This window comes from Octopus sinensis, linkage group LG2 (genome assembly GCF_006345805.1).
Source record: "Octopus sinensis linkage group LG2, ASM634580v1, whole genome shotgun sequence".
In the NCBI taxonomy this organism is placed as follows: Eukaryota; Metazoa; Mollusca; class Cephalopoda; order Octopoda; family Octopodidae; genus Octopus; species Octopus sinensis.
Window position 1 is genome coordinate 191,592,282 of NC_042998.1, and position 72,089 is coordinate 191,664,370.

Sequence of the window (72,089 nt, forward strand, 5' to 3'; positions counted from 1 at the left end):
TTTTAGCAAAGTATCATATTTATTAATTTTAAAAAAATAGTTGACAATAACTTTGAAGTTGTAGTTTAAAGGATGTCATTAGATTTGTATGGTGACTATTAGTATACCAAAACTTTGAAGTCACTGTCAGCTTTTCCGTGTAGAGTTTCATATCTATACAAAGAGGAAGGGGGAATAGACAGATAGAGGGAGAGATAGATACTGACATTTGCATAGACTTATTGATATGACATATAACAGAAGACTGTATCCTAGTTGAATACATTAGCAAGTAAAATCATTCATTTCTATACATTGTCGTAGGAAGATAGCAACACGTTTGATTTCAGAATTTCTAATTTTTCTCTTTTGTCATGTCAAAATACACATAATCGCGCCTACGCAAGCACGAGTATAGCCCCAAACCAATATTTCTTTATAGTCTGTTCATTACATATAGATTGTGAAGTACATATTCACTCTTTTCACTTTCTCTCTTTTTCTGTTTTAATATTATCCATGATCATGACCACGCGTTTACAAATTTAAACAAAATTAAAATGGTCGAGTTTACCAGATCACGTGCATATGCAGCGTGACAAATTTTCCACAGTTTTCTTTCGTCAGTCTACTCCATCTATTAAAACATCTATTTTTACTTATGAGTTGACTCTGAATAGAGGTCTAATTTTCAAATTAACAACTTTAGTCATACTCAATTGATTATCTGCCGCTTACCTAAATGGTGTCGCCTGAACTTTGTCTGATATTAAACATAGATCTTACAAGCCTGATACAAAAAATATGAAACAAAAACCAACGGTGCTCGCCGACATATTAGCAGGAATTCTAGCTACTCATCTACAATCAAAGCATCCAATCTTTGGGAAGAAAATAACTGAAGTCTATTGCAACAAAAATATTTTTCATCCTATGTAACAGTAATTATTCAAAAATATTTTGGCTTCTAATAAAACGTGTAATCTTTATGTATTGTATAGTTCATTTGTTTGTAAATACCATTTCATTCATTCATACACATGCACGCATGCACACACATACATACACACATACACACACACACACACACAAATGGATAGTTGTTTAGGTGTATGGATGGACTCCCATGGTTTCAACGACGAGTATGCAGTTGTTCGATTAATTGAATCACCTGCCCATTGAACATGCATGAAATTGGCTGAACATTCCACAGACACGTGTACCCTCAAAATAACGTTCAGGCAGGATAAGCGTTAAGACTGTTTTATAATGCTGTCCATTTGAATAATAGGTGAAACAGTTGGGCTTCTGTTTAGTTTCATTTACACGGTATGGATCACAAGGTATGCAACTACTATCCTTAAAACGTGTAGCAAGTCAACAGTAAATACCAAACAAAAAAGTAATTATGTAATTATGCAAGCAGTTCCAGATTTAAATTGAACCAAATAGCTTTGATTATATAAAAAAACAATCACTAACGAATTTAACATCAGACTCTAGCAACATAATTGCATATTTAGAAAATTGCATTTAAAATTGGAAACACTACTAGCAATACATATCAAGATTTTGTCAAATAACAATATACACATGCTCAACTTCTTTGTGTAGTCTTTGTTCCCTAGACAGGCTAGCAAATCTGGAAAGTAAAGTCTCACCTAATTAATATCGGGCGAAATGCTTAGGTGAAATGCCGGGCGAAATGCTTAGCGGTATTTCGTCTGTTGTTACGCTCTGATTTCAAATTCCGCCGAGGTCGACTTTGCCTTTCATCCTTTCGGGGTCGATAGATTAAGTACCAGTTACGCACTGGCGTCGATGTAATCGACTTAATCCGTTTGTCTGTTCTTGTTTGTCCCCTCTGTGTTTAGCCCCTTGTGAGCAATAAATAAATAATAATTAATATATTCATGCTCGCACAAGCGCACTTACACCTATATTTATCATAATTGCGTTCAAATAGCAATGACATGAGATCCACTTAGAACAAAATATTTTCTTTTCCATCCTTTCCTTTCCATTACAAATAATATTTCACAACCAAACTAGTAATAACGCCAGTTTGACCCACATGAATGATGATATAATCATTCATTAAATAGATTATTTTTTTCACCTACAATAGTTAATTCCCAAGAACGTATGATTTGTAAGAATATATAGTCGTAGGTTTGAATTACTGTTTATATAAGAGCATCGTGTGATTTGATATATAGCTGGAATTCTTTGTTAGTAATGTCAAGCTTAGTCTTCAGTCAACAATTTTCAGATTTCTTTCTATTGAAATTGTAAGGTTCAGTCATTGAACACAGTAGCCAGGCTGTATCAGAAATTCTCGAATACTGTGCCTGGAATATTTTCGGAATTAACAGAATTTGTCAGCCCTTAGCTTGCCATTTCTCAAGAACAAAGATATACAAATATTAGCAAATCAGGATTTCCCAATTCTCATATCAGAGATTAAGTGCAGTGAGTAAGGTATAATAGAATAAATTCTGTTCCTACAGCAAAACCTGCTAGTGCACACTTTTCTATTTATTGCAAAACTTCGTTCGTTTGAAGATGTTTTCTCACAACATATTTGGACTGTGTGTGTCCTTCGCTTTCTATTAAGCATATTGAAGGAATAACGAAAGCAACCGCTTTACACAGTCATATCACAAAGCAATTAAAATTATATATATATATATATATATATATATATATATATATATATATATATATATATATATATAGTTAATCCAAACATGAAAGCAGAAAGAGAAAACACAACGCGAGGACGTGGAACAAGTATAGGAAAGGAAATAAGGAAGGAGGATTGAAAGTTTCGAGCGGAGCTCTTCGTCAGAAACATAGAAAAAGGAAAGGTCCAAGGAAGGGACAACGGAGAAAGAAAATCACCAACGATACACACGGGGTCACATATTCAAATGACCGGAAGGGAATGGATGAAGTAAAACTTCTTTCAAAGACAGGAGAGTGCAAGAGAAGGAGGTATGCGTGTGTATGTGCGTGCGCGCAGGTATGTGTGTGTGTGTTATGATAGCACGTGTATGTGTGTGTGTGTGGTTGTGGTTGTTTATCTATGTGTGTGGTTGGGCTCAGTATCGTTTAAGGTCATAGGAAGAATTTATAGAAGAGTTTTGGTAGGAGTGGCTGCCTGTTGTGTGTCTACCTACACATGGGCGTAAGAAATGGGCAGTAGAAATTACTGGTAGTTTGATGTATATGTATGTGCTTGTATGTGTGTGTGTGTTTTGTTTGCAGTGTATGTGTGTGTTCGTGTGTGTATGTGTATATGCGTGGGGGTTGTGTGTGGAGGAGTGCATATAGAGTGCAGCTTCAAGATAGCTCACGAATTAGATATATACTGAAACAGCTGTTCATTATATATTTCGTTTTCTCTTCAAAAGTATGGGATACTTAATCTATGTGTTTTTCAAAATATTCTCTTTTCCTGAAACACGAATTTTGGACACACCAAGATATTACACTCTCCCCCATTGTAATTGAATCTTTAGTTCTACAACCTTGTTTAGTTTAGATTGTTTTCTGTATATGGTGAGGTTGTAGGAATTTCCTGAACGTAAAGTGGGGAAATGTTTGAGTACGAAGGAAATTTTGGGCGTTATATAAATGCCAATCTGTGAGTTAAACTATGATTAATTTTCTGTCTCAGATGCGAAATGTATATTTATCGCGTTTAAAACCACAAAATTTCATATAGCACAAATTATTCAGCACTGAGGCAATATATTCATAAAATATACATAAAATATGAACATAAAATATGAATAGGCGCAGGAGTGGCTGAGTGGTAAGTAGCTTGCTTACGAACCACATGGTTCCGGGTTCAGTCTCACTGCGTGGCACCTTGGGCAAGTGTCTTCTACTATAGCCTTTTGCCGACCAAAGCCTTGTGGGTGAATTTGGTTGACGGAAACTGAAAGAAGCCTGTCGTATATATGTATATGTGTGTGTTTGTGCTTCTGTGTTTGTCCCCCCAACATCGCTTGAAACTGATGCTGTTGTGTTTACGTCCCCGTAACTAGCGGTTCGGCAAAAAAGACCGATAGAATAAGTACTAGGCTTACAAAGAACAAGTCCTATGTTCGATTTGCTCGACTATATGCGGTGCTCCAGCATGGCCGCAGTCAAATAACTGAAACAAGTTAAAAAAGTCAGCGAAATTTGAAGATTGATAAAGAAAAAAACTTTAGAAAATACGTAGGATATTCATCATACAGGAATTTCGTATGCTGAACGCGTGGTGCATTCCCCTATCCCTACAGATAAATATTTCATATATTTTGTATATGAATATTTTAGCATACAAAATATATGAAATATGCCTACAACAATTGAGTTGGCGTATGTATTACAAATTTTATGACAACATATATTGTCACCATTCAAATGTTTGTTGCTGATCGTATTTTCATGTGCTTTGGAATAAATTGAACACCTTTGCTTATATATTGTTTCGCATATACTCTACTTTAATTGTTTGTATAAATGGTAACATGAAACATAAAGTAATGCGAGAGAAAGTTAGATTCAGCTCATATATACATATACATACATAAATGCGTGTATATATATATATATATATATATATATATATATATATATATATATATATATATATATATATATATATATATATATATATATATATTATATATATATATATATATATATATATATACATATATATATATATAATATATATATATATATATATATATATATATATATATACATACATGCATACATACATGCATACATACATGCATACATACATACATACATACATACATACATACCTATATATGTCACGATATATGGATTCAAGTATTCCGGTAGTATTCGTAAAAATGCTCCTTAGTTTGCCATATCATAAAACATTTAGATTATATGGAAATATACATATGGAGATATATGATGAGCTTTATTCAACAATAAGCATCAAAATATCATGACAAATTTGTTTCGCTGATCCCAAAACATGTAAATAGTTCATATTACTGTATTTAATAATAAGCCACTCACATGTCAACATTAAATTAAAATACGAAACGTTCTCTGAATATAATGCAGAATTTGGTATACCTCATCAGGTGAAAATTGTTAATTGTTAAATACATCACGATTTTAATATACCTTCTTAATTTTATGATATACGAACGCCGTATTATATCTTAAAATAACTACGGAAGACGATAATGACTAAACAACTATAAATAAATAGAAGGATTTTCTTATAAATTAATGGGGACTTGAATAATATAATTAAGAAATCAATAATTGTAAAAACATTACTAGTATTTAGAAAATTTAGAAATATAACTAAAAAATTATAATATGGTGCATTTAATAATATAGAGAGATACGTATGCAAACACACATATTACATATATATCAATCTGTGTTGTTGCTGACCGTCCTTGCTGCCAGTGGTCCTTCAGCAACAACACAACTTGATAAACTCAATGGCTACTGCTGATTTCAGGTCACGACAGACAGAGAGGATACTCTTGAAGTCGAGAATTTGAAATTATGGATTAAATATTTATTATTATTATTATTATTATATTATTATTATTATTATTATTATTATTATTATTTATTATTATTATTAAGGCGGTGAGCTGGCTGAATTATTAGCACGCTGGGCAAGATACTTATCGGTATTTCCTCTGCCACTACGTTCTCAATTCAAATTCCGTTGTTGTTGTTATTATTATTCTTCATAATATACACATTTAAGTTATTAATTGTGACGTTGTTATTAATGGCTCTAGGAGCATGATTATGATTATTATTTAGGTTAGATATTATAGTGGACGATTTCTGTTAGTATTTAGTATATCATTATTTGTTTGATTATTTGATACTAGATATTTTAGTTTTCAATAATAAAATCTAGATACATAATCAGTAACTTTGGGCATATTAGAGTATAATAATTTAACCGTATGTCTATTGATTAGAATATGGATTTAGGGAAATATTTATCCTATGCTACATTTAAACTAAAATGTAGGTTAAACCACAAAAAGTTTTTCTATCAATTAGGCTTTTTTACAATACGGATTATGAAATTTGTCATTATTACTACAATTTATATTTTCATATAAACTGTTATTATAATTATTATCATCATCTATATTTTTAGAATTCTTCAATGGGTGAGTTTTTTATCATAATAATTATATTTTCTATTCTTATTAGTAATAGTATGATTGTAAATATTTTTATTACATATGTATATATTTCTAAGTATATAAGTCTCCCTGGGGTGCTCCTACTGTTTATATACGCATGTATTGATCTCTCTCTCTATATATATATAGCTGTGTGAATATATATCTATGTAAGTGTATATATTTGTCTATGTGTGTGTACGTTGTATATGTTTGTATATAAATGTTTATGTATATGTGTACGTAGTTCTATGTATATGGATGTATGTATATATATATATATATATATATATATAAATGAGTATATGTATATATGTGTGTGTATGTATGTATATATATACATATGTGTGTATATATATATATATATATTTGCATTTGTATTTGTGTAACATTTCTCCGTTTTTCCCCGTCCTTGTTTTCGTATACATTCGCAGCTTTCTTCCAAGGAATCGAGTGCTCTTAGCTTAGCTTTTCCTTGGGGCTGACCAGATTAGAGCAATCTCGTGTATAACCAGCCGAAATTACAAAGACAATCTGGAACTCGACTGAGGAAAGAAAACTCCGAATGACCCTTTCTTTGTGTCATCTGTCTGGATGCTTTGTAGTCTCTCTTTTGTATCCCCTGTCTGGATGTTTTGCGTTCTTGTCCCATTTTTGTATTATATATATATATATGTGTGTGTGTGTATGTATGTATGTGTGTATACATATGTGCTTACGTATGTATATGTGTGTGTGCGTGCGTGTATGTTTGCATACGTATTTCTCTATATTGTTAAATACATCATTTTTATTATAATGTTAATTCATATTTAGTACTTATTTAATTTCTAATAATGTTTATACAATTATGAATTTTTAAAATTATATTACTCAAATCCCCTTTGATTTATCAGAAAATCATTTTATTTATCGTAATTCTGTCAATATCATCTTCCGTATTTAAAAAAAAATTATAACACAGCGTTCCTATATCATCAAATCGAGAAAGTATATTAAAATCGTGATGTATTTAACAATTAACCATTTTCACCTGGTGAGGTAGCTCAAATTCTGCATTATTTTCAGGGAACTTTTCGTATTTCAAATTAATAGAGACATGTGAGTAGATAATATGATCTATTTATATGTTTTGGCATCACTGAAACAAATTTGCCATGATATTTTGATGCTTATTGTTGAATAAAGTTCATTATGCTTCTCCATTATTTACATCTTTATATATATATATGTGTGTGTGTGTATGTCTGTCTGTATGTATTTATACATACATACATTTATATATATACATATATGTATATTCATATATATATATATATATATATATATATATATATATATATAATGTTCTGTTATACATAGGATCTACAAGAAAGCAGACCTTCAGCATTTAAAATGAAATACTAATAATACAATGCTGCGAAATCAAACTAATTTGGCAGATTTATATACTCTGACTTGTATCTTCGAGCAATTTTTCAGGCTCGAATACACGTGACTAGTGTTATTTGAAAAGCAAGACACTGCAGTATGAGAAAACACGAGTAACTAAGAATGGAGAAAGAAAGAAAAAGTTAACAAACATTTTTGACCAGTTTCTCCATCGAATTCATAATTAATCTAGCAGACGCAGAATACTTCAACAGAGATTAGGCCAAAGCCAACTGTTCAATCCGGACAGGCTGCGGCTGAATTGGGTTTCTTTCTTTCATTTCTTTTTCTGGATGTACTCACATTTTGTTTTCTCGTTTCACATTTTCTCATTCCACTTATACACCTTCCTCCACGCTTTTCTTTCTCAAATTTTCTTTTAATGTAGCGTCCTGTTTTTCAAATACGTGCATCCCTATGGATGGGATGGAAGCACTCCGTCGGTTACGACGACGAGGGTTTCGGTTGATCCGAATCAACGGAACAGCCTGCTCTTGAAGTTAACGTGTAAGTGGCTGAGCACTCCACAGACACGTGTACCCTTAACGTAGTTCTCGGGGATATTCAGCGTGACACAGAGAGTGACAAGGCCGGCCCCTTGAAATATAGGTACAACAGAAACAGAAAGTAAGAGTGAGAGAAAGTTGTGGTGAAAGAGTACAGCAGGGATCACCACCATCCCCTGCCGGAGCCTCGTGGAGCTTTAGGTGTTTTCGCTCAATAAACACTCACAACGCCCGGTCTGGGAATCGAAACCGCGATCCTATGACAGCGAGTCTGCTGCCCTAACCACTCGGCAGGTGGTAGTATAGTGAGAAGTTTGATTCTCAGCCACATAGTTCTGGATCTAATCCATCTGCATGGCACCTTGGGTAAGTATCTTCTACTGTGTGTGTGTATGTGTGTGTGGTGTGTATTTGTCCGCCATCTCCGCTTGACGACTGAGGATGCAGTGTTTACGTCCCTGTAACCTAGCAATGTGACAAAATAGACGGAGAGTATACATGCTAGGTCTAATAAAAAATAAGTGCTGGGGTATATTTGTTCGACGAGAAAACCTTCAAAATGGTGACTCAGAATAGCCGCAATCAAACGAGTGAAATAAGTAAAAGTTAATATCTATCTATCTATATTTCTATCTATCTATCTATCTATCTATCTATCTATCTATCTATCTATCTGTCTATCTATCTATCTGTCTATCTATCTATCTCTCTCTCTCTCTCTCTCTCTCTATATATATATATATATATATATATATATATATAGCAAAAACTGTCTGATGAACGGCAACGAGAAACTCAGAGTAACAGATTTTGTTGAATTTTCTCCTGCTTTAAATAAAGTATATATATATATATATATATATATGTTTATTTCATTGTGTTTCTTTCTGTTGAAGAGTCAGAGCGTAGGTTCTAAATCCACTCACAAGGCTTTGGTGGGCCTGAAGCAACAGTAGGAGACACTCTCCCAAGGTGCCACCCAGTGGTACTGAACCCGGCACCATATGGTTGGGAAGCAAGCTTCTTACCACATATATATATATATATATATATATATATATATATATATATATATATATATATATATATATATATACATATAATTTACCGCACGTTAAATATTTGTCTAGTTTCCCGTTTGCTCTACTTTCGTCTAACTTTTTCTTCTTTTGTTCTTTCTGTTGATCCCTTGATACATCCATATACCTCTTACTCTAACGCTTTTACCTTAAATCTTACTCTATCTCTTTCTACACTCTTACCCTCTCTTTCCTCCCTAGCTTACTTACCTTCTACCTTTCTTTTCTCTCTCTTTTTCCCAGAAGATTAATAATACCATTGGAGCCTCCAAAATTAAGTCGCCTCAATGGCAATGGCACGAAACCACTATGATATTTCGGGTCATTGACTGACGAGGAAAACTCAGCTGCAAATATTCCGTGTATCGTGTCTTTGTCTAAATTTCCCGCCCGTTACGTTTTCGTCTACTTTCCCGTTAACTCTGCTTTCTTCTAATCTTTTCTCCTCGTTGTGTTCTTTCTGTTCAACCCTTGATATATGTGTGTGTGTGTGTGTGCATGTGTGTGTATGTATATATATATATATATGTGTGTGTGTGTGTGTGCGTATATATGTGCTTCTGTGCGCGTGCGCGTGTGTATGTAGTAAATACATTTGCATTAATAGATATATTTGCGTTTCTTCAAAATATACTTAACCTCATTGCATAAATAATATGGCTTCTACATTGGCCTCCCTCTCCAGAACAATATATTAGAGCTGTTTGTTCTGAGTATGTCAATTTGTCGGCGATACGGATATCTCCTTCCTAGTAACATAGAAGAAAGTTATAACTACTTGTAAAAATATACTACGAGTAGTTGGCCCCTATTTTACCCGCCTCGTTTGTCTATTTGTGTATCCATTTTGACGAAACGCATCAGGTTGTTCTTTTATTTCGATCTGCAGAGAGAGAGAGAGCGCTGAATCTGAACTTCAGATCTGAATTACGCAGTGAAGATAAGTCCATGCTTAATATAAGTAAGAACGTAAATTAATTTACAGTTTCTATATACATACCCACGCACACACATACACACACAGTCATATACACACGTAGTCACATACACACACTATATTTAGCCACACACATACAAGTATAAAAACATCTAAAGTGTAAATATAACCAAATATATAATACAGATTGCAAATATTTAGGATAGATTAACGATTTTGTAATATAAATCGAATTCTTTATAATCGAATTCTTTCTTGGTACAAAGAATTCTGTGATATAACTGGCTGACGCAATGTGATAATTGTATTTCCTTGAACTGAAATCTTAAAAAGTTCTCTTTTAATTTTAAATATTACATATTGGCGAAATTCCCATTAACATACAACCAGGACAACGTATGAAAACTAAAAGGGATCAAAGTGTGCTCATAATACAGGCAGAACAAAGCCTCTTTCTCTCTTTCTACCATTAGGATAATAATTTCTTTCCTTCTGGAAATGTAAGCCCTGTATAATCCAAAACTGAAACTCAAAGGCTCAACATCTTTCTGAATTTCTACAATGTCCTATTTCCCAAAGTCGCGATTACAATTCACTCTTAATCCTTCTTTTGCTGGCGTAGAGAACACCCCTCGCTCCTATTCTTCCCTTTTTTTCTCCAACAACCAAACTACAGAAGTTCGAGATGAATCTTAACTTCTTGCTGTTACCAGTTCCACAGTTCCACATGCAACCCTTTATGAGATCAAACTTTTAAATTGTTAATCTAAGTTAATATTTACAATGATCAATGCTTTACTTTCAATGTTTATTTCAATCAATGTTACAAAACTGATTATCAACGCACAAATAACTGTAGAGCCTAAGATTCATCAATTCTGAGTAAGCAGTATATTGTGCTTCTAACAATGAACAATGTTATGTAAAACGGATGGTTCGTACTTTTGGTCTACTTTAATCTATATTGCTATTTACGTTGTAACAATTTCAAAACAGTATGTATGATTTATATGAAAAATATAGATTTGTTTTGTTCATTCTGATAGTTAGGTTTCTATGTCATCAATACAAAACAAATGATTCACCACGCTTATAACATTGGATATAAGAGAGATATGGGCAATTTACTGCTGGTTTAACACTTAAATTATGACTTTTGATTTTATACAGACACATGTCAACTTTTTCAAGCAATACATTCCATTTTAAAAATAACATTGTTTTAGAAATATATATATATATATATATATATATATATATATATATATATATATATTTCAGATTAAATCATAGAACATGAATTATTGAAACTACAATTGCTCGATAGAAATTTGATGCTATACAAGTAAATGGGGAATAGTATTTCATGTTCAGAAATAAACAGCAAAACTAAATCTATAATTCACTCGATACTAGTTTAAAACATTGATCAGAAGTGAAGTAAGACTGTAGGAAATATTCGTAGAAATTACTACTATTAAATATAAAGTTATGTCTATACAGAAATGTGTTCACAGAGAAACGATACAAGAAACGAGAGAGAAAATAAATAGGAAAAGAAAACAAAGCGAGGTTGATAGAATATTATGATATAATAAAAAAACTGAGATGAAGAAAGTGAAAGATGGATACAAAAGAGGCAGAGATTAAAAACAAAGAAATAGTTTAAACGTCAGTGTTGTTTTAAAATGTGATATACATAAAAAAATGTACTGGGTTCTCGATTTGGTTCTAATTAAACGTGAAAGTTGACAGATATGTTCAATTTATGTGAGCAGGTTTACATCTTATGCTCTCTAGTTATCAAGGGAATATTTACATGGTTTAAATCTCATTGCTTGGATCAGTGACATAGATAACGTTGCCGCGTGCGTGCTGTGGCTCATTTATCTGTAAACCAGCCTTTTCATTCTGAATACTGTAACAGGAATGTGATAGATTACCATAGCTCTTATACAACGTGACGTGATAAATGTTATATTGTTCTCAAACATATTCTAACAAAGAATAACCTTCTTTCTTTCTTTCTTTCTTTCTTTTTGTTTCTGTCTTCATTCTTTTCTTGTTCAAATACGTTTCAATTCAGAAGGAAGGCTAGATATTTTCGATACGAGTGGAATCTTCATTTTGGGCAGATGGTGGTAGGTTATCAAAGTTATTGAAATAAGGAACAAATTCAACTCCTCGAATTGGAATTGCTCAAATATAAGTTATATTTGTTTCCAAAATATCTAAGTTTGTACAAAAAAAATAGACTGACATGAAACGAAACAAAAAAATATATTGGAAATTCCTAAAGATTCTATACGCACGTTTCATATACTATCTAGAGATAACAGAAATCAAAAGTGTTACTCCTTTTTGCAAATATGTAAATATCTGGAATAAAGTAGATATATCCATGTATCTGCTAATTTGGAAATTATTTATCATTTACATAAGAGCAAATTGTTGTAAAGCGGGAATGAACTGCAATTAATGAATGATATATCGACATGGTACACACACAAAAAAAAACACAGACATGTATATATTGGACGTTCAAGCTATGTTATGAAAAAGCGCATTTACTTCATTAACTTGTTACATAACAACTTATAGAGGAATCAAAATTCAATTAATGATATAAACAATCTTAATAACATCAGAAAGGCAACATTTTAGGCGAAGCTCGATTGTACAACATGGTTATCCAAGTAAATATCTTGAGGACATATTCATTTGTTTTGTGTACACATACACACTTTAATTAAATTTCCTATCCTCTGCTGTTTTCTTTTTATCAGTGTTGTTTTATAATACATTAGGATGTACATAAGGTTTTATTCTTAATAAAAAATTCCTCCAAACAATCAGATGCATGCGATTGGATAACAACGTCCAAATTAAAGTTGTTTTCTGAGTTGCAGTCGGTTTCAAGGTGATTCAATGGATCACTGCTTAAAAGCAAGATTGTTTATCAGAGCTATTGTATATTTTGCCGTTGATACATCAACATCAATTGCATTGTGGCCAACTGTACCTTCGTATCATCGTTTGAATTAGTTTACTATATTTCTTAACTTCCCTTCGAGAATCATCGAGGGATCATTTTATTGGCACTTTGACATCCCTAAACTCGCAGCCTAGTATCTCAAATATACCAAGAGCACGTTAGCAATATGATTATTAAGACCTCTAAAATAATAGCATGATCAAGATTCTACTCAATAAGATCTCAAATGACGCTAAACAACTAAATAGCAATCCTCCCCCATCCAATTAGGATATCCCAACGTGGTCGATCGGCTTGCAAGAAATATTACCAAGACGCCCCTCAAATTCTCATCTTGGACAATGCACCCTTAACAATACTATGTCTAGATAAAAGAAGGTAGTAATCATCACTAGTACCGCTTTTAACCTATGGCTGCTTAACCATGACTTGCAACGAAACAGCAACAATTTTGGTTTACTGTAAACATTTTCTTTTATAACATATTAGACTAAATGCAGCGTTGCAGCTCACTTTCAAAGCGTTTAGCCTTACAAGTCAAATCTTTGAGATTTTTCAAGCAACCAAAGAGATCATTCTTTCTCTATCTTTCTGTTATCATTTACTTGTTTCAGTCATTTGACTGCGGTCATGCTGGAGCACCGCCTTTAATCGAGCAACTCGACCCCAGGACTTATTCTTTTGTAAGCCCAGTACTTATTCTATCGGACTCTTTTGCCGAACCGCTAAGTAACGGGGACATAAACACACCAGCATCGGTTGTTAAGCAATGCTAGGGGGACAAACACAGACACACAAACACACACATGCATATATATATACACATATACGACGGGCTTCTTTCAGTTTCCATCTACCAAATCCACTCACAAGGCTTTGGTCGGCCCGAGGCTATAGTAGAAGACACTTGCCCAAGGTGCCACGCAGTGGGACTGAACCCGGAACCATGTGGTTGGTAAACAAGCTACTTACCACTCAGCCACTCCTGCGCCTATGCACAAACAATGATCTCTGTCACTCGGAGCTCGATTCTTTTGTACTTCCTCCACCCAGTTACTTTTGATTCCCTAATTTTGTCTCCTCTTAACACTCTGTTATCTCAAACACTCAGTCCACACTAACTACTGCGTAATGGGATCTGCCAACTAATAATTGTCCAAATCATTGGTTCGTGAGAGGAATTGGTTGAGGAGAAACAGCAACCATCAGCATGCACTAGCACGGCTGGCAGACATCAACACGCATCAGTACGGCTGGTAGCATCAGCACGCACCATCACATAGTTTCTTAGCAGAATCCTATAAATAAGATCCAAAATTTCTTGTTAGATTTAATAACCATAGATAGCGTTGGCTGAGGAGAGACACAACAAAGTCGACACAGCCTGTCCCAAATCTCCTACCTCAATGAATAGAGTGTGTTATGAAACGAAATACAATGATTAGGAAATTCATGTTTGGATCTATAAGAAAGTATTAAGAATGAAGGTGTATGTCATCATTTTGGTTCTTGCTATTCACTGTCCACATATCGATTTATTAAGGATATTAAAATCACTAGATTCGGCGAGGAACTACGAAGTCTATGGTCATTATTCCTTCCTCTAGACTTACTAATTATAAACAAATTGGATCTTTTCGGTTTGAACGGCAGTTTTTTCTAGCGGTGTCACATGAAATTGTCACCCATAATTATGACCCTAGTATCGATCTATTGCATTTCAATCTGTTTTGGGGTTAGTTAGGGTTAGGGTTATGGGTGGGGGAAGGGCATCTTGTTTTCTACACAAATGTAAATAAACCCAATCTGTTTCTTAAACGAGGGACATATTCATACGGCAGAGAATATTTTCACCTCAATAGACGGTCATTGATTGGTTGAAATTGCCGAAATGCAAGAAATTAAAGACCAAATATCTTACAAACTATAGAATTTTCTCGATAAAGCCAAGAGAAAAAGATGTTTTATAAACACATTCTACCAGTATACGAAGTTCGAAATTTTTTAGTTACCTAGTAATCATGTTAAAAACTGCCGTTCAAACCGAAAAGATCCAACAAATTTTCCGTGTCTTTTTAAACCTTGTTTACTTCACTTACAGTGTTTAGTTTAAAATATTGTATTTTCATCAAATTTAAATAAATGTGTATAAACTAGTAGTTGTATGACTACTGAGAGCTAATAGCAGTTCACGGTTACTATTTTTATAGAGTCAAATATAAAACATTGAATTTATTAGTCATCTAACTCTCCCATTCAGTTTTATTCATTGATTTGACATTACCGCATTACATCATCAAACATTGATTCAAGAATGTTAAACGATAGTCTCTCGTGAGAACGTTCATGCAACGGGCTTCAGGAAGGCGAAGCTACTCTCAGGAAAACGCCAGCCGGTTGAAAGGTCTTGTTCAACTCTATAAGAATTTGATAGTTGACGAACAAGAATGCCTTCTAGCTGGCAATTCAATTTGGTATGTAGTTTATTGAACTTTAATAATAATCACCCGCTGTTTTAGTTACGTTTAGAAACGCTGTATGACGAACTGACGTCATTCCACTAGCGTAATTAGTAGAGCGTTAGAAGAGATCGTACAGCTAAAACAGTGTGAAATGTTACAGACGCATTCAGCAGAGATTTTTTTATTATTTTTACGAAGTTAAGTATAATCCTGTTCAGAGAGCTGTTACTTCATTCGTTCCCTTGGCTGCAATTAGTAAAGACAATACTTTAAAAAAAAATGAGATTTACTACTTCAATTTAATTTACATTTTATTCCTTTATCTGTATTTAGTTCGTTGAACTGCACGCAGAAATAATTCCTCACATGAATGATTTTATAATCAATGAACTGAATGTTAAGAACAAGCCATAAGATAATTTAGGAGATGCGATCTAAATTTAACATTTCTTTGCGTGCAGCTTTCAGGCAATAGAAAAAAAAATTATATTTTAGAAACACATTAACGTTTTAATAGGAAACTTCGTATTAACTGCTTGTAGCTGTCTACTCGAAGATAGAATTAATATTAATACCAAATTTACAAGCAAGTTTTTTTTAAAAATCTTTTAGTCTCACATGAAAGCGAAAATGAAACAGCAGCAGTGTCCACAGTTAATTCAGACCTTACCTCAACAAATAATACGAAGTATACAGGGAAAATAATGCAGTTAGAGTCAATTCTACATAGAAACAGTTTAGTAGCTGGACGGGAAACATGACGTAACAACTGTACTTGGATACAGTCTCGAAGCAGAACGATTGGTTTATGGTAATCTAGAGCTGCCAGCGTGTAAATGACAGGACAAGGAGATGGGGTGTACTGCTTTGATTGGTGTGTAATCGCTGAGCCCAAATATTCTCATGAGAATGTCGGTTTCCATTGCTTATAGTTTTTATTTCTGGAATTCAATTAACAAACTCTACTAATGCTTGAATTAGTTTCTTGAAAGTGTTAGTAGTTACAAAACGATGAATCAGTAAAGGGGATACTGTGCATTTGAACTGTGATAAATGACAGCAAAATCACTCTCAGCTCACAGCTTACAAAACGAATATTGTAAGCCTGGATCGATCTTGATTGAAAAGAGAAGGGAAACTCCTGACACGACCCCTTAGTTTGTCACAACCCTAATCTAACAAGGCAGAACTTCAGCTAGCACAACGAGAACAACTTAACCACAAAAAGAGGACGAGAACACATATGCAAGTCCTTACGAGTTTCGAAAGAAGGTCATTAAGTTTTATAGCAACAGTCATATATTAGATTTACGTTCACAAATAAGCAACTAGAAGCTAATACTTCGAGCTGAATGCTGAATAATACCTATTTCTTTACTACCCACAAGGGGCTAAACACAGAGAGGATAAACAAGGACAGACAAACGGATTAAGTCGATTACATCGGCCTCAGTGCGTAACTGGTACTTATTTAATCGACCCCGAAAAGATCAAAGGCAAAGTCGACCTCGGCGGAATTTGAACTCAGAACGTAGCGGCAGACGAAATACTGCTAAGCATTTCACCCGGCATGCTAATGTTTCTGCCAGCTCGCCGCCTTCATAATGCTGAATAATACCTTGTAGCATCATCGGAGCCTTGAATATGAAGCGCAATTTGTTTGGGAAAAAATTATATTTGTGTATATGTGCGAAAAGGCATTATCACAAATTCATGATAAGTTCATAAGATGATCATTTATTCCTTTGTCATCTCTTTGTCTTATTACCGCTCTATACTCGTCTCACACTTCGTTCCCAAGAATGCATGTACTGAGTTCTATTCCAGGTTCTTAGTCTCGCAAAGCCGAAGCTTAACAGATATATATACTTTTATTCGTTTATTCTTTTACTTGTTTCAGTCATTTGACTGCGGCCATTCTGGAGCACCACCTTTAGTCGAACAAATCTATCCCAGCGCTTATTCTTTGTAAGCCTAGTATTTATTCTATCGGAATCTTTTGCCGAACCGCTAAGTTACGGTGACATAAACACACCAACATCAGTTAACAAACGATAGTGGGGTACAAACACAAACACGCAAATACATTCCTACATACAGATGTATATATATACGACGGGCTTCTTCCAGTTTCCGGCTACCAAATCCACTCAAGAGGTAGGCCTGAGGCTAAAGTAGAAGACATTTGCCCAAGGTGCCACACAGTGAGACTGAACCCGGAACTATAAGGTTGAGAAGCAAGCTTCTTACCATACAGCTTACGTAATAAAATGCATATATATATATATATATTCATAGGTAGACACTAATTCAAGACAAGATTACTTATTGGATGATTATGGGAAACATGATGATGATGATGATGATGATGATGATGATGATGATGATGATGATGATGTTGATGATGATGATGATGATGATGACGACGATGATGGTGGTGGTAGTGGTGGTGATGATGATGATGGTGGTGATGATGATGAAGATGGTGATGATGACGATGATGGTGATGATGACGATGATGACGATGATGATGATGATGACGACGACGACGACGATAATGATGACGGTATTGGTGTTGCTGGTTGTGAGCGATGACGGTGTTGTTGTTGGTGTTGGTGGTGGTAATGATGACGGATATCAAATTCGTATTCGTGTGTGCGTTTCTATTTGTTTCACAACCCTTTGAAGTATTTGTAAGAATCATAACTTGAAGCAAAATTACTTATATGATACCTAATATTGTCACACATAGCTCTTATAGAACTATATAATATCCTACATCTTGTGAGAAAATTGCCAAAATATCAATTTATTTATCAACGCAGGAATTATTTCTAGCTTATTAATGGTTCCGTCAGTTGGTCTACTATGTTTGTTTTGTTCGTCTTTTTTTCACATTTTAGTTATAAATCCACCTCTTCAGTATAAAGGACATATGATATGTTATTAATATAAAACCTTTTAGAGAAAATTCCGTCATTCTGATCTCAACAGAAATTCTGATCTCATAAGAAATATTGTTATTTTCATCGGTATTTCATTCATAGCATCGGATGAAATTTGATCAACTGTGAATAGTTGTTAACTACGTCCGAAGGTATTGTTACGAAATATATCCATACAGGTATTTTAACATTCGTGACCAGAGTATAGAACCAAATATAGTTTTCCATTTTAGCAAGATTTTATCACATAGTAACGTGGTTTTGCAAATGAAAATAACTTTGACGCAGCAGAAAGCTGCTTTCTAGCTAGGAAGTTCTTACCTTTCTGATTCTTCAGCACTTGTGTAAGAGGCCTGCACTTATCAAAAGTTGTATATGAGATTGCGAAATATTTACTTTTTGCCTGTCTTTTTGTAAAACGGTGTTCATTTAGGTATGTTCTATTGTTATGAAAGAAGGTTTGAAAATGCAATTTTAAAAGATGTTTATTTACTTTACCGGTTTCACTCTTTGGAAAAAGTTGTCAAATGTAACATGTAGAAGTTTGGTTGCGTTAATTATTGGTTGTTACAAAATGCTACATTACATATATACAGTCTTTGGTAACAAGGACATGTTCAGGACATAAAAAAGTTTACCAAGTTCCTTAAAATATTGGGCTCAAAAGATTACAACATAAATATACATTCTCAAGAATATGTTAAAGATAGTTTCCAGAAGGAATTATTAAAAATTAATAATTAATAAACTTTTTTATGTCCTTAACATGTCTTTGCTACCAAAGACTGTATATATGTAATGTAGCATTTTGTAACAACCAATAATTAACGCAACCAAACTTCTACATGTTACTTTTGACAATCTTTTTCCAAAGAGTGAAACCGGTAAAGTAAATAAATATCTTTTAAAATTGCATTTTCAAACCTTTCGTATATAATTCCACTCGTGCGGTACCCTACAACTCCACTTTGTTTTATATATATATATATATATATATATATATATATATACGTAAAGGAGATTATTTCTATAGAATTCTGGTGCTTACTTGACATTGTACGTACCATGTCAAGAAAGCACCTTGATATTTCATCTACTATTGGGCATGGTAGATGAAAAAATTTCAGCAAGATGTAATGGCGGCAAATGACAAAAACACTTCTTAGATGGCACACGATGGGGTTTAGATATGTAATATAGTGAGCTGAAAACCGTCTACAGAGATTATTCTGCAATGCATTCTTAAAAGTAACCTCTAGTTGTATTTAAAATCTAAAATCATCAAGCAAATAAATCTAATAAGATGCAAAACAGAAAGTTTTACAAAATGAACTTGATGCGGATTGGAATGGATCTTGTCATTAAAACCAAATTCTGGATCAATAAACATGTTCTGGTGTTATTAGACCTCATCGAAAATGCTCTGTTCAGAGAAAGTAATTCAATTGGTAGTGAAAATTTGCATTGAAGTCAAAAGCCATTCCTTGAAAAGAGTACAAATGTTTGAAATTATTCTGTTTCGATCCTGTTATACCTCCTCAGCGAAGACTTTTGGTCAGCTTCTTAAAAGCTTCTTAAAAGTGATTGTGTACATCTATCTATCTATCTATCTATCTATCTATCTATCTATCTATCTATCTATCTATCTATCTATCTATCTATCTATCTATCTATCTATCTATTTATATATCTATCTATCTATCTATCTATCTTTCACTATACCGGAGTAAACACATAAATGTGAAACATTGTGGAAAAATAGAGTACTCAAATACCAGGGGTAGAGTAATATGTTTTATTTAAAAGCAGCAGAAATTCAACAAAACCTGTTACTCGGAGTTTCACGTTCCCGTTCGTCAGACAGTTTTGTTAAAATTTTAACAAAACTGTCCGACGAACGGGAACGTGAAACTCCAACAAAACTGTCCGACGAACGGGAACGTGAAACTCCGCGAGTAACAGGTTTTGTTGAATTTCTGCTGCTTTTAAATATAGTATCTTTCACTATATATGTATATATATATATATATATATTTATATATATATATCCACATACATACCCACAAATATAGTGACGTAGATTATGAGAAACAATATGGCTGAGTGAAAAATACACTATGAAAACAATGAGGGTAAGTTAAATTAACTTAAGATAAAGTTATAACGGAAGTGCCTCAAAATATGATACATGGCGACTAATTAACTAATAATTTTCAAGCAGTTAGACGATAAAAAAAAAACTCTTTCTAGGTGTGGATGAGAATGCAAGAGCAACAACAACGGAAGTAATTGTAAGAAGATGGGCGAGTAGAAAATTCTGGAAAATGCAGATGAGAGTTAATCTAGCCTTGAAAGCAAACGGTTGAAAATAACCAACGTGTTTCAATCTCATTTAACTCTTCAGTGAATCACGTACATACCTTTATTGTTTTCATAGTGTACTTTCACTCAGCCATATCGTTTCTCATAATCTGCGTCACTAGATATGTGTGTGTGTATGTATATATATATATATATATATATATATATATATATATATATATATCACGTGATCACGTGACCGACCAGACCATCAGATGTTGTTACACATCGCTGGTCACAATGCGTTCGCATTGTTTTTAGCCTTCGAATGACGCCACCTCGCTGGCTAAGCGAGCAGGCCAATATATATATATATATATATATATATATATATATATATAAAATTGTATGTATTTATGTATGTATGTATGTATGTATATATAGTGATAGATATATAGATAGATAGATAGATAGATAGATAGATAGACGTACACAATCAATTTTAAGAAGCTGACCAAAAGTCTTCGCTGAGGAGAATAACTTCAAGCATTTGTACTCTTTTCAAAGAATGGCTTTTGACTTCAATGCAAATTTTCACTACCAATTGAATTACTTTCTCTTCCCCAAACTTTCGGTTAGCTCCTCCGTTTTGTAGTTATTTTCTCTGATTGTGTGTGTGTGTGTGTGTATGTGTTTATCGTATAACTTCCATTAGGGAACTTTTTCCTTTACTCCCATTGAGACTCTCAGCTACTCGAATCTTTTCGCTTCGTTATAATGCATATGAGTGCGTTTAACAAGAGTATATAAAGAATGCTGACTACTTCCATGGGGTACTTTCTCTAAACCCTATTCTTGACGCCTCAAAATAGAACCTTCACTACGATTTTTTCAGATGCATGTGTATCGAATCTTCTGCTGTAGACCAAGCTATCGTGGAAAAACACAACCTAACCCAAATATCTTTATTGACTTATATTGACTTACATGTTAGTATCATATTCAATAGATGTAATACTAACATCCCGTCTGCGTAAAAGATAAAAGTAACGCTTCCATACATTCATCAATAAACATTACAAGTTTTCTAATTGTGCCTCTAACTATTCATACTCCAATAATATTTGGATACCCAATAGGATATAAACAGTTGTACAACACGCAATCTTAGGTTTAAGAGAATTTAATACCCTGAAGAACAGTATACTCTGTAACTGAAGTAATGAGTTACTATGAGCCTTATAATTAACCGGGTTTTTTTTCTTTTCTTTCCACGGATAAACCCTATCTGCTTTCCCCTTTACACTTTACATCATGACGTTTCTGTGATACACGATCCCTATTGATCATTTCTTTTCTTTCCCTTTTACGATCCAAGAAAAGCTCTACTTTGTAATCTGTCCCGTCTGTGTGCAGCCCTGTGTGGCTAATAAAGAAACATAATTAACTGTATTACTTATTCGAATTCTTACCATTGTGTTTACGTCTAAAATTTATCAAAGAAAAAAATTGCAAGTTAATCAAGTGATACAGAATGGCTGGTTATTTAAAATTTCGCTTTGTAATCACGAGATTCATGTTTCAGTCCCACTGAGTTTGTGTTGGGTCGACTGAAACCTTGACAGTGAAAGAGATGACCGGAAACTGCGGAAGCATGGTGAATGGATTGCATCTATAATTCCAAGGTAAAATCTTGTGACATAGTATCACGCTAATTCTACGTTCGTGCTTGGTCATAGTATACTCAACCACTTACGCGTTCTATTATATAAGAATATATTAAAATATTTTATTTCTCAGATGTAGCATATTATATCATGCGCGTTCAAAGTTTCAGGGCCAAATATCATCACACAGACATTGATACACAAAAAGGTCTCTTATTTGTTGAGGAGTGGTACATTCAAATTATCACTTTGACGTTTTGTATACACACGGGAGTGATGCATATCAGAATTATCTCGACCGACGGAATGCAAATTATCGAAGTTTTGCCTAATGAGCCCGATAAGTTTCTGTCATTTTATCACAAAAAATGCTTCAAATATCAACTTAGATAGAATATATGCTACCTAAAAATCACATATGCAGTGTTATCGTTGCCATTGTTAGTTATCATATTATATTCTTCTTATTATTATTGTTCAAGTCCATATTATTCCGCAGAGGTTGATTTTACCTTTCATCCATTGGGGACAATAAAATAAGTATTAATCCAAGATCCGGAGTCGATGTAATCGATTCTTCCATTCTCTTTAAAAACTGCTGGCTCTGAGCCGAAATTTGAAACTATTACTTAAGTTGAGATCAATTCTGGTTCGATAGGCCTCCGATTAAAGAAGGCATTTCAGACATGATCAACAACAACCCTATTGCACCGTATGCATGTACACACGCAAACTTAATTTTAAGAAAAATTGATATCCAAAATACTAAGTAATTATTCACAGAATATTTTAAATATCCATTTAATCAATAAACGGATTGGGCTTTTTTTACTTTATATCTATGTCTACCATTGGTCAATGCCTCTTTATTGTTTCAAGGCGGTTGAATGTGATTTAAGCGATTTTTACAGCTGGTTCTATCAGGTCGAGAGGCCGTGCAGTACCTCCCAAATTGGTTTGCATTATTCTGTTACACTTGTGGTATTCGTGGTATTGGATTATATAAATTTAAAATTATAATACATTTCCTTCTCTTGTAGGGTTACCAAGCATTATATATTATATATATATATATATATATATATGTAGGGTTACCAAGCATTATATATATATATATATATATATATATATTATATATATATATACATATATATAAGAAATTAAAAAGGGAAAATACGCACACTTACATAGTTTTAATATAAATTTTAATATATCGACCGGTTTCGCTATCGCTATACATGATATTATGTTTTACTTATTTGAATATGTATATTTTTCTTTAAAAAATTTTTGCCCATGTTGTGTGTGATTATATTCACGAGTGAATGACTTCACAAGCAGTAAAAAAGAAGGGGAGGTAGTTGGTTATCTTTATTATTGTTATTGTTGTAGGTATATATGTATATATATAAACCAGTTAGGGTTAGGGTTAGGGTTAGACTTGCTCACCGAAATATTACGAATTACTAGTAATTCGTCATATATCGGTGAGCAAGTCTTCAATACTTCGGAGTAATATTTCAGTGCCAAATGTTTAATAAGTCCCACATGTTCCTTTAAATTACATATTTTGTGGTAGGATGCATCTTTTCTTAACCGTATATAAAGGAGTTATTTTAAGATTGAAATAGACCAACTTACAGACAGAATACTTAGCTATTGACTTTCTAGATTTTGAAAGCTATTTCAGTCAGGTGCTGTTTGCTAGAATAAACTTTTGGTTCTCTATCATGGAAAGAACGGTGTGACTCTTTCAAGGAGAAGATAAATTAAGACGTCACCCAATGAGTGCGGTAGATTATAACAGAGGTATTTATTTTTTCAAAAGGAAATTAATTAATCTATAAATGTAGCATATCCACTGATATGTACAATGATTTAAAAAGCAATTTAAGGTGAAATCTTATTTTATTAATAGCTGCATGTCAAAAGTTAGTAATAACTTGCTGTCGACTGGGATTCAATGAAATTAATTAGAGGAGATAGAAAACTGAATTACTGTCCAATTACTTGGATATATTGATCAGAAGTTTCATTGATTTTACTTGAGATAACGTTGGAAAGCAACTAATAGAACCATATGGGAAAGTAGGGGATGATGGAAATCCTACAGCTTCAAAGTATGCAGTACTAATGAACATCATGCAATTTTATTGAGAGGAAAGTGCTTGTATGTTATATAACTTGTGATTCTAACGGAACTACGAAGAAAACCTACAGGCTGACAAACACTTCAGGGTATATGTTGTTACATTGTGGTTCCTCAGAAGAATACCAGACTTTTCTGCTAATCATTACAAATAAATACAATGTCTTATCCTGTATAACGGGAACATCAAAGGTTAATTATTAACCCGAGGGAACACTTATCACTAATTGAGTAAATTAGAACGTCGAAGGTGAATTTTTCACCTATAGATTTTAAGGAGCAAACAATATTTCTTAAATGCAGTCGCTGAATATATTCAAACTTTATCATTCTTTCTTTTATGATCAACATCAACGTGAAACATTTGATGTTTCAAAGTGTGTCCGACTTTATACTTTCTTGCCAAAAAACTAATGCCGTGCGGGCAATTCCTTTAGTTTGGGGGCGACATCACCCTTCTTCCTCATGCTTGCAATTTACCGCGCCGGTATTAGGCTTCAGTTCCCTAGTATGCCGGTATGCCCCTTCGGTTCAGTTACACCTAGAGTACGGACTTGTAGTACGCGCTCATTAGATTTCCGTTTCCACTGAATACATTCTGCAGAGGCATTGCATCAAGTTTTGCTGAAAGGTTAGTGATACTGAAGCTCAAGCCATCCAGAAATTTCAGCAGCCCTTTGGCAATGACGCCATGGGTAAAGCTCAGATCAAGGAGTGCAACAACCTATTTCTTTATTACCCACAAGGGGCTAAACACAGAGGGGACAAACAAGGACAGACATAGGTATTAAGTCGATTACATCGACCCCAGTGCGTAACTGGTACTTAATTTATCGACCCCGAAAGGATGAAAGGCAAAGTCAACCTCGGCGGAATTTGAACTCACAACGTAACGCAGACGAAATACCGCTAAGCGTTTCGCCCGGCGCGCTAACGTTTCTGCCAGCTCGCCGCCTTCAAGGAGTGCAACAACCGCTTTAGACATGGCTGCATTTCGGTGGACAGTGAGGCATGCTCAGGCAGGACATCCATAAAATGAACCGAAGAAGCCGATTGAGATGGTTCGACAAACAGTCATGGGAGACCGTGTGTAACAATCCATGAAATTGCTCACAAAGTGGAAATAAGCTCAGGATTAATGCGGTCTATTTTAACAGAGGATGTGTGCATGCGGAGAGTTTCGGCGAAATGCGCCCCCAAGGTGCTGGCGGAGCGGCAAAAGTAATTCCTCCTAGAAATTGCTCAGGACATGCTGGACGGTGCAAACCATGACCTAGGATTTACGAAGACCACCATCACTTGTGAAAAGACAAAGGTCTATGGTCTCTGCTCGATGCATTCTTTCCTCTTGCGTGAAAATGAAAATCGCTCGAGCACCACACGTCTATACTCGAGGGGTAACAGCAAGTAACTGACCCTGCCTAAGGGCGTGAAAATTTTAATGTACATGCAGGAAGGGTGACGCCACTTTCGACTCAAGAGTGTGCCCATACGGTTTAGTTTTGGCGGAACATATGAAGTTGAATACTTTTTGAACGCAACTTGTAGAGGGGACGACAGTGATCTACTACGTCTCCCAATTGAAAACCAGATGAAACAGTGTAATGTAGGAGTAACTGTTTTGTAGTTCTTAAGAGGTTATATACACGACTGATGTACTTTTCAACGAGAACGCATGCACATACTCACGCACATTCTTACAAATACACTTACACACATATTTGCATTTATATGAGCATGTGCATGTAATTTACAGCTCCTGACTTATATCCTTTTATATTATATATACAGTATGTAATGTACCAAACTACTGTTCTGTTTAATTTAATATTCGTACAGGACACCTTGAAACACCTCACAATTATCTGAAATGGTATGACTCATACCTCAATAGAGATGCATCGTATAGTTGTTTCTGAATATGTACTATGTTTTTAAATAAATTTTATCGCTTATGTATACATTAAAATTAATAATTCAAATTATGAAATCTACTGCCAATAAAGACACATTATAGGCGTAAAAGATAAATGAGTTTTCATATAAGTTAAGGAATACCATATAGACCATATAATGCTCTACACCGCATTAATATCGTATTGGAGACCCGTGCTGTCTCAGAAAGCAAGGACTTCGAATCAAGAACTGTAAGCTGGAGCGTATATCAGCTTCTCATGAAGGCTTAGAATGTCTCATGGAGTGAGCATAAGACCATTGAAGATAGTTATGGACACCTTTCATCCATCTCTACTACTGTTGACAGAGATTCCTAATGGAACGTGCTGAAACACATTTTAGTTGTGTCCATATTAATATCAGCTAAAATATTTGGAAATGACGCACCCATCTATTTGCTGAATCAATAGCACCCATTTTACTTTTAAGATAATAGGAACCAAATTATCCTTTTACTGTATTCTGTCAAAATAACAAAAACAATTCCAACAGTTGTCTAGATCTGAAATATGTGAGTGTGCAAACATGAATCTAAAGTTTAACTTGATGGATGAGCAGCCTCTTACTTTACAATAACAAAAACAAGTCTAACAGTTGTCTGGATCTGAAATATATGAGTGTGCAAACACGAATCTAAAAGTCTAACTTGATGACCAGCCTCTTACTTTACAATAACAAGTCTAACAGTTGTCTGGGTCTGAAATATATGAGTGTGCAAACACGAATTTAAAAGTCTAATTTGATGACCAGCCTCTTACTTTACAATAAAAAAACAAGTCTACAGTTGTCTGGATCTGAAATATATGAGTGTGCAAACACGAATCTAAAAGTCTAACTTGATGACCAGCCTCTTACTTTACAATAACAAGTCTAACAGTTGTCTGGATCTGAAATATATGAGTGTGCAAACACGAATCTAAAAGTCTAACTTGATGACCAGCCTCTTACTTTACAATAACAAGTCTAACAGTTGTCTGGATCTGAAATATGTGAGTGTGCAAACACGAATCTAAAAGTCTAACTTGATGACCAGCCTCTTACTTTACAATAACAAAAACAAGTCTAACAGTTGTCTGGATCTGAAATATGTGAGTGTGCAAACACGAATCTAAAAGTCTAATTTGATGACCAGCCTCTTACTTTAAAATAACAAAAACAAGTCTAACAGTTGTCTGGATCTGAAATATGTGAGTGTGCAAACACGAATCTAAAAGTCTAACTTGATGACCAGCCTCTTACTTTACAATAACAAAAACAAGTCAACAGTTGTCTGGATCTGAAATATATGAGTGTGCAAACACGAATCTAAAAGTCTAACTTGATGACCAGCCTCTTACTTTACAATAACAAAAACAAGTCTAACAGTTGTCTGGATCTGAAATATGTGAGTGTGCAAACACGAATCTAAAAGTCTAACTTGATGACCAGCCTCTTACTTTAAAATAACAAAAACAAGTCTAACAGTTGTCTGGATCTGAAATATGTGAGTGTGCAAACACGAATCTAAAAGTCTAACTTGATGACCAGCCTCTTACTTTACAATAACAAAAACAAGTCAACAGTTGTCTGGATCTGAAATATATGAGTGTGCAAACACGAATCTAAAAGTCTAATTTGATGACCAGCCTCTTACTTTACTATAACAAGTCTAACAGTTGTCTGGATCTGAAATATATGAGTGTGCAGGCACGAATCTAAAAGTCTAACTTGATGAGCAGCCTCTTACTTTACAATAACAAAAACAAGTCAACAGTTGTCTGGATCTGAAATATATGAGTGTGCAAACACGAATCTAAAAGTTTAACTTGATGACCAGCCTCTTACTTTGCAATAACAAGTCTAACAGTTGTCTGGATCTGAAATATATGAGTGTGCAAACACGAATCTAAAAGTTTAACTTGATGACCAGCCTCTTACTTTGCAATAACAAGTCTAACAGTTGTCTGGATCTGAAATATATGAGTGTGCAAACACGAATCTAAAAGTCTAACTTGATGACCAGCCTCTTACTTTGCAATGCACTCTATATCAAAACTTTTCTAGTTAGACTTTATTCCTGTCCTTTATATAATCTAAGATGATGCTTGTACCATGGAGACAATTTATTAACTCATTAACAGATTTGTGAAGTAAATGTGCATAAAAAATACAAAATTTCTCTGTAGAATAAAGGCAATGCAATTGCAACAAAAGATCGCAGTTTCAATCACCCAATCACACTTTCTAACTATAGATATTTGCGAATATGTCTTTCGGAAATGAAGCCAGTATCGTTGTTACAATATATCCTTTACATGAGATCATGTTCTGTACATGATTTTTTTGAGGCACTGTAAGATGTCTGAAATAGTAGTACCGTTCAAACAATATTTTTATGCAGCTCCTTAGATATGGTCTAATATTGCCATCTAAATGATCCCTACTATTTATCGTTGACTATGAAATTATAAGTATATTAGATGATGCCTTACATAATAGAATATGGTGTCATGATGGCATATTGTGATGACGTGTTATTGCAATGTCCGTTAAATGAGTTATACATTGATGTCATGCATGGTGTCACTAAGAGTGATGTGTTATCATCAGGTTTCTTATATTGTCATATAATATATAACTGATATAATGATGTGTATTGTCATTTAATACCATGGACGGCATCGTGAGGTCGCTGAAGAGAAGAAACGCAATATAATTTAATGCATTGCACAATTCAATCGAAACAGTGTAAAGGATTGAATGATAGACGAAGATAATAAACTAGATTGAAGAATATAAGAATATGACAGTCATCACTATATTATGTTTGAATGTACTCTTATCTAAAGAATTTGAGGTTGCTTAAGTAAGAAGGTCTAAAATATTTGTGGAAACATTGACTGATTGTGATAACAACAGAGTACAAATGAAGTAGATTTGCGAAGAAAGTATAATTACATAGATGACATAAAGATGATGTAAGAGATTCCATGACTACACTAAATGTAAAAAGATAGAGAAATATTATAACCAAATTATATCTGAGAAGTGAATGCATCAAATCAAATCAAAACAAACAGGTAAAGACTGCCAAAAAGAAAACGAATATGAAAGTAGAAGGTAGGAATTAGTGCAAGACTTTTAGAGAAAAATCTAGCAGAATAATTTGCTGAAAGTTTCCCTTGGCAACAACGATGCTACTCTGCTACAACTATGTAGGATACTCTTAGAAAGAGTGATGGAGAGAGGAAAGTGACTGAATAGAGTTATTAAGAAGGCAAAAGATCAGTTGCTTGGTGAGGTGTGCTTCACAATTCAAGCCAATAGAAATAACAGCTGGTATGAATACAAAACTACATCTAAACATGGTTGAAGAAGCAAGAAAGCGGTTAACTCGCGAAGCAAAGAAACAGCACGAACAAAGTGAAGCAAAGAAACGAAACGAACAAGGTATTCAAGAAAGAAGAAAACTTTGGCAGAACTTTTTTCTGCGTTTCATATGTTCTTATACCTATTAATGTTACTGGCATTACCATTCTGACTGATTATTTTTCTTAAGCAATGTTTCAGTTCTAACCGTTTTCTTTTCTAATATTGATATAACGTTTCATTTTTCAGTTTGTTGTTATTTTCTAAGCAATACATTTTGCTTGCATGGAAAAATAAATACATGAATATATGTACGATAACATACTCCTACACACACGTAGACACAGATATGTATGAATATAGATGCACATATATACACATAGATGTATACACATGAATATATATATATATATATATATATATATATATATATACAACGTATATATTGACATATAGATATGTGTTTACAAACACATATGCAAGTTTTATATACACACAAACATGCACACACATCTCTAAAGGTATATATGTATACATATATATATATACATGCATATATATATATACATATATATACATATATCTATATATATGTATGTATACATATATATATATCTATATCTATATAAGCATATAGATGTATATATTTTCACATTTATAAACATAGGCACGCTTATACATATATATTATGTGCATATGTGCATATATGCATATATATATGTACATATATATATTTATATTTATATATATATATAAATATATAAACACATATACAAGCATGTGTGTGTACGTATGCAAGACTCATACTTATATATTTCTTACACGATAGGAACCACTAAGAAAACAATAAATAATTGATTTATTGCAGAGTAACTGATAATATATATTCTTTTCCTTAAGATATGCTCTTGTTTAGCACCCGGTCAACCCGGAATGAGCAGAACTGCAGTCAAATGTATCCCAAACTGTCTTTTTAAGTATATCTAAGATGTCCTTAGATAATGTACCCTTTGCTTAATTCGCATTACATTATTGTTGGTTTAAGGGAATTTGGCTACGACTTCTAGCATTTCTGTTGCTAGCCAAGGACATAGATGTTCCGTCTTTGGGTCAAATGTTTTGCTGTATGTAGCGCGTGCTTAGTACGTATCGCGTGCTGGGTTTGGTTATTCAGATTCCTTCAACTGATAACATCTCTAACATTCCTCCAAAACACTAACAAATGGACAACATTGATTTTAATAGATTTTGATGATACGTGCTTGTGTGTGTGCCCGCGCGCGCGCTTTTGTGCGTGTGTATGTGTGTGTTTGTATATATATATATATTTGTGTATATATATATATATATATTTGTATGTATATATATATATATTTGTATGTGTATATATATATATGCATGTATGTTTTTACGCATATATGTCAATAAATATATATATACATATATATAAATATGCATATCCATACGTACAAATATTTATGTATATATATATATAATATATATATATATATATATATATATATATATGTATGTGTGTATATATATATATACATAGTTATATAAATAGGGAGAGGGTGTGAGGGGAAGAGAGTGAGAGGGGCAAAGAGAGAGAAATGCTAATGCTAAATAGACAGACAGATAGAGATAGAGGGAGAGCCAGACAGATAGCTTGGTACACACATGATATATATATATAGTAATGTATTATATCATATATTTATACATACAGATGCATGCGTTTACACACACAAACACAGAAGCGAGCATTTAGCTACTGCTATGTATGTCCACTTACATATTATCAATGTTAGGTTCAACATTGTATTCTTATAAAACATACAGACACATACTTATATACACATTATTAACCAAACTCATATATAACTATCGACGTGTTTTCACAGGTATATGTGTGCCTGCGCGTGCGTATGTTTATGTGTTTATATTGATCGCCTGACTGTGAAAACTATAGAAATTTATACACATGTAGATGTATTAGTAGAGTACCAATCAATAGATATATGGATAGCTATAGTAACAACTGGAACAATTTGTAATATAGATTTCTCCCATTGTTGTGTAGACTCAGATTTTTTTAGCGTGGGTGTAGGAAGAGATGTTATACTGTACAGTTTAGCATTTAACATTAAATTTGTATATGAAGTGAGTTAAGTGTCTATATCCAGGAAGCGAGTGTCGTGATCTTCATTGAAAAGAGACAGAACCACGAGCGAATTTACATTTATCAAAAAAATATATATATATTTATGCTTTTGGGGCAAATACCTAAATTTGGGTAAAATACAAAATATGTAGAAACAAAACCTGGCTACATATATATATATAATATATAATATATATATATATGTGTGTGTGCGTGTGATGTATACACATGCATGTATATATGAATGAATCCATATATATATATATATATATTTATAAATTAAAGTCTAGCGTTAGAGCGTCCACATAGTGGATCCTCTCTTATTGTTTTGTATATATATATATATATATATATATATATATATATATATATATTTGTGTGTATGTATATATGTGTACATGTGTATGTGTGGATGTATATTTTCACATATTTGTATTCGTATGCATATAGATTTACACAGACAACCTATTTGTGTGAGCATAGAGAAGCATATATATATATATAGACAAATGCACACGGACAGTCGAGAGACCATGCACAGTCATCCCCCCTCCACACACAGATATATTGCAATTCATTTGCTTTCTCATCGTTTATATTTTGCTGCACCTTTGTTTTTATTTTGCTTACAGATGCAAACGGATAATGGTGTATAATAGTCATATACTATTGTATGAAATGAAAATAAGCGTACATCATTTCATACAACGTATAGACGCTAGCATATATGTGAATATACCTATGTCTATCTATCTATCTATCTATCTATCTACCTATCTATCTATCTATCTATCTATCTATTTATTTTTCTATCTATCTATCTATCTATCTATCTATCATCTATCTATCTATCTATTATTTTTCTATCTATCTATCTATTTATTTTTCTATCTATCTATCTATCTATATATCTATCTATCTATTATCTATCTATCTATCTATCTAATCTATCTATCTATCTATCTATCTATCTATCTATATCTATCTATCTATCTATCTATATATCTATCTATCTATCTATCTATATCTATCTATCTATCTATCTATCTATCTATCTATCTATCTATCTATCTATCAATCTATCTGTCTATCTATCTATCTAGCTAGCTAGGTAGCTAGCTGGCTATCTGTCTATTTTTCTGCATATCTGTCTACATGCACGTAGTATGCATATATATAAGCACATGGGTATATATATGTATTTATGTACATATGTATATATATATATATATATATATATATGTGTCTGTGTGAGTGCATATGTATATAAACAGATGGAAATATGTAGTTGTATATGTATGTATACACGCAAGCACACATACACACACATATATATATGCATGTATGTATATTTGTACGTTCTGTAAAGAACCATATAGTGTAGGAATATTTACATACACGTATAACAAAACCTGATAGTTTATAATAACAATGTAGTCCACTATATTCTCACATATTTCCCCAGATCCAAAGAAGTATGTATAAAGTTAGGTTATACATAATTATTATCTTTAGTTTACATAGATCGCAGTAGTTAATGATTATACATGTATATCTATATATGCCATTGTAAATATCACTTTCTCTCTTTCTCACAATGTATATATATATATATATATATTTGCATACATACATACATATATACATATATACATAGTTAGGATTTACAGAAAAAAGCAAAAGACGGGGACGGGTGTATAAACAACAGACAAATGTATTAGTTTAATGCTCGGGACGTGAGAAAGTCGTTTACGTTTCGAACCTACGCTCTTCGACAGACAGGAACACAAAAATAAACAGGGAGAGAAAATACATGCATACGTGCATACATACATACATACATACATACATACATACATACATACATGCATATACACAAACATGTATATATGAATGTGTTATCTTTTATACTTTACTTGTTTCATCATCGGACAACGGTCATCGACCCTAGCACTCTGTCTGTGTGTATGTGCGTGTGTGAGTGCGTGGGTACGCACGCACTCACACACACACACACACACACACACACACACCACACACACACACACACACACCACAGGCAGAGTTACAGACGCACAGATGTATACACACATGATGGCTTAGCAGGCCGAAACTTCGAAGTTACTGTTAATACTCTTTTTGTTAAAGAAAAATAAGAAATTTGTGCTCAACCGAGTGTTTGGAGTAATACTCCAAATATTAATACATACATGCATACATACATAGATACATACATACATACATACATACATACATACATACATACATACATACATACATACATACATACATACATACATACATGCATACATACATATATACATAGATACATATATATATAAGAACGATGACAATGTAATATATGTTTTAGAGCTACTTGTGACTTTTGATGTATAAATGTCAAATGCATTTTACAGTACTCTGTTATTTAGGACCCTTAAAGTAGCCTGCCCAATTTATAGACTAATGCATACTTCTACTGGTTGTGACTGTCACACATTAGACATTGATAGGTAGCACGAGGAGCCATTTCAATTACACTGTGTAGCCCATATTAGTTTCCCTTTTTGTATCATCACCCATTCAGATGTCAAATACTGTAATAATATTAAGAGCATTATTCATTTATGTTTATTTCTTTGTTATTGTTAATAATATTTTATTATGTAAAAATAGTAGTAGTAATGTTATCATTATTTAGAACTTTTTTCTTGATTTGATGTGGACCCTTTTTTTTTTTTGCCTTTTGGCTGGATTCTGAGTCAGCATCATCATTTTCATCATAGAAATTCCGAAAGTGGAAAAAAACCCCAAAAAACTAGATGGTTCTGATTTCTCAAAGTACCCGAAACACGCGCTTAATTGGTAATCCTGTGTATATACATACATGCATATATATGTATATAGGTACATGTGTGTATAATGTGTAGAACCCACCAACAGTTTCGTCGCCGGGTATTCAAACGGATCAACCTGACCACCTAATTGTTAAATAAACGCCTAATTGGTTTAGTATTCAAGACACGTGTAGCCATCTGAAAACCAAAATGAGCGAGGCACCATGTGTGACAAGGCCTAAACTTTGAGTGAAACTCTTTCAATAAGCTTCCATTCATAAATTTCTTCGTGTGTGTGAAGTAAACCCCTTAATCACTCGTATATAGCTGGATCCTCATGTACATTCAATATATATATATATATATATATATATATATATATATATAAGATTATAATTTACAGTATCTAAAATATACCACCACGCTGGAAATAGCAGCCCAAACTTGACTATAAAACCACATTAAATATTCGTTGCCACGGATCCGCACCGACATCGATCCAGGGACAGTACAGCTACCTGGCGACCTCGATGGCACCGTCCCACCCAAATACACCGGGCGTTTAGGTAAGGTCGTTGTCATGGCGTCTTTCGGTGACGGCAGCCACCTCCCCAAGACCTGGTCCCAACACTCGTGCTGGCCAAATTTTAGACGAAGGGGACCCCGGGGTGTCGGTGTATTGAGGTGGACAGCGCCATCTGTTAAGGAGTAGAGCTTCCCTGCCAGTACCACCTGAGAGCGTGGCCGCAGCGGTGGGGTCATCTAACCATAGAGTCAAATTTTGACTGCTATTTCCAGCGTGGTGGTATCTTTTAGATACCATAAATTATAATTTTAATAATAATTATTACCTTTGAAGGTTTTTTTATTCCCATCCTGGCCACATGATTACATCGATATTTAATAACAATCTTATACTTTCTTTATAAAAATGTATATATATCAGGAGTGGCTGTGTGGCAAGTAGCTTGTTTACCAACCACATGGTTCCGGGTTCAGTCCCACTGCGTGGCACCTTGGGCAAGTGTCTTCTACTATAGCCTCGGGCCAACCAAAGCCTTGTGAGTGGATTTGGTAGACGGAAACTGAAAGAAGCCCGTCGTATATATGTATATATATATATGCGTGTGTGTGTCTGTGTGTCTGTGTTTGTCCCCCTAGCATTGCTTGACAACCGATGCTGGTGTGTTTATGTCCCCGTTACTTAGCGGTTCGGCAAAAGAGACCGATAGAATAAGTACTAGGCTTACAAAAGAATAAGTCCCGGGATCGATTTGCTCGACTAAAGGCCGTGCTCCAGCATGGCCGCAGTCAAATGACTGAAACAAGTAAAAGAGAAAGAGAAAGATATATATATATATATATATATATATTGCATGTAGGTGTGTGTGTGTTTACGTGTCCCTGTATGGATATTTGTCTATTTGTGCTTTGGTATGTTTCCATGAATGAAATGCACAAAAATCTTTGGCGTGTTACATCATGCACACGAACAAACAGTAGGTATGAAAATGTATGTGTGAGCATGTGTGTATCTCCAGATGAACGGTGTGTATCGACATATGATCAAACAGCTGGTGTCTGTTTGGTCATATGTTTAATCTGTTTGAAATTGCTTGAATATGAAAAAATTTATATATATATATGAAAAAAAATAACACAACGAAAATGATATTGATGAAATGCAAAACCCCTCAGACTTGTTTCACTAATCAAATCTTTATCTCTTCTCGCAGGAAATTAACAGTCGTTGACAGATTTCAATTTATTGAAGGACGTCGACGTATGAAAATCATAACAACATGTCATTCGGTTGTTTCCGTATATAAATGTTATGAAAATAATTAACTCCAACTCTCCTATATATATACTTCAGCAATCAGGAAACTGTTCTTTCTGGTCGAGTTTTCGTTTTGTCATTAATGTCGTGAGGGATCATTCCAAATTATAACTGAAAGCCAAACACGGTTCCTGTGTGTGAATCCTGTACGAATCATGCTGGTGATAGCTGATGGTTGATGGTGATTGGGGACATGATTATGATGATGGCAGCGACGATGACGATGATGACAGCAATGATAGCGATGGTGATGATAAGTGGTAGCCGCGGTGATGGTGGTGGCAGTGACGGTGGCGAGGTTAGTGCTGATGGTGGAGGTGGTGGTGGTGGTGGTGATGGTGGTGATGGTGCTGATGTTTGGGGTAGAGGCGTTGGTGGTGGTGGTAGTGGTGCTGGTGACGTTGCCGATTTATATATGGTTACCACAGATACATTCAGACATGCTTATTTATTTGCATATATGTGTTTGCGTGTATACACACTACACACACACACGCACATATATACACATATATATACATACATATATATATATACATGCACACATACGTACAACTATATATATTTACACACACACATACACACACACACACACACATATATATATACGTATTTACGCACATTCATACCTTTCTATCTATTTATCTATCTAATTATACGCAGACACAAAATCACAGATGCACAAACACGGATATATACACGCTTAAATAAAGTTAGATACGTTCCCGCCAGTATTGGTCCATGCCATCTCTAAATTAGTTGCCTCTATACACAATTGCGAGCGCACACATATATATATGTATATATACATGCATAAATTCACACACATATATATATATCCTAGTATCTCTCATATACATACATACATGCACATATATATATATATATATATATATATATATATATATATATATAATATGTATATATATATATATGTATGTATGTATGTATGTATTATGTATGTATATATGAGCTTAAGATCTCATCAAGGCTTTTTCAACTGAAGCAAGCATATGCAGTATTTAGTAACTGGAGTTTTAAGTACTCCATTAAGCTTACAGTATCAAACTATATACACCACGTTGTCACGCATACTCTGAAGTATATTTTCGATGAAAAACACCATTTGTATATCATGACATGTTGGTGTTTTCGCTAAATTTGATTGATATCTGCATTTCAGATAACAAGCCTGCTACCATGGAGTAGACGATTTTATTGTTGGTGTCAACACTCAACTAATGTTGTCTGGCGGGAAATTCGTTCTATGTGTAACCACGAATGCCTACGTGCTTTCTCTCAAACACACATGAATAAGGACATATATATATGTTTGCACATTTGCATTTCTATACACAATTCTGCATTCATAACTCAAGCCAGTTACTAAAATCTCATTATTGTAAATTGAATTTTTCATGAAAATATAGATGGGATAGGGACACATTGAATACTTAAGAAAATCTTGTTTTGGTATTTTGTCCAACCGGAAGCCTTACTTCAGGAACTGTCAACCGGGATGAATTATATAGTATTTGAGTGACATATTAAAGTGTGGATATAAATAATGACATGAGGATAATGACCAATGTATTTCATCATTATATACACTGATAAAACTTACTTTTACACAAACATTTATGAGATATGCTTCGTTGTGCATTAAACTAAGTTGGAACATATGCATTTTAACGTTTACTCATTCATAATACTCACACATACACGAATATAACATCTATTTCTATCTACTGACATAAATGTATATAATATATAATATGTTATGTATGTATATATATATATATGTGTGTATATATATATGAAAACACATATATATATATATATACATATATACACACATATATATATACATATATACATATATATACACATATATATATACAGGCATACTATGTGCACAAATATATATGTTTGTGCATACTGAATGCTGATACATCAATGTTAAAGCCCACCTTTTATTTGATGTGTCAAACGCCTTTGGGGTTGAAATGGTGACTCTCTTGGATGATTCGTCCTTACGCGGTAGGGCTACCACCGGGATTTCTTCCAGAACCGTAATATCGTCGTCCAAAGATGGTTTTGAGGGTAGTTTTCGGTTCAGAGACCTACTCTTTCCCATTGAACACATATCATAACTACCGCTACATATGTGTCCTGTTGTCGTAGATGTCTTTTGAGTTCTCGCGTCCTTGATGGATCCGGAAGTTAAACTTTGAACAGGGGGACCTACTTTATTTGTTTGTTGTAAATTTAAGTGGGAATGGTTGGGTTGAGGAGGGCGTTGAGGGTGGTGATAGATAGGTTGGGGGTGTTTTTGGTTTGTTGTTGTTATTGTTACGGTTGGTGTTGTAGCAGTAACAGAGGTAGTTGATCCCGATAATTTTTTGTTATTGTTATTGTTGTTGTTGTTATTGTTATTGTTATTGTTTTTATTTTTGCTATTCTTGTTGTTGTTATGATTGGGCGGGGAGGTACTGGCGACCCCGGTGGCGGTGCCGTTGGGTGGGAAGTCTCCAGCTGACGAAGTGGCAGATGGTAAAGGTGAAGGTTGATGGTGATAGAGTAAATGTGGTGACCCAGTAATGGGTGTTGTGGGGGAAGTGAGGAGGTGCTGTTGGCCCGTAGGGGAAGGTTGTAGGAGCTGAAAGCTTTCCAGGCCGCTACTACGTGTGGGTGTGTCTGAAATAATGGTGTCAGTGGTACTAGCTGGCGTGTGGTGTCTTTGTACTTGGGATGCCGATTGCTGGATGTTATGGTGGTTGTGATTTTGATGGTTGATATGTTGTGGCTCGGTGGTGGTGGTGGTGGGGATGTGATTGGTCTGGCTGTTGTGATGGGGATTGGGGTGGGGTCGGGTGTGATGATTTTGAGTTTCGATAATTTTGCTGTTTTTATTGTTATGCAAATCTTGCAGAGGTTGTGGTTTTTGTTTTTGTTGTTGTTTATGGTCTTGGTTTTGTTGTTGTTGTTGATACTTCGGTGAGGTCTGATTGCTAATTTGCCGTTGTGAGGTGGGCGGTGGCGGAGCCTGGCGGCGTTGTTGACGTTTCTGTTGGGATCGGTTATCGGATAATTGGTGTTGTTTATGTTGTTGTGGTGCCAGTTGGTGGAGCGGAGACTTGGGGGGTGCTGCCGGGGCGGTCTGTGGAGGCGGAATGGGGGTGGTTGGAGAGGGTGCGGAGGAGGGGGTGAGTGTGGAGGTGATAATGGGCGGGGGAGGAGGAGGAGGAGGCGGCGTTGCTTGTTGGGGTTTCGTTTTGATTTTTTGTCGTTGTAGCAGCAGCAATGACAGCAGCAATAGCACTTGTAGCAATGATAGTTGCAGTGGCTGCAACAGCAGCAGCGGTAGCAGCGGCAGCAGCAGCAGCGGCAACTGTCTAAGCTACTGTAGTTGTTGTAGTTGCTGCTGCAGCAGCTGTGACAGAAGCAGTGGCAGTATTGGTAACACTCGTAGTAGTTGTAGTAGTAGTAGTAGTAGTAGTAGTAGTGGTGGTGGTAATAGTAGTAGTAGTAGTAGTAGTAATAGCAGTTGTGGTCGTTGTGCTGGCAACGACGACACCAGTCGCCTACGTAGCGAGCAGCGGGTACACTGGTTCCTCTTGCTGCACTGGTCTGTGCGGTGACAAATTCTTCGATGTCTATTGACGATATTGGTGACGTTACTAAAGTGGATTCTGAATTTACTAAGACTGCAGCTACTTCAGCTTCCACTGCCACTACGATTATTACTGCAGTTAAAGCTTTTCCTTTTTCTTCCCTTTTTCTCCTTCTCCTTATTATTATTATTATTATTATTATTATTATCGTTGCAGTGTTTCTTGTTGTTGAGATCACAGCAGCTGCTGTTATTATTATTATTAGAGTTTTTTGTATTTTTGTGTTAGTTGCCAATAACAACAATATGTTAGAAAATGATGACAAGAAGAACGACACGGAGAAATGTTTACTGTTTATGAAAGGGACGATTGCATCGGTAGATTTCGTCAAATGAAAATTAGGGAATGTATGTTTACTATATATGATGTCGATGTATATAATAACAACAATAATGAGAATACACACAAAAGAAGTGATAAAAATTGTAGTTGGCTTACAATAAGTAGCAGTTACACTAGTGTTATTACAATGAGCACTAGCCACAGAGGCGGCAGCGGCTTTGCAGTAGAAGCAGTAGTAGTTGTTGTTGTTGTTGTTGCTGTTGTTGACTGATGATTGTACTAGCAATATGGTGATGTCGGTGGAGGTAATTGTAGTGGCAGTACTGGTGATGGTTTCGTTGTTTTTCGTCCGAGTCCCGTGGACCGTGGCTTGTTGTTTTCTTCCGACCCCTCCCGCCGCCGCCGGCCACTTCGACGTTAGACGACGGGTTACGACTACAACAACATTGAGAGGTGATGCCGTTACGGTTACTGGTTTATCCGAGGAGAGAAAACGGTGGGAGTCGAAACCCATTCAAAAGAGCGAAAACGGTGAGGCCGACTTGGTGATTATTCGAACAGCTATCGTACAGCAAGCAGTAGTAACAGCTTTGCATTGGTGGCAGCGTCGGTAGGAGTTCTTAAGTAAAATGGAACGATGACGGGGGCGGCGGCAAGGTAGTTGTGGTGTCGATGGTGGTGGTGAGAATTCAAGAGGTGGAAGCAAACATGGAAAAGGGAAGGATGAGGAGAAAAACAGTTGATAAAAAGACGATGATGGTATATGCACACTGTGAAATCGGTGCTGCTGTGTTATAAGCAAAATGTTTAGGTGTATATACGCTGATAGGTATACGTGGTATATCTTATTCTGTATTATAAATATAAATATTTACGTATATATTTTTTGATGTTTAATAGTATTTCCATGATAGAATCGAAGTAAAATCACAGTGTTATTTATTCTCTGAGTGGATTACGGTATGGAACTGTAAAAGGATATTGATTGTTGTGGTAGCAGTGGCTGTGATGGTTGAAGTGGTTGTAGTGGTGGATCTCCTAGAGGTACTGTGTCACCAAATGTAGTCGTAATGGCGCAACAGATATCAGTAGAGGAAAGGTAAAAACAGAAGACGCTCTTCAAAGGTTGACTAAAACTACTGCTTCTGTTTCAATTATAACCAAGGTTACAATGAGTGTATATCTTATGATGTAGGGGGGTGTTCGAATTTACTATCGACATTAGCCAGGTCACTGGTCGAAATGCTAAGATTATATTAATAATGGTTATGATGACGACAGTTATGATAATGATAATGGTGATGATGCTGGTAATGACGACGACAATGACGATGATGATGACGACAAAGTAGCTGGTGACACTATTGGTTGTAAGGTTGACGTGCGTATATAGTAGAGGTCATGATTACAACTACTGCTAATTATTATTATTAATACTATTACTATTAATTTTACTGCTGTTATAATAATTATTAGTTTTTACTATTACTATTATTATAGAGAATATTATGGTTTTTTTTTTTATGCTGATGTTAGTGGTAGTGGGTGTTGCGATGTTTGATGAGATGTGGGTGTGTTGCTGATAATAGAGATGAAGATGATAATAATAACGATTGAATTAATGGAACTGGTGCTTCCTGGCCAAGGCAGTAATATCAGAATGTTAGAGCCGCCGCTGTCGTCGTCGACTTCTCTATCACTGGCATACATTCTGCAGTAGTAGTTGTAGTAACATTTTATCAAATGTGCAGCTCAAGAATAGACGTTGTGTAATTTCTTGACGAAAGTATTTGATCAGAGAATTTTCTCATTATCTCCTGATCCTTTCAGTGAGATGCAAGGAAGAAGTAAATGGAGTTGCTTTCTGTCGTAATAAGATAAAGTCCAGTACAGAATGTCATTGCTTGTCATCTTGAGACACCAACTATAAAGCTACTGGATCTTGGCACCTGTTTATTGTATTTACAATAGTAGCGTAGCTAGTTGTAATATTAGTATCTATAGGAATACCAAGCAGAAGTAGTTACCGATTGTAGTGTCGCTTACAACGATTAGAGTCACAGAGGTAGCAGCAAGAGGGAGGTTTCTGTGATGTTGGATTGGTGAAGGTGAGGGTTAAGACATTCTTTCAGTTAGGACACTACACGTAGTAATACTTTTGATTCATTTCTTTTTTCTCAAATGATATCATACCTTCGATTTAATTTGACTGAGAAGACTTCAGTGTTGCTAAATGCACGAATGTTATGGACTATTCAGCTTTTATGAACAACAAAACACTAACTACAAAACACTACAAAACCAGTTACCTTTCAATAATATCATTCGATATAAATAGAATAAATAAGTTATTTATACGTTTTAGGATATAATATAAACCTACACATATTTCAACGCGAACAGTTTATCTGTAAATACTATATTTCCCTGGTGTATCGAATCATGCAGAGGAAGATAAAATGCAATGGTGGTAAAGAGAAAGATTTCATTTGGGTATTTCAAACCAATCCTCTGTCATTCTTACAAATAATTCGAGTAAGGCCGCATATTTCGATTGATGGAAACAGGACACGAGATTAAGAAAGGCACGAGGAAGGTTAACATATTTCGAAGGGGAAAATGAAAGTAATTTATATATGTAAATTTTATAGATATTAATATATGTGGGTTGGTTCAGATGAATGTGAGTTTGAAAATACATTGTAGTTAATCAATGCTATATCATGTGTCCATTATAACGTGGCATCACGTATGCTACTGGAATATATCACGAATCTTTAGCGCAGCAGACAATGTCTCGAAGACACTGCACTACACCAAATATTCAACACTGTTGCTCAGTTACCAAACACCTGGTAAGACCATTCAGTGATCCATGATCGATTCGTTGAGTTGTCTGTTGCAGCCGTTCAATAATTGTCCCGAGGATATATATATGAGGGTATTTGTTACTCTCTGGTGAATGTAGGTATCTTTGTTGTTTTAGTAACTTCTGGTTATTAAACACCGTATATATATATATATATATATATATATATATATTATATATATACATAAACACATACAGACACACACACACACATATACACATATATATATACATATATATATATATATATATACGTATATATGTATATATATATATATATATATATATATATATATATTATATATATATATACATACAAATCTATCTATCTATCTATCTATCTATCTATCTGTCTGTCTGTATGTCTATCTATCTATTATCTCTCTCTCTCTCTCTCTCTCTCTCTCTCTCTCTGTATATATATATATATATATATATATATATCTGTCCTTATTTGTATATATACAACTAAATATATATATATATATATATATATATTATATATGCATATTTATTTATATATATATGCATATTTGTATATCATATGTGTATATTTGTGTATATACAGATATACATATATACGCATATTTACCTATATATATATGATATAATATAATATATATATCCCTCTCCGCGCACTCAAATACAGGTATTGATAGATCGGTAGGTAGATAGACTGGTCAGTACCCGCCTACGCACAAGTATATATTTGCATACATTAATGTAGAGGTAGTCGTATGATGCATATTTACACACGCACACATACACATACATATACATAAACACACACATACACACACACATACATATATATATATACATACACGCACACATACATACGTATCTATCTATATATATATATATATACACACACGTACACACATACTCACATACAGCCACTGAACTAAATGAACATACTTCACTGATTAGCTGCTACTATAAAATATTGCTACTTATAGCACACCTATATCTATTATCCGTAAACATTATTAATAGTAACATTGTCATCTTTGAGTGTGTCGTTAGATAGTAACATGTCTAAAGAAATCAATGAAGTATCAAGAACCAGATATGGCACAGACAGGGATTGGATATTACAGGCTTAAAATAATTTCTCCTCTAAACCATTGCTTCTGAATTTTACCAGTGTGCAGAAATCTTCTTAATCAGCCCTTTTAAAAATGTGATCGTCGTCTTGCACATACGCAAAGATTTACTGAGATTGAACGATGTTCCAATGTAACGAATGAAGATGTATTCCCTGCGCTCCTTTCTTATAAGCCGTGTCCCAAGTATATCAGCATTTTATACAAACAAAAACATCGTTTAACTTTATTTGGTAACAACATTATTGTAATATAACAGTCCTTATCCCTTACTGTGTCTACCATTTAAGTTTCCCCTCCGCAATTTCTTTTATGTACTCTAATTTACCTAGATATATTCCCATATAAAATCTTTGCATTAGTATGTTTTTCATCACTTGCAAAATATGTTGGTGCTGTTTTGTTGGTGGCTACTATTGATATTTTGTTCGTGAGATCATGTCTGATCGAGCAGACTAACCAATCATCAAATGTATTCCAAGTTCAGACATCTATCATTTCTCTTTTTATTTCAGAAATAGTGAAGGTAATGAGTTATCCTATGTTCTTTCAATTTGTACCAAATAGCAGTGTCTGATATCAGGGCGCGCTGAATACTTTTAGTAAGTTCAGAAAGGGCACAGAAGATTTTTCAGAGGCCCATTCTTCTAAATTCGTCTAAATATTGTGGCTGCTAATGTTGTTGGTGTTTACCTCGGGATGATTTTGATCAAGCAAGCCTATGATCATGATCAAATGAATTCCAGTCATGATCAGCTGGTCGTTTCTTTGAAACATTGTGCATCTAGAATGTACCTGGATGAAAACATACGCATATACATTGTTAGTTAGTTAGTTAGTTAGTTAATTTGGCTCAAAAGCAAATAGCAAGGCCATGTAGGGGGACATGGAGTTAAGTACAGGGTGGTGTTCATGCAAAGAGTTCAGGCCACTTGAACAAAGCGGTCGTCGGCATCTTCACCATCTCGTCTGGCAGCTTGTTCCACGGATCCGCAACCCGGACGGAGAAAGCTCATCTCCTTCGATTGAGATGAAATCGTCGCAGGTAGAGCTTTTCGGAATGACCCCGCAGCCGACGCTCTGGAGCAGGAGTGAAGAACAGCTCTTTCGAGAGGTTACACTTTCCGCTTATGATGTTGTGGGCGAGAATGAGATCACCACGGCGTTTTTCAAGAGAATAAAGGTCGAGCGTCCTCAGCCTTTCTTCGTAGGACAAATTTTTGAGACCTGGATTTTGTGTTATGAAGTCCACAAAATACATGTACTTGTCAAATACTGTCGATTATACCTTTCTGCAAAACTAAAATATCGTAGCTATACGAAATAGGTATTTACCAAACAAGCTACTCCCATTCTTTAAATACTAATTGATACGACATAAGAAGAGTTTTGCTGTTATTTTTTGCCAAACAAGCGGCCGTATTAAGTCTTTCCGATTTGGCAGTATCTTACTTTGTCTTTTTCAATAGTTAGCAAAATTGTTTCCAACGCAAGCGCAAGTAAATATTTCTTTTTGTAAGAAATGTAACGTTAAAAATATCACCTCAAAAGAATTAGAGTAAAGTCAATTCCGGAATATTTAAAATTATTAATAACCCGTATAAGAATTTCATTCTTCAGAGGTGGATTGGCAGCGTTGCTGGATGAAAACGTAAGCATATACATTGTACTTGTGTTCAAAATTTTATCAGGGTGGATTCTGTGTTATGAAGTCCACAAAATACATGTGCTTGTCAAATAATGTCGATTATACCTTTCTGCAAAACTGAAATATCGTAGCTATACGAAATAGGTATTTACTCATGTTTGTTCTGAATTAACAATCCGTCGGGGACCATTTTGCTTTCATTGTTCCTCGGTGCATAAAATAATTTCTTGTCAAGCACTAGAGCAGATTCAGCTGAATATATATCTCCCAAATTTTAGAAATTTTATATGTGTTAGTAATGAAATGAAGAAGGAAAAAGGAGTAGAAGAAGCGATACGTGATTTGACACTATGGCGTCATTTTTTTTATGCGGACATAGTGCTATCACGTGAGTAACGATGATCAATCATGTTTATTTGGTTAAGTGTTAGACACAAACATGGCGTATAATAATTAAAATAGAAAGGAAAGAAAAAAAAAGCCAGTCAATTAAACAAAAATAGGTATTAATTTCAATGAATAAGCAAAACAGTCGGCTCGGCTAACGGTTAAAAATAAGTTGCGGCACGGCAATAGGATAGACTCGGTTAATTTCAGTTTGGCTGTATGGTTTCTTAGAATGTGCTGACTTGGAAAGAAAAGGAGTGTCGCGTGGTTTAAGCCTAAATATATATATATATATATATATATATATATATATATATATATATATATATATATATATATATATAATATATATATATATTATATATATATATATATATATATATGTATATATATATATGTATGTGTTTCTTTGCGTTGAAGTTGACAAGTGTCGAAATAATAGTGATCGCCTGTCGACAGCTGATAGAAGGAATACCCCTCAGCATAAGTTATATCGATTACTGTATTAGCCAGTGACGTGTTGTTTGTTATAGGAAGAACTAGTGTTGTTTTTAATTCCCATTATACGGATTTATACTGTTTACTTTACATTCTGTATTATATTAAACCACGCGTTTCGCTACTTCATTCTAACTAATCAAATATATTTGCTTGTACCACAGAAATGTTCACACTAGCTGAATGTATTTGAACCAAGTCTTTATTTTTTTCATTTTGGGATTTATTTCGGTATTTATATCGACTTAATTAATTAGATGATTACATATAAGAATAAATAACTTTTAAACAATATCTATTTTTAAAATAACTCCATTAGACTAATTAAAATATGAAGTATAGTACACTATAATTAGTTTACATTTCTGTCTTCCAAGTTAAGAGAACTACAAGCGTTTTCATTTACATTCTCACCTTACTAGTGGCAAAAAATATTCCAAGCTTTAGTTAAGGTAATATTTAAAAGTATTTTTTTAAAACTATTACTGCCAGAAATTTCAAACACTTTTGGTTAATGAAATCACTGTTGAAAAGTTACGTTATAATTTTTTCCTTCAGTAAACAGGATTTCTAAGAAAGTTATTGTTGAGATGGAACATCAATATTTACATTTACATTTAAGAAATTAGTTATATATGTGAAGAGTAACTCTGGTTCCCTAATTATACACCATCCAGAATATTCAGGAATCTTTGAACCACATAATGCTATAGTTACTATGCATAGAAGAATAGAAGAATATCTCACGCAGTTATCATGTTAAAAACTTAACCTTTCTGTTATTTTATCATATATATATATATATATATATATATGATAAAATGGCCTAGTGGTTAGGGCAGCGGACTCGCGGTTTCGATTCCCAGACCGGGCGTTGTGAGTGTTTATGGAGGGAAAACACCTAAAAGCTCCACGAGGCTCCGGCAGGGGGTGGTGATCCCTGCTGTACTCTTTCACCACACTTTCTCCCACTCTTCCTTCAGTTGGCCTGCTCGCTTAGCCAGCGGGGTGGCGTCATTCGAAGGCTAAAACAATGCGAACGCATTGTGACCAGCGATGTGTAACAACATCTGATATATGTATATATATATATGTATGTATGTGTGTGTGTGTGTGTGTGTATGTGTGTGCGTGCATGTGCGTGTGTAATAAACACAAGTCGTGAGAGAGAGATGGGGAAATATCTCGATATCTTAATCACCAGTAGGCCTCCACTATTTTTGTCCTTATTCTGTCAAAACATTGACATAAAGGCGCCAATAGTACCAGTTACACACTGGGGTCGATCTAATCGACTTAATCCGTTTGTCTGTCCTTGTTTGTTCCCTCTGTGTTTAGCCCCTTGTATGTAGTAATATATATATATATATATATATATATATATATATATATATATATATATATATATATATATATAATAATCTTATAATAATATTATTACGAAATTTCTACTCTGAGACAACCCTAAGGGTGTATAAAATAAGCTGAACCTGAACAGCTATTCTTTCCCAATGCAATGTAGTTAAGTAATGTAGTTAGAAAACTTTAATTCTAATCTCGTCCAAACTACTGGTTCTTCGTTGCTCAAGCATCATCATGCATAAAGCTTTTAAAATTAATTCTGTAGCGAATCTGTGCGTAGATCAGAGTGTCGAGTGTCATATGATCCAATGAAAGAATGCAAATGCTCTTCATTTAACATTCAATGAATATAATACGTAAAGGCAAATCAAATGCAATTGTAATTTCGACGCCACATCTGCCAGGTCAGCATGCAGTATGACTTAATATGAGTAATGAAAAATCATTTCCACCCACATCTCCCATGATTTAGAAGAATCACGATAGTTCTTGAATAATAATATGCAAATGTCTTCTGCACATTTCAGGAGACGTGTTTCAATGACACAATCCAGCATTAGAAATGTCAATCTACGCAAGATGTCAAGAAAATAAAATCGCTTCATCGCTCCTGTATTTCTTCAGAAAGCTTTGTTATGCAATTGTTCAGAATATAGAAAGAGAATGCTGCTGTAGTGTAATCACACACAATGCATAATTGTAATGTCTATGCATAATCGTTCTGTCATACCAACGTAATGGACTGGCTAATTCAGGCTGTCGAAAACATTCGTTTCTTGTTGAAGTTTCAGCTATTAACTGCCATAGACAAAGGCTAAGTTCTTAATTGATTATCCATAATCCAATTGATTGACCATGAAGCGTCCATCAAATAATTCTGTGTAGCAAAATTAAAAGAGTATTCCAGTATAAGTATTTTGACATAACGTTAGACATTGAAGTAGAGGTAAGATTTAACAGCAGCAGACATTGGACTAGCGGTAAGATGTAGCGGTAGACATTGGAGTAGCGGTATGTTTTAACGGTGGGCATAGGAGTAGCGGTAAGATTTAACGGTAGACATTGGACTAGGGGTAAGATTTAACGGTAGACATTGGAGTAGCGTTAAGTTTTAACGGTGGACATAGGAGTAGCGGTAAAGTTTAACGGTAGACATAGGACTAGCGGTAAGATTTAACAGCAGACATTGGACTAGCGGTAATATTTAACGGTAGACATTGGAGTAGCGGTAAGTTTTAACGGTGGACATAGGAGTAGCGTTAAGATTCAACGGTAGACATTGGAACAGCGGTAAGACCAACTATATTTTTCGGAAACGATTCATTGTATAGTGCGATGAGCATAAATATTTTCCACAAATAAAGATCCTTGTATCTAATGAATAATGTTCCTTGACCTCCTTTACAAATATCTATTTTCTGTATTTATATCGCAATTTGTGAACAAATGCTTCATTAGTTACAGGTTTCCAGATGCGCCAATAACTATTAGTGCCATCCCAAACAGTTAAGGTGACAAGGAAGTGTCTAGCCGCAAGAAAAGATTTCGTCCGTCAAGTACCATTTACAATTGAAGAGAGGGGAAGTGATTGTACTTAAACAGAGAGTAAGGGCTAATATTTAAGCTTGATTTTGCATGTGGGGGTCTTATGTAATTCATTTAGCCGGTTGTGTAAACGTAACGAAGAATCAATATACATAAATAGGAGCACCAATCATCCACCAAGTATCATACATCTCATTGCATTAACAGATGCATGTACAAAACATCACGAGCAGAGATGTAGTTAACAAACTAGCTCAAAAACTAATAGCAGCAAACTTAAATGCAACCAATACTTAAAATGTATCCACAACTGATCAGGAAACCTTCCATTTCACAGGTATGCCATAATAAATCTCATAAAACCTGAATTCCGTTCTGTTAAGGCAGCAAGGGGAATATAGATTTACACACAACTAATCACAAGCAAAGATTTGTAATCGTCAACAACCGACCCACCTCGAAAGTAATTTCAGCGATATGTCTAGATACCCTCTGGAAAAGAAGTGCTTGTTAAACAAACCGTATGCAGGGTAAATATAGAATCGGTAGATTGTACATTAAAACCATAAACCAGTTTGATCCATATTTAAAATGCATATCTTTAAGTCTCAAAATGTGCACGACATCTCTTGTAAAACATTGAAGTTTGGAGAACGGAGAGAGCAACCTCAAAACAAATAGGAGTAATGTAAGAGCGGCGAACTGGCACAATCGTTAGCCGGGCGAAATGCTTAGCGGTATTTCGTCTGCCGTTACGTTCTGAGTTCAAATTCCGCCGAGGTCGACTTTGCCTTTCATCCTTTCGGGGTCGATTAAATAAGTACCAGTTACACACTGGGGTCGATGTAATCGGCTTAATCACTTTGTCTGTCCTTGTTTGTCTCCTCTGTTTGTCTCCTCTTGTTTAGCCCTTTGTGGGCAATAAAGAAATAAATAGGAGTAATGTCGAAGACAAAGTCAGTCAATGGTCGGGACGCCTGTTAAATCTATGTGCTATCGAAATGCTCAAGGTCTTGGTTGTACCTGGTTGTATATAAGAGAAATGAAACATCATCATGCGTATATGTAGAAAAATGTAAACTCCTACAGCCCCCCGCTATTTTCAACACCAATGGACGTCAAACTACAAACTGTTTGAACTCACTACCAATGTCTTTGGGTTCCGAGTTCAGGCAGTCTGATACTAAGACGAGATATCAAGTGCAATTACTCCTCCCCTCTTCAGAAAAAATATCATGTTATTGAGCGCTGACAAATATTCCACACAGAAAATGATATCAACCTATGAAAAAATCGTAGTTATATTCTTTCAATTATAATAGCTATTATTTTTATTATTTAGGATAGCTTTTGGGTTAAATTTTGCCAAGTATTATTTTTGTAAATCATATCTGATAATTTTCGCATAAAGTGTTGCTTTCGTCTAAGCTAATTTAAATTCCAAACCAGGCAAAGTTGTGCTTTGTTTAAAAACGTTCTATTTTGTAGGGAGTTTTATTATTTTTTACGATTAACTAAAGTAGTTCCTCTGAATCGATGAAATACCAAAGCCAAATCTCGTTGCAGCAAGTGAACGATGCATTCACATAAAGATCCGAATTGCATCTTAAGCAGAAATTCTATAACCTGTTGTTAAAATGCTTCTGGTTGCAATTCGCGATAGAAACTTACTCAAGAATCAACACCTTACAATAATAGCTATTGAAGTAATCTTCACATAACAGACAACATCCACATACACACACACACACAGACACACACACACAGACACACACACAGACACACACGTACACTCACACACCTATATATTTACATAAATGTATATCTATATATATATCATATAGACATGTATGTATGCATATATAGTAATAATAATAATAATAATAATAATAATAATAATAATAATAATGATAATGATAATAATAATAATAATAATAATAATAATAATAATAATAATAATAATAATAAATGCCCTGATGCAGTACCAGGCAGTGGCTCTCATGGCTTCTGATCTTAACTGATTGGAAGTGTTATCATGTGCATTGTTTTGTCTTGGTATAAAAGATGGGCTACAGCAAATATTCTGCTCAATACCACAGATTTGCTTGTCAGTTGCTTGACCTTAACCAGTTGACCATGTCCCTTTGTGGCTGACAATATGTGCATTTCTGATCACGAGGAGAAGTAGTGGGGGAGCATCATAGCCATGTGTTGAGAGGGATTCTTTGGGGTTTGAATAATTCACCTCTGGAAACATGGGTGTTTCGTTCAACATCCTTAAACAACCCTTATTCAGGGACCTTTTGAGCGGGATGGGTTACTCGACCAGAAGAAAATTCTAACTGGGCCCCACCTGCAAGGTCATGTGCTGTTTATATTGATATGAGATCACCATGTCGCGCACATATGGTTGTGATGCATGTGCCTGGTGTACCTTTATCAGGCGGGTAGTCATGATGTGTATACTGGGCTTTGTATATTTTTACCCCAGTGTCACTTTGATGGCATGCACTGCTCTCTCACTCAATAATAATAATAATAATAATAATAATAATATAATAATAATAATAATAATAATAATAATAACAATATTAAAAAGTGATAACAAAAGAATGAGACCTCGATATTAGGTAAATAGAGGATATTTATAAATGTATAGTTTAGGACAATGAATAAGTTGTCATAACGATACTCGGAGTTTCAAATGCCGAAGCTACGAGCTATGGTGCATTCTCATTGGCTATTAATGGCAACAGACACTATAAAAATCCCCTGAATAAAAGTGAAGTTACTCTAATAGGTAGGAAAAATATAAAAGGTAAAAAATAAAAAGGATAAGAACTACACGCAACCTTATTCTCGAAATACATAAAACCTCCTGCGTTCATAACGTACGCACTCGCACAAACATGTATATGTACATTCCCCCCCACACACAAACATATATATATGTGTGTGTGTATGGATAAGTGTATGAGTAAGTAATGCACATATGTTTGTGTGTATGGACATGTACATATACATGTTTTTGTGTGTACGTATAGACGTTACGAACGCAGGAGGTTTTATGTCTATGTATTGTGAGAATATAGTTGCGTGTATTTTTAATCTTTTTTATTTTTTTATATTTTATATTTTTCCTACCTATTAGAGTATATATATATATATATATATATATTATATATATATATATATATATACCATTTAGATATTCCATCAAGCTTACAAGTTTACAATTTCGCACACCAACACACGCATATATACATATGCAAATATGTGTACATATTAGTATATATATATATATATATATATATATATATATATATATATATATACACATGTATGCATATGTATATATGCATGTGATGGTGTGCGAAATTGTAAGCTTGTAAATGATATAAGGAGAGTTTCAATTCCTTGGATATTTTAATACCAATTTAATCGGAAATTGAATCCCTCATAACTGATATATTTTCATTCCATGTTTCATGAAAGACCTCGGAATTCTGATGAACCATTGGAGCCAGTAGCCATGCCCTTATAGTTGCCTGAAGGCATAGAATCCTTTTCGAATACTTTTGGACTTAGTGACAAAACCCCAGAATGAGACAGAGAGAGAGAGAGATAGGGTAAAAGTGAGAAAGACAGAGAGAGAGGGGGAGAAAGAGTGAGAAAGATGGAAAGAGAGAGAGGGGATAAAGAGAGAGAGAGAGAGAAAAAGAGAGAGAGAGAGCTGTGTTAGCGCTCGGCCGACACTCCTTTTCCGTTTAGGAAACTATAGCAAGGGAAATGACGGCTCCTGGCCCAGAAACTCAGGACGGTAATGTATGATCGTCCGCTCAACGTTAACAAAATGGCTGAATCTTAGTCTGGGTAGGTGACACTGCAAGCTAATTTTAGAAGTAATGACACCATTTTCTACAACATGAAACTTTCTCCATAACAAAACACAGTGAATGGCTGTATTACAAGTTCAAATATGTTGTTGATCCATTTCCTTAAATCTTTAAGTTACGGGGACGAAAACACACCGACACCAGACAAACATAGATATAAAGACAAACATACACACATATAGATAATGGTATATGTCTGTATATATATGTATATAGATATGTGTCAGTATATAAATGTACAAATATATGTGTATGTGTGTGAGTGTGCGTATGTATGTATGTATGTATGAATGTATGTATGTATGTATGTAGTTGTTTATTTTACACAAAGTTTGGTAGGTTTGTGTTAGAACTGTCATGGAACTAGTTAAAGAGTACATTAGTTTAATTTAACTAGTAATGATTTATGTAAGAAACCAGGTCTTCAGTAACTGACATATGAAAACAAGTGAAATCATATGTAAGCATCTACATGCATAAATACATACATACAAACATACATACATACATACATACAAACATACATACATACATACATACATACATACATACATAAAAACGCACACACACACACACACAAACACACGTATATATATATATATATATATATATATATATATATATAGGCTCATAATTGTGCGTAAATAATTACCTGATCCTATCTATAAGCATATACAAGCTCTGACTGACATGCATGCATGCATGCATAATTGCGTCTGCACTTAATCGGTACAGACACTCATATGCAATTCTATATACATACGCACATACATACATACATATACACAAATACGTGCGCGCGCACGCACACCTGCATTTATACATTGATATTCATATATATATATATGCATATATATATATATATATATATATATATATATATATATATATATATTATATATATATATATATATATAAATATATGTATATATATATATATATAATTATATGCATACATATAATTTTATATTTCACTTATTTCACTTCTATTTTATTGCCTTGTTGCCATCAGCGTTAGTGCTTTCTTTATTATTCTGAACACATTTTCCTGTCTTTTCTATTTATTTGTGGTATAAGGAATATAAGAGAATACAGGAAAAGAAATCTTTGTAGTAGAAGGGCTTTTCAAGATGAAATTAATTAAGAAATGCTAAAAGTAGAGTTCTACACTTATATTGAAAAGCTATTAGGGAACTTAAACTGCAAATCTTTCAGAGAAGAAAATAAACCGTCAAAGATTCAATAGTTTCTTTCATTTCAGAATACATTAGCTAGCCTTGGATTTCCCAGCTCCTCCTGAAATGTATGAGAAAATGTACAGAGATGTGTCAGTGTTATGTTCATTTCAATTATGAATATTTCACATAACTTCTTATTTCTCAAATTACTTTATTGAAATTAATTTTATACAAGAACAACGACAGCAACATTAATAACAGCAATATCATCAATCATTTTATGGTGATGACTTGTACGAAAACAACTTGTTCACTATTCAAAGAAGAGATAACATGTCATATGATTCCACTTAGATTTATATTTACATTTAAATGTATCAGGAATTGATTGTCTTAAATGTAGGTTTTTTTTCTTTCTTTTCTTGGTTGCTAATAAAATAAATAATTCAAATATTAATAGATTGGCAACAGTTCTAGGACAATAGCGAATGAATTGCTTATGCAAATATCTTATTTTGAATAATGAATCCTATTACTTTCTTGTGTGTACATAACGTGCTTCTGGGACAGTATGATGACTAACCTGAATATACATATAGCTTCATTTCGGAATTAAGAAATATTTGTCTTACCTTAATTATCTAATATACGTGCCCTGGATCCTGTAGAAAGTGCAGATTTTAACGAATTACTACATAGATGCCGTAGGAGTTTTCCGGTTGATGTAATATCCCCCTTCTATATGTTTGGCCTCCAATATTTACACTGGGTGTTATTTTTCACTGAGTGTTACCTTTCACAGAAGTTATATACATATAAAGTAAAATATATATTTCTTTACTAGCCACAAGGGGCTAAACACAGAGAGAACAAACAAGGACAGACAAACGGATTAAGTAGATTACATCCACCCTAGTGTGTAATTGGTACTTAATTTATCAACCCCGCAAAAATGAATGACAAAGTCGACCTTGGCGAAATTTGAACTCAGAACGTAACGTCAGACGAAATACGGCTACGCATTTCGCCTGGCTCGCCGCCTTTATTAAGTAAAATATACTAAATAAAACAATCCATTTTTAATAGACCTTTCTAATATCGGTAGACATATATTCATAAACCTATCGTAATGAAGCTCTATGACCGTACACCTTTAATTTGATTTTGGCTATGTTCACTATAAGCTCATTTTGGAGAACTGAATTAAGCAGTAGAGGGCCCTATCAACAATTATGTCATTGCTACAAACACATGGATTTCTAATATACTGTTTAGTAGTTGAATCTAAATAAATCAGTGTTTAATATATTGATTGGTTCTCTTGCTTCACAAGTGATTTAAAATGTAATTCAACCATTTTATTATTTTCCTGAATAGTTCACTTTATCCTGCATTTATTCAACTTACAAGCATGGAACAAGGATATTATATGAGCATGGGAATAAGGATATTATATGTGCACCCGAAATGTTGCACATCTGTTGACAGATCATAAAACGTGTCATAGGCTCCATTGTTTGGCTGAGCTTGATAAAAGAAAATGGTGTGTGTGTCTTAATTTGGAGGTTACTATGTGAATTAAAGGCCTTTTACTGTTTCTAGCCAGAAGATTTTACTTTTCACTGACTTAGTTTACATCTCTGCTGGATAGGAGTATCAAATTTTCGAAAAAAATGTTCTCCATCGATATATATATATATAGTTTGGTGTTTGTTCCTTCTCGAGCCACGCCTGGCTTATAGGGCCCGTTTCCCGCTTTCCTTGGTGTATACGTTCCCCACCTGGACGGGACGCCGCTCCGTCGCAGGTGAGCTGCAAGATGCAGGAGGAAAGAGCGAGAGAAAGTTGTGGAAAAAGAGTCAGCAGAAGTTTGCCATTACCTTCTGCCGGAGCCGCGTGGAGCTTAGGTGTTTCACTCATAAAAACACATTGCCGCGTTTGAGATTCGCATCCGTGATCTATCGCCCGCGATTCCGCTGCTCTAACCACTAGCGATGTGCCTCCACATGTATGTATGTATGTATGTATGTATGTATTCTCCCGTAAAATGAAGCTATAGACACTGCTTATAATACTAATGAATGTCATGAATTTTTGTTTGTTTTTTGTAATATTGTCAATCATAGAAAACTGATTTCACATACTAGTGTATCTTTATTAACATAAACATACTGCAGTAAAAAAAAAAAAAAATTATAAACAAAAACAAGTAAGACCGAAATTTTGCTTTACTGCAATATAATATCTATCCTATTTGTATGCAAGCCATTGTTTCAGCGCTGAGAATAATTTATCAGATTGTCTCATATGAGATATGCTGAAATAAATAATTTAAGATAAATGGTTCCGAGCAACGTAGAACGAATATGACAAGTACTGTTATCAAATTTTCACATCCGTAACGAACATTTTAAAGTAGCCTGTAGTAGTTCAAGTTAAGAACTGGAGGTACAGATGAATATTTCTTTAGAAGAAGCTGCTGCTTCCGCTTAATATATGCCCAGAAAATGGAAAAAAGTAAGCCTTTCAGAAGAGCTAGGATGTTGAGCTGATTTGAATTGATAAAGTGTTTTGCTCTAAACTTCTGATAGTAATCCTGGTTGCTTTTTCTATCTCCCTTTTTCTTCTTTTTTTTCTGACCGAATTAAGAACTTCTTAGGAGGGCCAATATAATATTTTTTACAAAAAAGCTATTAAAACATCTTCGATTAATAATTCATCAACATTTGACATATTAATGAATATTTGCCGCTGCATTCAAGACAGCGAGCTGACACAATCGTAACCGCGCGGGTAAAACTGCTTAGTAACATTTTTTTCCGATTTTACTTTTTGAGATCAAATGCCTCCGAGGTCGATTTTGCCGTTTCATCCTTTCTGAGTCGATAAAATAAGTAACCATGTACGATGTCATCAACTTACTTTCTTCGTCAAAACTCCTGGCCTGGTGCCAAAACTTGAAACCAATAACTGGTCGGCATTTAAATTATAATTACACTTGCAATCCCCTGTGTTATTAGCCTTTGACCCTGGCTAGAGTCTGAATACTCAGACACACGGACAAAGGTGTTTTGGCTATGATTCTCCCGTAGACATGGTTATTTAGGAAAATATGTGTAATACGTCCTTTTTTAAAGATAATACGGTGTAAATTGAAGGAACTTTAGGTACAATGTTTTAGAGGTTGAGCGACGATGTAGACACAAGAACGGCTCGAAAAGGCAAGTGCATCAAGTTTGGTCTTTTGGGTGAAGAATGACAAATTACTGAACAGTTTATCGATCCGAATAACACACCGGTCTTCACACACTACAGTTTTCAAAAACCTGTGGGAAAGTCAGATGAAAAGTGAGAAAGTAGAGTCGATGGAATTGGAGCCTGGCACCACCTGCATTGAATTATGTAGCTCATAATCATGTGGTCTTTAATTGTAAATGTTAGACGATGTAATTTATTATTCTATCAGTTGAAATTGAACGTAACCGGTATCAAAAACATACAATTTTATTTCAACGTTAATTCGCAATACATTAGGCCTGCGAGCTGGCAGAATCGCAGTATTTCGTCTGCTGCTACGTTCTGAGTTCAAATTCCGCCGAGGTCGACTTTGCCTTTCATCCTTTCGGGGTCGATAAATTAAGTACCAGTTACGCACTGGAGTCGATGTAATCGACTTAATCCGTTTGTCTGTCCTTGTTTGTCCTCTCTGTGTTTAGCCCCTTGTGGGTAGTAAAAAAAACAGGTTAATTCGTAATATACAAAATGAAAGAAACTGCTGTCTTGAAGATAAAGAAGAATAAGTGAAGTGAAAGAAATTGCGATGAACATATGAGAGTGTTCTGAAAAACATCATTTGCGCTGAAAATTTCATAGGCTCTCGAATTTTATATTTGTACTTATGGCAAAAACTCATTTACTGTCCGGGTGTAGTGCATGGTGGATTCCATATACTTGCAGTACGAGGGTGGGTTGAAAAGTTTATGAAAGAATGATAGCTTGCATGTATTGATTTCAACTGTTCGTATTAATAGCGTTTTGCTTTATTCCAGATAAGATGACATCTTACTGTCCAAAGAAGATTTCAAAAGTGACTAGCCGCAACCTCTCTTGAAAATCAACAAAATCTGGCATCGTGAATCAAGTATCAGCAAAAAAAGCGTTTAGCCCCAATGGACATTAATGCTGAGAGGATTGCTACATTACGGAGCGATTCTTCGGCTTTATCAAAACTGCAAAAGTGGGTAGCTGAACTTAGGAGGGGATTGGAAAGTCTTGAAAATGATCAAAGTTTGGACGTCTGCAACTGCTATCACCGAGGAAAACATTGATTGTGTTTACCAAATGTTGATTGTCAAGCGATTGACTATAAATCAAACAGCAAATGCTATTAGCATATCTCGTAAGAGAGTTGAGAAAGTTCTGCACTATGAACTTGGCAAGATGAAGGTTTCTGTTCGGTTGGTGTCACGTCTTCTGACACCTGCTCACAAACGAAGCAGGCTGATCGCATCAAGGAAAAATATGACACTGAGACAGATCCAGTTGGTTTCTTGAATGTTTACTAAGTGAGAATGAATGTTAAATTCATGACTTTGAGCCAGAAACAAGCCATGCACTAGAATTACCCTCTCCACCTCCAAAGATGGCCATGGTCGATTCATCGACAGGGAAGATGGTGACTTCAGTATTTTGGGATTCAAGAAGCATTGTGTCTGTTGGCTGTCTTTTACAGGGCCACACCATCAATGGAGAGTACAATGTCAAATTTCTGAAGCAGCTACGAAATGATATTAAAACCAAACGTTTAAGAAAAGTGACGGTTCTCGTTTCATCAGGACAATGTTTCAACGCATAAACAAGTAAAAGAAACTAATTTATGTTTTGAAAGCTTCAGTTATTTCTGAATTTTTAATAAAACGGATTAACTTTAATAACTTAATATCACGTGATCACGTGACCGACCAGACCATCAGATGTTGTTACACATCGCTGGTCACAATGCGTTCGCATTGTTTTAGCCTTCAAATGACGCCACCCCGCTGGCTAAGCGAGCAGGCCAACAGAAGAAAGAGTGGGAGAAAGAGTGGTGAAAGAGTACAGCAGGGATCACCACCACCCCCTGCCGGAGCTTCGTGGAGCTTTTAGGTGTTTTCGCTCAATAAACATTCACAACGCCCGGTCTGGGAATCGAAACCTCGATCCTGCGACCGCGAGTCCGCTGCCCTAACCACACTAGGCCATTGTGCCTCCATAATAACTTAATATAAGTTATACTATTCAAATGTAGACTTCATGCTAAAAGTGTCAGCTGGGCGAAAACCGTTTCTTATGGCCTCCAATGCATGTTGGAAATCACAGGCACGAAGAACAATGGAAATTAAATAAACCAACCAGTCAGTAATTGAAACCATGAGAACTATGTATATACAAATATTTGAGAAAAATATTTGTAGAAATATTAATCGTTGAGTGTACAGTTTAAAATTGACGTATGGGGAACTGAAACAATCTGACACTAATTTTAGTCGCCTTAGACCAAATATAAAAAATATCGAAGAAAAAATCACAAACTGATTCACTCTTCACACTGTTTTATAGACCTGCCATCTGTCGAAGCAGTTACTTACATCCATTGTAAATTCAAATTTTAATGCTGAAACAAGAATCGTTCGATAAAATGTGATTATATCTCAAGTATCTAGGCTGCTTTTAATGACTCTTTATACTTATGCAGTCTACAGGAAACGAATATTTTTCATCGCTGTTGCAATTGCCATTCCTTTAGGTTCAGAATAATGCAGGTTTTTAGTAATTCCATTATAGTTTAACGATTCTAAATCAAATGTAAAAGTCACTTTTTTGTATTCCACTACTGAGATTTTAGGTGATTTCCTTCTCTGATTTCAAGCTATATATGTTTCAGTGACTGCCAAACGGAAGATCACATATCGGCTTTCTGGCATTAAAAGTAAGTTCTTATTTTACGAAGGTAAGTTTTTACACATGTCTTGTGATATAGAGGGACATTTTTGAATCAACATGCACCTTTTAAGACTACAAAATTCGACATTGAAAAGAATCATTCTATGTTGGCTCGTCTTATTTGATTTTGAATATATATTAGATGCATACACAAACATAGGCTTCTTGGCTTCTCCTTGCTCTTTCTATTGATTTATAATCGTAGGATGAGCACTTCTTATGAGATTTTTCAGGGCCAGCATGATTTTCGAGAAATTGGTCCGAATGTTTTTAGCAAGTGATTGCGTTAAACTTACGAGAGATGAAGTTCCATGTATAAGAATAATTTTTCGATGGGTTTCCAGACAGTTTTCGCTTACCAAATTTCCCTTCAGGGGCTTTGATCGACCCCTTATAAAAGACAATATCCGGCAGTACTGTGCCGTAGGTTAAACTCGAAACAATGTAGCTTGTCAAGCAAACATTTTAGCTACAATACCATGATTTCTCTTAAATTGTATCTCATTTATAGATTTGTTTTGTGTCTTGGGTAAGACTATTAAATTACTTTGATTAATGTTTGTATGTTATGCTAAGAAAGAAAGAACGAAATAAATCTTCATATTTTCACATGAGATTTCGTCTACCACTCCTTATTGTTTATTCAATTCTCGGTTTATGTAGAATTTCTAACTTGTCTCTTTTAGATAATCCGAACTGGAAAAGGAATATACTAACCTATGAAGCGCTTAGTGTGTTAGTGAATGAATTCGATATAACTGCAAACATGAGATAGGTGTAAAATTTGCGTCGTCGTCGTCATAGTAGTTCTTTCTTCTCGGTGTGATAAAGTCGTTATGTGATGTCTGTATGGTTATATATATGTGACTCATTAGTTTTTCCTTGTTGGTGTCTATTGCTGTGTAGTTCAATAAATTTAACTTTTTGCTGGTGTTGAGATGTGTGATCTGAAAGATGTATAAATGGATTGGGTTGTGCACGTGATGGTGATGTTTGTGATAGTGGTGGTGATGATGGTAGTGATGGGGATGATGTTGTTGGCGGTACTGGTGTGGCTGCTGTTGGGAGAAGTATTAAAGAATTTGTTTTCGATGGTCATACCTGCCAGTTTTTGGTGTTGATGTCGCTGTTGGTTCGTTTCTTTTACTTTTGTTTGATCTCGAAACCATTTGCCAATTTGGGTCGTCGCAAGATATGTCTCATTGCTCCGAACATGGGAGGAACAAATCGTTCGAGAATTTTGTGGGTTTTTCGTTGATAAAGTTGTTGTTTTGTTGGGGTGAAGAGAGTGTTATGATGCTGCAGTTGTTGCTTTGTTTGTTTGTTTGTTTGTTGAGCGAAGCGGTTTTCGTCCCTTGGGAGAAGTCCGAAACGTTGGTCCTTTGTTATTCGTAAGACCCGCAGAAGAGAAAGCAGGTCAACCCTCGACACCAAGACCATCGACAGATGGATGAATGCGCATCCAGGCTCAGCAGTTGCGTAGGAAGTCGGGGACAAGAAACAGGAAGAAAGAGTGAGAGAAAGTTGGAGCGAAAGAGTACAACAGGTGCCGCCACCACCCACTGCCGGAGCCTAGTGGAGCTTTAGGTGTTTATTCGCTCAATAAACACACAAAGCGCCTGGTCTGGGAATCGAATCCGTGACCCTCCGATCGCGGCTCCGCTGCCCTAACCACTGGGCCATTGCGCCTCCACTTGCTGTTGTTGCTGCCTTCTATGTTGGTGATTTGTCTGCTGTTCTTTCCACTGTTGTTCGCGATTTTGTTGCTGTACTGCTGTCGGTGCTTCCGTGATTGCAATTGGTGCCACTACTGTTACTGTTGTTTTTGCAGTTGTAGTCACCTGCCTCTTCTAGTGATGTTGTTGTTGTTGTGATGGTGGTGGTGGTTGTAGTGTCGGCAAAATTAGGGAGCTCACTTCACTCTTTTGTTGCGGGCAGAAAGCTTTGAGGGGGTTTGTGTCCCCTCGCAGGTGACATCTTAGCTTACTGCCCTCAACAGCCACGTAAAGCTTTGTGCTATCCGGTAGGCTTACTTAGACCAGGATAGCCTCAATTTTGCCTTTTTCTGCTTCTATAAGCCCTGTCCTAACCGGTTCGGTTTGTGTATCTTCTGTTTCCGCAAATTCGTAGTTTGGTCTTCTATGTCGAGGAGAATTGCAGTATAGTATTCTAACTTTGAGCACTCTTCGAACAAGAGAGATGGGGATGCTGATTAGTTCCTCAGTCGTTACGGTAGATGTCGAGTGATTTCTGGTCTCTTCCTCTGAGGCGAATCTCACCTTGACAGTTCCATAATTCTTCCCCCTGGTTATATAGGTTTTGCTTTTCCAAACTGGTTTTAGGCATTTCTGTATTTGCTACTGTGTTGCCTGCTCCACTTTTCTACTTTTAGCTCAAATTGTTTTATATAGAATTGTTGGCAAATTAATTTCTTGCTGGACAATTCCAGGAATGATTAGTGCCACATTTCTCCCACATTTCTCCAACATACATTTTGCAATCTTGAATTCATTTTCGTCTATAAAAGTGTCTTCACTTAATTCTCTGGTCGCTCTCGCAAAATCTAAACTGTTTAGACTGGAATTGCATGTCTCGTTTTCGTTGTTGTCTTTCTCGTTAGTAACGTTAGTAATGGGGATGTACCTGCTACTGGTACCGAAGTTGGCGATGGACGTGGTAGCGTTCTCGCTTGTGTTGTCACTTTTTGTCATTAATTTATTTTGTTCCTGCTAAGATGAAGGCGATGTTGGAAGCAAAGGGAAATTGTTTTCATAGGCCTCACTGGCACTATTACTCCTGTTGCTGCTGCTGCTGCTGTTGTTGTTGTTGTTGTTGTTAAGGAACGAGAAGGGTAAGGGTGATTAGGTGATGGTCTAGGGCTTAGGGGCGGGAGACCCCAGATGTTGGGGAAAAAAAAACTTTGGTCGTCTTGTTGTAGTCGAGAGCTCTTCGTTGACGCCAGACACCACTGGGAGGTGGACCTCGAAGTCGCTGGAAATGGAGATCTTCAGGTCCAAATTCTTGAAGGGCTGCTGCTGCTGCTACAACAGTCGCTGTCTTTCACGACTTGGTTGTTCTCTCTTCCGGACGGCCGGCTGGCTTCTCCTTTCAGTGGACGGACAATTCTCGTTCACTATTTTAGTGTTTTTTAGCAATAAAATGAAGGGTGACTTTGCCGAAACAAGCACCAAAATAGCCCCTAAGGGCTATAGATGGAGAAGAACTAATCAGATCTCCAAGGTTCTGGTTACTTTAACTAAGTAATGATAACAAATGTACAATGTATATTCGTGTATAAGAATATAACAACAATACTTACGGAGCAACACGTGTCGAGCGACGAACAACAACAACAATAATAATGTACAATATCAAACAAATGGGGAAAAAAAAAACATTAGAAGAAAGCTATTTTGATTTACTCGACATTTCGGAAATATTTTGAGCTGTAAATGTTGAAAATGTCTTACAGTTAAAAATTTCGTTTGACATTATTTTAAATACAATTTTTTTCTGATAAATTGTAATGTTGCTATGCAAATGTATTTGAGTGTTAATTGTTTCCGAGAGAGCACCCAATGTGGTATTTGGATCGGATTTTAGCTCTGAGGATATTCTGTTCTGAAATAACATCTTTATTATTAATGAAATAACTAGCTACTGTTTGACGATTAAGCAATTAATTTTCGAGAAATAAATGAATGAGAAAGAAGCAGAATGTGCTTCCATTAAAAAAAAAAAGAAAAGAGAAACATAGCCTCTGGATTCAGAATTAATATATAAATTATCCACACCTCAAACAGTAACTGTAATTACAATTATGTGTTGCTGAAAGAAATCATAACGATGCTTCTGCAAACACATCGGAATGCTGGAGAATTTTGTCGGAAGACTTCAGGCTCTGTTTCGTAAAGCATATTTTTTCTTAACAATTTCACAAATAAGCCGTCTCTGAGCAGATTTTGAAGTATGGAAATATATGTAATATTTTAAAGGTGGTAAAGATATCCTGCAATTTGAGGTAAATTTCAACGGCCATCCCATATTCATTCAGTTTTATAGATGAGAGATGACCCCCTTCGGTCAGACACTGACCATGGGTTTGCACCTAGAGAGTTACCCTCTGAGGCACAAGTCTGGGCAAGGTTGTTTTATGGAAGACCAGCAGTCGCCCATGCATACCGGCCTCCCCTCTCCACGTCACCGATGTTGTCCAAGGGAAAGGCAAGGGCCGATACAGCTTGGCACCTGTGAGGTCGCAACTCATTTCTACAGTGAGTGAACTGGAGCAACGTGAAATAAAGTGTCTTGCTCAAGAGTTATTCTATAATTAGCGTTGTCCATTGAGACCACACTGTGGATCTAAATGTATGTTAATCATGTAACATTCGTTGAAACACCATTTTGAAGCATATTATTGAACTGTGCAAGGAGAAAAGCAATAAGTGAAGACTTAAACTTAGATTCAAAGTTACTGCATAAAAAATATATGAAGTGGAGAGGAATTGCTCTTTATTCTTTACTTTTTTACTTGTTTCAGTCAGTTGACTGGCCATGTTGGAGCACCGCCTTTAGTCGAGCAAATCGACCCCATGACTTATTCTTTGTAAGCCTAGTACTTATTCTATCGGTCACTTTTGCCGAACCGCTCAGTTACGGGGACGTAAACACATCAGCATCGGTTGTCAAGCGATGTTGGGGGACAAAGACAGACACACAAACATACACACACATACACACACACACACATATATATATATACATATATACGACGGGCTTCTTTCAGTTTCCGTCTACCAAATCCACTATAGTAGAAGACACTTGCCCAAGGTGCCACACAGTGGGACTGAACCCGGAACCATGTGGTTGGTGAGCAAACTACTTACCACACAGGCACTCCTACGCCTATATTATTGAAATTTCATTCGAAATAGTAACGGTTTGGCAGTTACAGATAGCAGAATAGTGTTGAAGATATTAGTAGTTCAGGAGAATAGAAAATTATAATAACCATAGTAATGTCTTAGTGTTACATAGTGACATTAGTGTGATTATGTATACGTAGACTATACAAGCTTAATGTATTTTTACTTTTTTTTTAATAATGTGACTCGTTAACTCGGAGTTTTGGCCAGTGGAAGTTTTACAATAGCTTATCTTAAAATTTGATTTTCCATTCAGAACTGAAATGTATCATGCACTGAAATTGCCTTATCTAGAGCATAAATACGTTTGTTCATCTATTAATATATGGTAATATCTAATTATTTCAACTTGTGGAACAGATAACGACTAATGCTCTGATAATGACTCTTAAACCAGAACCGCTTGAACCTTATACATCGATATTGTGAAAGAACTATAAATGTTAAGTATACATAATACGGATTCGCATGGCTACGCTGTAACTAGGATACTGCAGCGGAAACTCGATTGAATTGTCAAATGTGAGATCATAACATTTATTTTTTATCCCTTTGGAAACAGAAATCAATTTTATAAATATTTGCAAAGACATAGGACACGTGAAACCAACAACCAGGATTGAATAAACAAAAGTATATAAATGCGCAAACAGGTTGCAACAGTTAAAACCATTCAGTCAGAGCTATAGATTCATGGCACAAGAAGCCAAATATTATTTCAGAAATATAATACGCGAATTATTTGTAATAGGCCAACCCACATTTCCATATCTTCCTGTCTAATTGAGTTGTTTAAGAGCAAATATAATGAATATCAAAATATTAGATTATAGTTAATATAAAGTAATGCAAGCAGCAATTGTACTACATGTGCACACGGACAAACATTACACTTTTCTAAATTCATTACGACCAGACGTCAAATTACTACTAACTCCCAATACAATATAAAGTGAAACACAATAACTAGAGTTACTTTCTCATATATATATATATATATATATATATATATATATATATATATATATATATATATTGAGATCATGTTATATCGTTACATTTCTATCAACGAGAATGAACAATTCAAATTTACATTCAAGCAATATTACTCTCGTGGATTTAGCGGCCAAGTTCTTGCATTAGTATAGTCGTATCGTTAAGAATAATTGATATGAACAACAATTTTTTTCGTAAGTAGAGAATTTGGCTGACTGTCCCAGTGTTGTATTACTCTCTGCGAAAAATGATTACAATTGTTATTCATGTTGAGGTGAGTATTTCTTCTATCAATGAAGAAGTTTAATACACTACCCTTTATTATCCACTAGAACAGTTCAAAAGCTCAAACCATTCAACAATGAATGTGACTGAAGAAACCGCAAATATACACATATTACCTTTACTCCATTCTCTATCATAAGCGATATATATGTATGAGTGTGTGTGTGCATGTGTGTAATATACATAGATTTATCATACACTATTATCAATGTTACGGTTAATTAATTAATTAGATGACATAGGACTTGAAAGCTTTGTAATTAGTATGCCGTGAAGTCGTTCATATATTCGAATGCTCACATTAGTAGACATCGTATATTGTACGGAATTTAAAGATTCAAGAGAGATTCGTAAAACTGTCGGTGTCGTTAGAAACCATAATCAGAATTACCAGTTTTATAGTATAGCTTCGGAACAATATTCTCGACGGCTGATTGTATATTAAAAAGGATAGGCATTTATACGTATTAGAGTTTTAGACGCAGGATCTCAGGAGGGAATGGTGTAGCCATAATTTATAAATATCTCTTAACATATCATAGGAATATGTAATTTTATGTACATATATTATATGCTTACATCTCCACTCTTATTTTAGCAGAGTGTGTATTGTTGATGATTTTCCGGCATTTTGGTGTGTTGTTAATTAAGGATTTAAATGTAACTATGGAATGTTTAAAGATTATTTTACGAATGTTCGCTTCTTTTTCCAAGAAATTTAAATGTCTTATGCTTTTGCATATATATATATATATACGTATATATATATATATATATATATATATATATTATATATATATATATATATATATATTATATATATATATATATTATATATATACATATTATATATATATATATATACATATTATATATATATATATATATATATATTATAAATATATTATATATATATATACATATACATACATATATATATATACACACACACATATATATTATATATAATATATATATATATATGTATATATATATATAATATATATATACATATGTGTGTGCGCACGCGCGTGTGTAGGTATGTGTCCATGTGCATGCACGCACATACACACGTACGCACTTATAGGTGCATAGTTATCCGCCTTGAATAGTAGACCCGGATGTCTGACCTATAGAATTACTATTATAGAGGTTGTAACTTGCATGTGTATATTTGAACTTGTGTAATGTATTGGAAACAATCAATGATCTCTCATGTATGCTAATAAGGGAGTGGTATTTCATATCGCTATGTCCTTGACATTCATATTTTGGTTGAAACTAATTATAGAATGTAAATCATCAAGAAAAAAGAAACATGTTTTTACAATGGAATATGGTCATGTGCTAGAATTAGCATGGGCATATTTACTAGGTATTATTTATCTGCTAGAATTAGCAGCTCATTTTATGACTTCAAATTTTGAAAAAGGGAGGTCACAATCAATGGATATATCTAAATGTAATATATGTAGAAATAAATTGGATTGATCACGGCAGGAATGTCTCTGATCTTAGTTCTGCTTGAAACTAAAAATAAAAAATTCAAAAACACTTTTTGGCTATATTCTGAAGAGTTTTCTAAGAGTTACATGAAGATATGACATTCTACGTAAAGGAAGATTCTTTACCAAAGCGCAAGGACGGTGGGTTGAGTAAGTGATGCGCATGGAAGACACTCGCTTACCTAAAACCTTCTTCTATTGCCAGCTTAGCTCTGGTTCTATGCACCAAGGCTGCTGTGCCTACAGCTACGTTATAAGGATTCTCTAAAGACTTCCATGAAGACCTGCAACTTAAAAACTGAAGACAAAATAATCTGAAGCACTGAACACAGCCAAATAAAGAAGCTCTTGCTATGAAGCCATATCTAAATATCCTTTGTGATATGTTTGGAACGATAACCTTCCTAATTTCATTAACATACCACAATTATACAGACGCACACATCCAAACTCCACAAACCGAGGCCCATTTAACTAAAGAAATGCACGTGTTCAAAAAGTATCCAACCTTTCCCCACAAAACCTAATGCAGCATGGGTAAAATCCTTTGGGTGGGAGGTGACACTACCCATCCTAGATACGCATGTGTATTTGTAATTCATTTTATTTTTTTCTTTTATTCGTTTCAGCTATGCAGCTGCGGTCAGGCTGGAACACCACCGTGATTTTGCACCATGACTTGTGATTTCGGTATTTCACATCACCACGCTTGTATGTGGCTTGGTCCCGGCTGTTGGCCGATTTAGTTTATGAGGGAGTTTAACTCCACTGCCCTCGTCTGTACACATGTCGGGATGTCGGTTCATTCGGTATTGTGGAGAGGAGAATCTCTAGCTGATTTTTGAAGGCATCTACGTCCACATTGTGTAGGTTTATTAATTTTTGTGTGACGGCATTGAAGAGCTATAGGCCTCTGTATATTTTGTGTGTGTGTGTGTGTGTTTGCGTCCGTATGTATTTTTCTGTGTGTTTGGGGAGTGGCTGTTGGAATATCTGCGAAATTTGATTTTTTTAGGCCAAATTTTTGATTTACAGAAATGTGCGTAAATGACGATGTCTACGCCTTTGAAACTGTTAGAAGTAAGTTTCTTGGGAAATTGTGATTATATCGTATATGCTTAAATATTTAATTTTGCCTTCTCACATCTGTACATGGCTAAGTAGATATTCGATCACTACATCATATAATCGAACAATATCGAACTGTTTATTTTCTACCTGTATTCCTTCTTAAACTACTTCCAAACATACGTCCGTGCATATGTATATTTATATGTCCATGTACATCATCATCATCACCATCATCATCATCATCATCATCATCATCACCATCACCATCATCACCATCACCATCATCATCATCATCACCATCACCATCATCATCATCATCATCATCATCATCATCATCATCATCATCATCTTCATCATCATCATCATTATATCATAAATTATGATAATACTAATTTTTCTTGCCATTACAGGTATAGGACCTGACATTTTGGGCAAGTGGTGATAGTCAGGGACCAACTTGCACGTATTTTATCGACCCCGAAAAGGATGAAATACAAGGTCAAACACGCTGGAATTTAAACTAAGAATATAAAGACGGACGAAAAGCAGGTAAGCATTTGTGCGGCCTGCAAACGATTCTGCAAGCTCACCGACACAAACTCTCTTTTTACTCTTTTACTCTTTTACTTGTTTCAGTTATTTGACTGCGGCCATGCTGGAGCACCGCCTTTAGTCGAGCAAATCGACCCCGGGGCTTATTCTTTGTAAGCCCAGTACTTATTCTATCGGTCTCTTTTGCCGAACCGCTAAGTAACGGGGACGTAAACACACCAGCATCGGTTGTCAAGCAATGCTAGGGGGACAAACACAGACACACAAACACACACAAACATATATATATATATATACATATATACGACAGGCTTCTTTCAGTTTCTCTCTACCAAATCCACTCACAAGGCATTGGTCGGCCCGGGGCTATAGCAGAAGACACTTGCCCGAGATGCCACGCAGTGGGACTGAACCCGGAACCATGTGGTTGGTTAGCAAGTTACTTACCACACAGCCACTCATAATTTCAAATTTTAGTACAAGGCCAGCGATTTCAGTAAAAGGGTTAAATCGATTACATCGACCCCAGTGCTCAACTGGTGCTTATTTTATCGAGGGATGAAAGGTGAAGTTGACAAATTTGACGCCGGCAGTGTTTGAACTTGACTGTAATGACGGACGAAATCCTGCTAAGCCTTTTGCCCGGAGTGTTATCGATGCTACCAGCTTACCACTTTAACTATACAAGCGATAAAGTTAATATGTATGTATGTGTATGAATGCATACATACATACATATATATTTGTGTGTGTAGGCGCGCACACACACAGATTTGCATTTGTACGAGTGTATATAGCGTGAATTTACACAAATACATTTAGATATGTACCCATTACTGGAAAGATGAACACTTCCAATTTGATACATAACCAGATAGAGCGAGACATTCAATTATAGATAGATATAGTTGTAGTTAGACAGATACATTCCAAGATAACTAGCCTTATAGATTCGGTGAGAAATTAGCGCAGAGCTTATATCTATCTATCTATCTATCTATCTATCTATCTATCTATCTATCTATCTATCTATCTATCTATCTATCTATCTATCTATCTATCTATCTGTCTGTCTGTCTGTCTGTCTGTCTGTCTGTATGTCTGTCTGTCTGTTGTCTATTTGTCTGTCTGTCTGACTGTGTGCCTGTATATATATATGTTTGCACTTATATACATAAATATGCATTCATATATATATTTTGATCGATAGATAGATAGATAGACTGACACATATTTACGTATACATGCATACATACATAAACATACACACACACACACATGTATATTCATCTATTTCCACTTACGTCTATGTATATATTTTATTCCTTTTCCGTTAATTTCTGTCTGAATCTATTAGTTTATTTATCTTTCTTTATATCTGTGTAACAATAACTATATTTATCAATAAATGAATATCTAAAATATACAGATACATAAATACATGCTTACATACAAACATACATACCTACGTACATACATACATACATACATACATACATACATACATACACACATACTTCCTT

General features: G+C 34.9%; 1 protein-coding gene across 1 annotated transcript; it reads right to left on the reverse strand.

Moving 5' to 3' along the window:
• Positions 1 to 14,359: 14,359 nt before the first annotated feature.
• LOC118762222 (serine/threonine-protein kinase phg2-like) lies at positions 14,360 to 40,205 on the reverse strand (the record flags this gene model as incomplete). The annotated part of the gene is made up of 2 exons (XM_036500769.1): positions 14,360 to 14,434; positions 38,776 to 40,205. Coding segments are annotated over 2 exons (1,494 nt in total), but the record flags the coding sequence as incomplete, so codon positions are not given.
• Positions 40,206 to 72,089: the final 31,884 nt, after the last annotated feature.